This window comes from Staurois parvus, unplaced genomic scaffold, assembly GCF_062004578.1.
Source record: "Staurois parvus isolate SC_StPar_1 unplaced genomic scaffold, SC_StPar_1.0 ptg000017l, whole genome shotgun sequence".
In the NCBI taxonomy this organism is placed as follows: domain Eukaryota; kingdom Metazoa; phylum Chordata; class Amphibia; order Anura; family Ranidae; genus Staurois; species Staurois parvus.
Window position 1 is genome coordinate 16,548,712 of NW_028317813.1, and position 60,948 is coordinate 16,609,659.

The 60,948-nt window shown below is 41.9% G+C and overlaps 1 protein-coding gene across 2 annotated transcripts; it reads right to left on the minus strand.

The window, feature by feature from the left end:
• Positions 1–5,495: 5,495 nt before the first annotated feature.
• Positions 5,496–36,286, minus strand: PTGES3 (prostaglandin E synthase 3). Of its 2 annotated transcripts, none has more exons than XM_089680489.1 (8): positions 36,130–36,286; positions 19,644–19,757; positions 17,013–17,082; positions 9,376–9,474; positions 9,160–9,249; positions 8,993–9,055; positions 8,357–8,381; positions 5,496–6,692 (listed from the first exon to the last, which is right to left on the minus strand). In XM_089680489.1, coding segments are annotated over exons 1-8 (483 nt in total). In that variant the 5' UTR covers positions 36,132–36,286; the 3' UTR covers positions 5,496–6,672. The 2 variants fall into 2 exon arrangements, with proteins under 2 accessions (XP_089536615.1, XP_089536612.1); XM_089680486.1 differs by lacking the exon at positions 36,130–36,286 and adding an exon at positions 35,939–36,055.
• Between the last annotated feature and the right edge of the window lie 24,662 nt (positions 36,287–60,948).

A 60,948-nucleotide genomic window follows, 5' to 3' on the forward strand; every position in this document is an offset into this window, starting at 1 on the left:
GACATCTCTAATTAGAGAACTCCTCAGCCCCACAAGACCACCAGAAGGTGCTCCCCACCTTTTTGGTGCATTTAGCAACCAAAATGTAGGACTGGGCCCGGGAAAGGCTGAACCCAGGCAGACTCCAACTCAGGCAGCAGCTTGGGACTTATCACAACATCACGCTCTTGCAGGTGTAGATTTTGATGGCAAAAAAGGGAATGAGGGAGGTTTCTCTCAGTCAGACTTTTTTTTAGATTTAGACCGGTCCTGTGGGTGGATATAGGGGCGGAGCTACATAACAGGTATGCTGCCATGTTGGCATCAGGAAATTAAATTTTTGTTGTAAAGAATGCCGAGATCTAACCTGTACCTTAGTGCAGACTTCTGGGAAAATCAGTGAGCCAAATCACACAAACCAACTGTACTGAATGCCTCCATGCTGCCATACGGTTTTACATTTTACAGAAAATTACAGCACTGCAGCTAGGAAAGGTAATTTTTAATAATATTCACTTTAAATATGGCTTGTGACACAATTATATATGCCATTTTTTTTTAATGTGCTATATTTCCCATGAAAGTGGCGTTAACATTTAAAGCCAGCGATATCTCCATACCATACTTAAGAGCCAAAATTCACCCCATAACACTGTCAGGGATGGAACGTACACAGCCTCACAGCAGGCAAAAAAGGCCAACATCAATGCAGATATACATCATTCCAGAGCCCATCTGGTCTTGGGAGTCAGATAGATCAGCATATCCAAGGACTCTTAACATTTGCCAAATACCAACTGGATTTTGCGCAAGAGGTCTGGAATAAAACTGGGCATAGTTGAAGGCTGTTAACTTCTTCCCCAGTACCCTCAAAGGCTGAAATTGAAGGACCTTTCAAAAACCACAGGGATTCCACCTTAGATCAGAAAGGCAGACATTTCTACTGCAGAATAGTACTTATGACTCAGCAACATCAGGGGATTAAGCCTAATGTGCAAAGTCAGAACTAAGGCGACATCTAAAGGCTTGGCACCCAACAGAACTTTTCCAGGACCTGTACCATCTGAAAAGACAAGGGGAATACTGCTCAGGCAATCAGCATCAAACAAAAACAGGTGCAGACCCTGGCTCGCCCCCACGTAACATGCATCAGGAAGAAGGGTTGGCCGCACATCGGAGGGATGATAAAATATGGGCATATAGTTTATTAATCCATAGGACACCAAAAGCACCAGGACATGTACATGAATATTGACATTTCACACGATCACGTGCTTAATCATAACCAATGAGTGCTGATTAAGCATGTGATCGTGTGAAACGCATCAACATCTATGTACATGTCCTGGTGCTTTTGGTGTCCTATGGATTAATAAACCATATGCACGTATTTCATCATCCCTCCAGTGTGCGGCCAACCCTTCTTCCTGATACCTGTACCATCTGCTGGACAAGACAAGCCTTCGTCTTCAAAGGACAGCCTCTTGACCAACACTTGAGTGTCCAATTGTGAAAGCTACTGTAGGAAGCCTTACAAGGCATCCACCAAGATACTCAAGGCCCTCAGAAAATCTTCCAGGAGCTGCCAGATGACAGGATTTCCTGGGTCAATGCTTTGAAAACTGAGCATGTTTCACCCAGTTTTTAAGGGCTTGGCAAACTTCCACTGTAGCCTATAACCTCTTATCTGCATCTTTAGACTGTAACCTCATCTCCAAACAGTACACCTTGAAGAGAAATGCTACAATAAAATGTTCACCTTACTTGAAGAAAGGTGATGCACTAAATTGTTTTTGGTTTATGCATACGACTATTGTAGCATTATGTGCACACTGTTTACGAGGATGTGAAGCACTAGTAACTTTACTATTTGCTTTGTTCCATTTATTGATTAAATTGTAATTGCGAGTTCTTTTTATTACAAACGCTGCACATTTCTAGTATATTGTTTAATTGCAGTAAAAAGTTATACACAACTGGTGTTTAGCTGCTTTCTACCCTGGAGTTTTATTCACCAAGTGTGGGTTTTAAAGGCAGCATGGCAATAGTATTAGCATGTGTTGCCAAATGTAAAAAAGTTAATAAAAATTTTGCACGGTGACATGTTGCTGGACTACCCACCTTTAACATAGTTACTGTGGTGTAGTGCTCCCCTTGAGGAAACCAGAGGCTAGTCCATACAGAAAGGACACTGCAGGAGAATGCTGCCATTATGTCCATCAGTAAATAGGCATTCACATATCCAGGCTGCAGGGCCAACATCCTCAGTCTTTCCATGTAATGCATGTGCATCTATCAGACCCATTAGGGACTCGACATTCCTTGCAGGGGATCACTACCCTGGAACTGTAGAGCACACTACCAGTGTGGGAACCTGGGCCAGTGTACCCTGGTGATCACTGCCTGTGGAATACATTTGTTGTTCACAGGTGGAAGGCAAACCTGCATGTCCAGGACGGCTCGTCAGTGAACCTCGACCGTCTTTGCAAACCAGGACCTTTTTGTCTGTGTTAAAGCTGTCTTGGAGGAAGAATGGAAGGATAAAAAGGACTGGAGAAGGAATGCCTTGAAGGTAAAGGGGCTTGCTGTCCACATCATGAATGCTCACTGCTCCTGTGGTATCCTTGAGACTGCACTCAAGATGGTTAAAAAAGAGAAAAAAAAAAGCCACATTGCCTATAAAAGTGATCAGTCACAAGACTTATTGGAAAATTGGTTCAGAGTAGGACTCCTTTCAGCACCAGAGCTGCAAAATCTTCATCCAGGCAGACATCACACATGTACTTGGCTTCCTGGACCAACTAAGCCACTTCTGAAACAGATATTGGGGTGGGCCTCAATGCAGAAGGTAACCACTTTTAAAAACATAACATGCTTAGGACATTTCCTCTCTATAAAGAGGACATAACCAAACTGCTTATGATATTGCTGTTTGGATGCACCACAGCTTGAAGATGGTTTGCAGCTAATTTTGAGAATCTGTAGGTCAATTTGGATGGGTCAGTAACTGATGATAACCAAGAAACTAGCCTTTTCAGAATTCTACCATCAGCCTCTCAACACAGGTTATCTTTCAAAGTGAACCTTGTATGTTAGGTTATAATTTTGTTTTTGTCAAGATTAAGCTGCCGCCCACTCTGACCTGTCCAAGGGCACATTAGTGAATAATGTACTCTGGCAACATTAGTGAATATTGTATTCTAGCAACTAAAGAATTTATACCTGTAATTGCAGTAATCAGAATAGGAATTCCTTTTTGTTTCACCTGCCTTTATATTTATCGTTTGTATACAATTTGTTCAGAAACAGCCACTGTTAGGAGGTTGTAAAAAAACAAACAAAACAAAGCCAAGAAAAAGATGTGAACCCCTTAGAATTAACTGGTTTTCTGCAGTAATTTGCTATAAAATGTGATCTGATCCTCATCCAAGTTGCAACAATTGACAACACAATGGGGAGAAATTCAATAAAGCTGCTGCACCACTTTTCTGGTTTTAATTCCTCGTTAAATTTATTCACAAAGCTTTTGTGACACCTTTGGTTCGAACAGTGACTCTTGCACCAAATTCAGATAATTCTAAAATGTTCTACTTTTACATTGTGTTGCCTCGATTGCACCAAATATAAAAGTGGAGCTAATAAAGACCATCTCTCTTTTGGCGAGAAAAACCAGAGAGAAAAACCAGGCCAGACAGTTTTTGCAAAAGTGTGTCTTACATGCATTCTAAAATTGGCATGGCCTGAGCCAAACTTAGACAGGTACATTAATTCAAAGTATTCTTCGCTTTTAAAATGCATGAGACTCTTGCAAAATCTGTCTGCACTAGTCTTTATGAATTCCAGAGATTGTGTTTGTCCATTATTAATGCCAAGAGGTTCATATATTTTTTCTTGTCATGGTACAATACTGGGGTTTCCTAGAAAACCTCCTCTTTTACAGAGAACTATTGAGTGGAGATTAATTTCTTCACTTAAAGTCCATTTAAAAATTCCCTGTTCAGAGAGTGACAATGCCACAAATTCACTGCAGAACAGCACTGTGGCCCTGTTAAAAAAAAAAAAGAAAAAAAAAAGTCAAACCACTTGGCCTCCAGATGATTTACCCCCCCCCACCCTCCCAACTAGGCCATTTTTTGCAATACGGTGCTACATTACTTTCACTGGCAATTGCTCAGTCATGCAAATCTGTACATAAATGTCCTTTTTTTTTCCCCCCCACATATTTTTTTTTTTGGTGGTATTTGATCACCTGTGCATTTTTTGCGCTATAAACAAAAAAAAGAGTGACAATTTTTTTGGGGAAAAAAAAATTAATATATATATATAAATTTTTTTGACTTTGCTATAAAACATATCCAGTAAAAAAAACAAAAAAAAAAACACAAATTTTGTCAAATTTAGGCCAAAATGTATTCTGCTACACGTCTTATAGTTATAGCGTCTACAAATGGTGGTATAAATACTGGAATTATAATTTTTTAATACCAGTAATGGCAGCGATTTATACTGTGGGACTACGGCGGGCATTCTGACACTGGAAGAGGGAGCTGACTTACTGCCACTGACATCCCAATGACACTAATAATCAGTGCTAATAGAAAGTACCAACCATATACTAATGACACTGGGCAGGAAGGGGTTAGCATCTGGGGCGATCAAAGGGGTTAACTGTGTGCTGTTTTACTGTATGTGCTGTGTATTTAATTATTTGGTAGATCCAGCAGTTGCATTTTCTGATTTGTATTGTGTGTTTGTTGGGGTGGGGGTTTACAAATTTATTGGATTTTGTTCATATTGTGAATGATGTACGATTCCAAAGTGCCAAAAGCATGCATGCCCCTACCCGGAAATGCAAATCACGTGTATATACATGTGATTTTGCGCAGCCCTGCTGCAGTATTTCTGCTATAGATCAGCAGGGAAGCGGTTAAATTATTGGTAGGATCAACATACAGGAAAAGCTGCTGTGATTTTAGTGACATTATGCATCATGTCATGTTTAAAGTGAAGCTGTACAAAAAATAACATCAATTAAAATACCAGATCATCAGCAGGCAATAGAATTTCTAGCAGTCGCCAATGACAGGGGCAGGGTTGTGCATCAGTGAGTGGATGATGAACTTATATTTTGTAACTTGAGTCTGCTTTTGCCACTTTGGAATTGTGCGTAATTCACAATATGAACAAAATCCAAGAAATCTGTCAAAGCCCCCCCCACCACCACTTTAAAAAAACAAACAAAAGCACAATACAAATCAGAAGATGAAACTCTGCTGGATCCACCAAACATTTAAATACTGCTTACTCATTAATTCACTGCTATCCATGCGTACCCTATTCTATTAAATGGGTAACAGAGCGTAAAATGGCACCTTCATATTTTTTTTAAACATATTATTGTGAAAATTTCAAGCACTAAATCAAAGAAAAAACCTAAAATGATTTGGCAAACTTCATCCAGTTACCATATAAACCAAATACTCTTTAAAAAAAAAAAAAAAAAAAAAAAATCATAATTATGTCTATTAATAGTTTATTAGAAATAACGCAAACAATTAAAAAAAAATCCCCTTCAATACAACGTAGGCTTCTTCAGCTGATCAAAAAGAAACAAAACAGAATAGTGAATAAACATTGTTACTCTTTCCTTTTTAATATATACTGTGACAGTGCAAATACAATTTGGTCTAAATGTACAGACTGATGAGAGAAACAATGTACAGCTGTCTACACTCTTCCAATGTAGAGATGGAAAGGGTTGGTTCAATTGTACAGGACTCACAGGTTGTAAAGATGGTTGGTTTAATGATCGCTACCCTTAAGGAACATAATCCAATTAAACCATAAGACTTTCTTGTACAAATTAACATTTTTCTTGTAGGGCATCTACCAGGGCTTGCCCATTGTCAGTCAAAGCAGCATATTATGTATTCAACTTCAAATGTAGTGCAGTGTGTTACCATGCTGGATATGGAAAGCTCCCAATACTGACTAACTGGCTTTCTGAAACCATTTAAACCAAATCAAAATGAGCATTTTTTTTTTTATTAATCTGTGTTCACAAAAATTAAGTATGCTATGCCATTACTGAGCATATCAAAAAGGTAATAACCTTCAAATAGCCATTAATAGAACTCCTATATGTTCTGGCACTATGGTATTTGGATTTACTAGTTAAATTTCTACCAGTTTATCAAATCTGGTAAAGACTTCACATCTAGTCAAAAGCACAGCTTTTTGTCCACCCACAAATGACAAAATGGAAAGGGAACTTGGACTCACCATGTTCCCTAACATTACAAGCTTCGGCAGATGATTCCTTAGTACCTATAAGCATGTTGCGATTGATCTGTTTGTAATGCTATAGAATATTCAAATAGCTGTGCAAAACAATTTCCATGTTAAAAACTTATTTCAAAAAGATGTGTCAGTCCTAGAACACTTACTCCACAAACACATGCACGGTGGTTAAGATGATTTTACATAGCAGCTCTTTAGCAGGAAAAGATTGAAGGATGTCCTGTACAATCATAATCTCAAACCCTGATAAGCGCCATTCGGTGATAGACAAACAAGGCTGACTGGAAGTACTCAGTAACTGTATTTACAACTTGGGTATCGGCAACTGCAGAGTGTTTCGAAATATTCTTTCCTCCCATTCTCCCACCCCTTTCCCAAAAGCACAGGATCTCTTTATTCGAGGTCAGGCATTTCTATAAAGAAAAAAAAAATGCATTAGACAAAATTTTCCTGTAAAAATACAAGTATATAGGTTCTCTTAATCGTGAATATATATTGCAATATCATACACAAATGCAAGATAAGATAGCCACAAAGAAAAGTGGAGATTTAGAAAATGTGGTCACATTTTAGTTTAATGCGGGTAGAGTGCAAACTAAGAGAAACACATTCTACATAGAAAACATAATTTACAGTCATGGAACTTCACTCAGGGCCTACAGAAAAGGCAATACACAAAAAAATTGCCTTTTCAATCATTTACAAAATATGAATAGATTTAATAGTGTGCTGTGGAAAAAGTACAGCTTTCGCCTTTAAAAACAGTAGTGGCCCATTAAGCAGAAATTGCTTATTTATTTTGCATAACTCCCCACCAGTCCGACATCGACTGTGCAAATTACCTTCAGCTGCAGGTTGTCTGTGGGTCCCCTTGGCATGAACTGTTTCAAAGGAAACCCCCATCAAAACAGTGCTTTGACTGGGCCAGTTTCATTTCATTTCATTTTTGGAATTACTAGTGTTCATTGGATCATTGCCATATTGATACTTTTCTCTTTCAAGTACTGGACAGATGACATCTCATTATGATCAAGCACACTTGATATGACGCAGAATTCATCAGTGACTCAATGATCATATTTTGCCCAGGCTGTGAAGCAGCAAAGCAACCCTAAACCAAAACATTTTTAAACCACCATGCTTCACAGTTGGTGTAAGGTTTTTCTCATAAACGACTTAAATGCTGTCTTCGGTCTGCATCAAGCAACTATCTGAATTATCAGTCCACAGCACATTGTTCCAGAATGTCTGGTCTTTGCCTATATGTTAAATGGCAAACTATACTCTTGTTACAATCTTTTTGGACAGCAAAGGCTTTTTCCAGCACACCTACCATGCAAGTTAAATTGGCAAGTTCGCTTTCTGATTATGGATGCATACATTTTGAAACAAACTGTTGAAAAATTCCTGGAGATCCTGGCAATGAAATCTTTGAAACTGTTTTCAGCATCAGTTAGTACTTGGGGGTTGATTTTGCTTGGTTGGCTAGTCCAGGACAAAATTAGCAGTCTTGCATCCAAAGTCACTTGTAGGTTGTTTTCCTTACAGTGAAATGACAGATTTAAAATAATTTCGGAGAGCTTTAAATCCCTTGCCAACCTTGTGGGGGCCTTAGAGAGCACTTCTGATCTTGATGTGACACCATCACACGTGTCAAAAGCAAAGAGAAGAGTAGACCCTTAGATATCGGAGAATAAAATAAGACACATTCCACCTACATACTTCCTAAGGAGAACACTGGATTCAAAACTCATGGATGTACAGTGGTGTTAAATGTAGAGGTGTACATACTTTTTTTCACAAAACAAATTACATTTTTGTTTAGAGGAGATAAGTCATGTCAGTTTTGTTTGTGTCATTTGTTCAAGTATATCACTTTTCGTTACAGACACAATTTGAAAAAAAGATCTGTTTTCAAAGGGTGTACATCCTTTTTCACGACTGTATAAATTTTATAGGTAGAGTGGTTAATATAAACAAATATTTCTTCACTGGAGTATTTCTTAAAAGCCAATTACCAACAAATGTTTGTAAAGCATTCTGTTAAACACAGATACATACGCAACATACAACTTACTTTCATCATCACTGTCTGGTGAATCCTAGAGAGAAAAAACAAGAGCCTTGTTAATTTGCAAATCAAAAGCCTTATACAATGTGTTGATGATGCCCTTTAAGAGTTGTTACCGTTTGTAACAGCAATAAAGTGACCCTTATCAACACAAGGCGTAATTGCTTTGCTATGGATAGCTAGATCACATTCTGTAGCTACTAGGAAAATTATGACCAATTCAGAATATCTATTTTTTTTCACATCCAGTCTAGTAGTTTAGGGGGGACAGGATATGAATTCAAAGCTTTTGCACCATTTTTCTGGTGGTATGGGCTGTTAAAAAAAAAAAAAAAAATTCAAAAAAGCCCTGCCACCAGTTCCAGTAGTTTTACTGAAACGTGTAACAGATTCAGGTAGCTATTGATCACATCACTAACAAAATGGTGCTATGGCTACACAAAATTAAAAAAGAATTACCTCCATTTATTAGGTAATGAAAATGCAGGTAATTAGGACAACTTTAAGTTTGTGCACAGAAACTGACAGAATGCCTGTCTCTGTACACTATGTAACTGGGCGGCATGTTTGTTGCTGCTACAACCTTCACAAACGACAAACGTTTCCACAAAGAAATTTAAAAATTGTCTATTATAAACGTACATCATCTGCACCATCTACTTCTGGTAAGTCTACATCTTCATCTCCTCCCATGTTGTTCATCATCTGTTGTCCAAGAATAAAAACATTAAATCAGAATCCAAGGAACGAAGCTTACACAAATATTCAGGTTACAGGAAAATACTCTCCTGAGCAAAATTAATGTTTACCTCTGAAAAGCGGTCAAAATTTGACATATCTTCATCAGAATCATCTTCCCAATCTTTCCAGTTGTTAAAATCCACACAAAGCCAATTAAGCTGAAAGATATTAACATGCTTTCAAAATTATAAACAAGAACATTTAAACAAATCTTTAATTAAACTAATCTTTCACATGCTTAGTAGGAGGCAGCTAGCAAAATATTGAAGTTACAGATCATGTACCTTTGCTTTCTCCTTTGTCAACCTAGGCCATGACTGGCCAGATTCTCCTTTTCGTAAACAACACAGGACAGATCTGTCTGTTCTTTTATGTTTGGACTCCTATATAAAAAAAAAAAAAAAAAAAAAAAAAAAAAAAAAAAAAAAAAAAGAAGAAAAAAAATTGTAAAGAATATCTTCACAGTCAAGTTATCATATATACAGTACAGTCAAGATATGGGATCTGCAATTTCTAGCAACTTCCAAAAATGCTAGTGGTCTGCCTAGGTTGACTTTGGTCCTTGGTTATTGAACCAGCAGATCAGGCAAGTCAGAAGTTTCAGAGCAAATGACCTTAAGCATGGAAGCTAAGTGTAAGCATGACATTAAGGCATTTAGCCTTTTCAGTAGAGGTCAGCAGTGGCAGTCTCCATGCTTTATCGGGGCTGATTTTTATTTAAAACATAGTCCAATTAGAGCGGGTTCACACATATGCGAAGTAGATGCGTTTTGAACCGCATCTGAGGCACATGACATGTGAAATAACATTGGTTTCTATTGTGCTACATACAGTCAGGTCCATAAATATTGGGACATCGACGCAATTCTAACATTTTTGGCTCTATACACCACCACAATGGATTTGAAATGAAACGAACAAGATGTGCTTTAACTGCAGACTGTCAGCTTTAATTTGAGGGTATTCTTTCCCTTAAAAAACTCTTTGGTTGCTTTTGCAGTATGCTTTGGGTCATTGTATATCTGCACTGTGAAGCGTCCAATGAGTTCTGAAGCATTTGGCTGAATATGAGCAGATAATATTGCCCGAAACACTTCAGAATTCATCCTGCTGCTTTTGTCAGCAGTCACATCATCAATAAATACAAGAGAACCAGTTCCATTGGCAGCCATACATGCCCACGCCATGACACTACCACCACCATGCTTCACTGATGAGGTGGTATGCTTAGGATCATGAGCAGTTCCTTTCCTTCTCCATACTCTTCTCTTCCCATCACTCTGGTACAAGTTGATCTTGGTCTCATCTGTCCATAGGATGTTGTTCCAGAACTGTGAAGGCTTTTTTAGATGTTGTTTGGCAAACTCTAATCTGGCCTTCCTGTTTTTGAGGCTCACCAATGGTTTACATCTTGTGGTGAACCCTCTGTATTCACTCTGGGGAAGTCTTCTCTTGATTGTTGACTTTGACACACATACACCTACCTCCTGGAGAGTGTTCTTGATCTGGCCAACTGTTGTGAAGGGTGTTTTCTTCACCAGGGAAAGAATTCTTCAGTCATCCACCACAGTTGTTTTCCGTGGTCTTCAGGGTCTTTTGGTGTTGCTGAGCTCAATGGTGCGTTCCTTCTTTTTAAGAATGTTCCAAACAGTTGTTTTGGCCACGCCTAATGTTTTTGCTCTCTCTCTGATGGGTTTGTATTGTTTTTTTCAGCCTAATGATGGCTTGCTTCACTGATAGTGACAGCTCTTTGGATCTCATCTTGAGAGTTGACAGCAACAGATTCCAAATGCAAATAGCACACTTGAAATGAACTCTGGACCTTTTATCTGCTCATTGTAATTGGGATAATGAGGAAATAACACACCTGGCCATAGAACAGCTGAGAAGCCAATTGTCCCATTACTTTTGGTCCCTTAACAAGTGGGAGGCACATATGCAAACTGTTGTAATTCCTACACCGTTCACCTGATTTGGATGTAAATACCCTCAAATTAAAGCTGACAGTCTGCAGTTAAAGCACATCTTGTTCGTTTCATTTCAAATCCATTGTGGTGGTGTATAGAATCAAAAATGTTAGAATTGTGTCGATGTCCCAATATTTATGGACCTGACTGTATATGCGGTGCAACCAGAGTGCGGGTTTAGTGCGAACGGAAAAAGAGTCCTGTCAAGTTTCAGAGCAGTGCGGTCTGGCTCAGATGCAAGTTCAGGCTCACTGACTTCCATGGGAACGTTTTTGAATCGCACGTCACCAGTTGTGAACAGGATAAAATCCTGACCTGATCTAAACCTGACCTTACCAGAATAAAACTTATAGGGCAGGTGCTTGCTAGAGTAACTGGTGTTTGAGCTGCTGAACCTCGCTGAAGTAGGTTTTAACTTTAGTTACAAGCTAGAGAATTGAAATAAGTGGTTAAACAGTGTTAGGGAGGCATTGTCTGGTGCTGCAGCCCCCCTCATCTTGGTTTAGGAAGCTTCAAAATTTGACGATGGTCTCCTTCACACCTGTTTTGATTTACCTGCTTTTTCTGTCCAAATCATGTACCTTGCTAGCCTCAGTGTCCTGAGTCTTGACCTCAACAGTTGTCTCACCTATGCTGAAAAGTGGGAGGGTGTATAAGATGTTTGATCTTCCCAGTATACAGATGAGAACCACGTACAGCTTTGAATGGCAGGCCCCACATTGCTTTTCTAATCCTTTTGTATGGAGCATTTTGGTATACAAACCTCTGTGGTAAGAAGTATCAAATAGACAGGAATCTAAAATGTTAAAAATCTAAGTTTTTCCAACAAGCCAACCACACATGGGACAAAAATATTCCAGCACTCATTTTTCCCCTCTTCTCATTTGTCTGTTGTTGCTGCTGGATCTTGTAACGATTTTTAATAGAAGACAAATCTGAGGCTTCTGGCTACACAAGGTACCTCAAAAAATTGTTTTATTTACGGTTCTTTAAGACTGAAAAGCAATGTCAAACTGTCCTTTCCTTCTAGTCAGGTTTGAAGAAATGCTTTTGCAGTGGCTAAGGTTGCTGAGACTAAGGTTTGACCTCATCCTTCGGTCATTGTGATTAATGCTACCACTGGGTCAGGTTATGGTGCCATAGCAAAGTTCAATTAGTAAGAAAGGAATTCTCTCTCTCTGACTGGTTCCCCATCATGTTCTTTTACTTACTTGTCCCTGGTACTTTAAAGTGATTACTGTTATTCTGTCTCCAGGTTACATTTTTCAGCATTTTGTAGAACAGAAAAATGTTTTTATTTTGCATTTATGTGTTGGGGCTATTTTTACATCTCCTATGAATTATTCTAGTCTTCTATAGATAATCGTATTAAAGCACTTTGCAAAAAATTCTTATCTGTTTCACTGCATTAAAGTGGAAGTCCATTCAAATCTTACCTATACTTAAACCTCCTGCCACCCCTATTCTAACTACCCTGTAAAGGAAAGATGTCTATACTTGCCTATTCTGAGGACGCTTCGGTACGGCCACATGATTGTCTCCCAGCGCCGCCTTCAGTATGGAAGGACAGCCAGGGCCGTGGATAAGGGGATACCACCAGTCCTCCTGTACAGGGCCCAGGCTAGCAGGGAGGGTGATCGGCATGGTGGGGGGCAATTATTGGAACCGATCCCCTGTATGGCTCCCTCTGCAGTAGCTGAAAGCCGACTTCTCCTCTCCCTCCTGATGGCTTTCAGCTGCTGCAGAAACCCATACAGGGGGATCGGTTCCACTAACTGACCCCCCCCTTCAAATCCGTCACCCTCACTGTGCATCACACATTTCTCCCCACTACCCAGGTCCCCGTGTGCCCCCTCCCCCACAGTGCTGCCTGCATCCCTCCTCTCCTTCCCACCAGCAGCTGCAAGCACACACAATGGGATCCTTCAAGATCGAGAGTTGGGGGAAGGGTCAAGTAAATATGTCACATTTACTAGCCCCTTTCCTGAATGAACACAATGAGTGTTTGGTACTGATCGCTCACTGTGTTCATTCATAACTGAAGCATGGTGAAGTGTTTTTTTTTTTTGGGGGGGGGGGGGGCGGCGGGCCTGTTGGGTTGGCTGTATGGGGCCCCCATGATTTTTAATAGCAGCCCTGGGGACAGCTGAAAACACATGCCCCATAATAAGCCTATGGACATCATCACCCAAGCTCTGCAATCTTTGCCGGAAATCTTTTCACTGAAGCTGGCTGCTGGACAGATCATGTGACTGAACTGGAACGCCCTCAGAATAGGCAGGTATAGACATCTTTCCTTTAGCCCCTGTTCACACCGATGTGACTTTTCATGCGATTTGACAGTTCAAAATTGCATGACAAGTCGCACCCTATGATCGGCAATAAAACTGCTCTAATCGAAGTCACACCAATTTGAAAAGTAATTGCTGCATTACTTTTGCCGACTTCTGGTGCAACTTTAATTGACATCTGTGCATCAAGTCGGCTTTGAAATCGTGTCACTTCAAGTAAAGTTGCACGATTTCAAAGTTGTATTCAGTGTGAACCAGGGCTAACAGGGCCATTAGAATGACACTGATCCCTCCAGCAGCAATATTTCCACCTTCACCTGGTCTTCCTTCTGGCTGTTTGAATGGCTGAGCCATGAGGGCTTCACTCTTGTGCAACCACACAGGAGTCTCGACTGCGACATTCAATGTGCCCTCAACTCAGAGTGCAGTGTGCATGCACCAGTGAGGTCTCCAGCTGCAGAGGTTGTGAATATGTCCTAAACAGTGTAGGTTTAGGAGACATTCATTATACATTATAAGCTTACCTGTGGGTACAAGTGACCAGTTTACTATCACTTTTAAGTCCAGTTAGGATTTGACTGGGCTTCTACTTTAAAGCAGTATTAAACCCAAAAGCAAACATATTGTAGCTTGCCAATTCTTAAATGTGGTGGCTGGATTAGTTTTCTTTAAGTTATTTTCAGCTGGAAATCCTAACAGCAAGTCCTATTTTTCAACAGATCAAGCTGTCCAGTGCTTGTAGCAGTTGAGCAAACCATTTACCAATTAGAGAAATGCATACAATGGCCAACATTTTTTAATGTAAAACCTTCATCCCAAAAGAAAATTGGTTGCTGTAACTGCTTATAAAGTGTTAGCTGGAGTGTGACTTCAATTTGTTTAGTGTATCTAAATCTGCTAGTCCATCTAGTACTCCCCTACCCCCAGACTGACAATGCTTCTGTTCAAAAGGTGTCTCTCTTGCTCCTCTATCCAGGGTGAAGGAATTCTAATACAGGTAACACGTTACTGGCAGGATCACCAGGTGAAAACAGAGAAAAAAGCCTACAAAAGAAAACTAAATGTAGCAATCACATACAAGGACTGGTAAGCTGCAATATATTACATTTTTGGTTTTGGGTTTAATTCGGCTTGAAAGATGCAGTTTAGCTAAACATCTCTACAGCTTTACATTACTTGTAATGAAGTATGTCCCAGGATGTGCAGGCTCCTACACTGCAGGGTTTGCCATGTTCTTTTCCTGCTGCTGAATTTCCAGTACTGTGGGAGTTATCAGCTTTGGGTTACCAGGCACAGTGGCACTAAAAAGATTTCTCCTCTACTGAAAAAAGTAGTTTAGCTTCGTACACTGCCTGTGAAACAATCTGTTAATGGGAGAGGGAATTCTGTGACCATCATTCTCCTCATTTCGCAGATCATGTTACAGAAGAAGTTCAGCAGCAGGAAGAGGAGGGCAGCCCTTCAGAGATGTCTGCAGAATTCAGCAGGCTGCACATTGTGGGGCATACAGTGCTTCATTACAGGTAATGTAACTAAAGCTGAGGAGAAAAAAAATTAAGTAGATTTCAGCTTTAATGAACTGGGTGTATCCCAAAAGTTTATGTAGCACTTTCTGTAATATTTTACCTTACGGCTTTGTAAGATATGAGCCACTGATATTTGCATTTTCATGAACAAAACAATCTATACTATATAGTGTATATATACGTGTACTTGCCTCAATAGTGCCTATTCTGAATCCTGGCCACTCTCCTTCCTCAATCTGCATGCATCACACCTGACAGTTTTCTCAGATACCAGGCAATCCATGGTAACAACCTGCCATCCCCTCTACCACACAGGAGGTGAGACTACCGGAGATTTCCATGTTTCCCACAGAGGATGTACAGATGGGGTGTGTCCCCATCACAGTTGTTGGATTACACTGAGCTCTGCTGTGGGGTGTTTGATGTCCGATCCCCACCCCCTGCCTCCTAGAAACTGAGAACCAGGATCTGCTCTGTGTACTCTGAGGAGAGAGAGCTGCACATAGAAGGTACAGCTTATGTGGGAGGATTTGCTTCATCATTGTTTATTACCTGAGGCTTGCCATTTCAGTGGGCTTATGTGAAGGTTTATTATCACTTTAAAGTGGTTCTAAAGGCAGAGGAGTTTTTACCATAAATGCAGTCAGGTAAAAAAAAAAAAAAAAAACCCTTCTGGCTGTAGCTCCCCCTCTCAGCCCCCCTAATACTTACCCGAGCCCCATCTCACTCCAGCGATGTGCAAACCTGTATGAAGGTGTTCAATATGACAATGATGAGATACCTAGCAGTAGTTGGTATTTTCTAGTATTTATACCCCCAATGCATATTCCAAACAATAAAACCCCACAACATGATTAAGCATTTGTATATGTTATTCATCCAAGCATTAGCGAAGCGGTTATGCAAACCACATAGCTCTATCTTGGAGGGAGAAAACAAGGAAACTAATGCATGGCCCAACAAAGGAATACCAATTTTGCAGACTAATCTGAAAATACACATACAGGACAAGGCAACTTTTGAACAGAGAAATTAAGCCATGTTTCATAGAGACGTAAAAGGAAGACAAAATTGAACAGGTTAACCTAAACAGTGGTGGGGACCAGAGCTGATACCTTACAATACGGCCATATAACCTGGGTCCTGGTTTAGCCCCTAATACACAAGAGCCAACCTTTGTATATCAGGGCACCCCGTTTTATTGGTGTTGAAAGGTGTTCTGGCCACAGGTTCAGTTTAAAGAGAACATACAGCATTTTATATACATCTTATGATGCCAATAACAAAAATAAATAAAAAAATAAACACACAAAAGGCAGCAAAAATTGAATTTTTAGTCAAGTAAACATAAAAATATTGCATATTAATAAAGCAGTACACGTGACATTCACATTCACTGCAGGTGCATCTTCCTGGCCAATGTGTTTTAAATCACAGGTAAAGATTTACATGCACTGAATGTGTAGTAAATGTCATTTTTACTGCTTTAAAAACCATGCCCCAGAGTGTCAGATCTTGCCTGGTCCTTCCCACTCCCTTACATTACTATTCTCCATCCCTATGATAGGCTGCCTTAGGGGCCAAGAGGAAGATGCCGAAGGCATGAAGGTGTGGGTTGGTTGGTGGGCTGCAAGTGCTGAAGCTTTACCGGTCATCCAGGAAAAAAAGCAAAAAGTATTAACGCTGTTGCAGATATAAGCACAAGACACCTCACCATACAGATCAGCAGCATTTTGTTTGCTTAAAGGGATGGTCTCTAAGCCCTAGTTCACACCGGTGTAACTTGCCATGTGATTTCACTGTTCCAAATTGCATGACAAGTCGCGCCCTATTGCTGGGAATAGTACCGTTCAAATCAGTGCGACTCCAACTCCATCAGGGTGCACCAACTTTAAAAGTAATCCCTGCACTTTTTGACATCTGTGCATGAAGTCGCACAGATGTCAGATAAGTCACATCTGAAGTCGCATGGGTCCACGGCTTTGAAATTGGGCTACTTCAAGTGAAGTGGTATGGTTTCAAAGTTGCATTTGGTGTGAACTTAGCCTTAACATAGGCAGGTAACATTCAACACAAAATTATACCAACACCATAATATTTACTCAAGATCATCTGGAGAAGGAATTAATCTACTTACGTTTGGGTCAATAGACTGATAAAGTTCAACTTCATTTAAATGTTTACCATTATCAGCTCCACCCAGACAGCTGCAAAATACAATAAAAAAGGAAGGTTAAAACGTGATGTGTGTTGTCCATTAACACTTAATAGGAACCATATAGAAGACACTGATTAATTGCAAACATAGCCAAATAGACATGAATACCAAGCAACAAGTGTTGGTAGAATGGTTAAAGTGATTTTAAAAGGTTGGAATAAAAAAAACAAAACAAAAAACATGTTATATTTACCTGCTCTGTGCGATTGTTTTGCACACAGCAGCCCCGATCCTGTACTTTTTGGGTCCCCTGTCGGCAGTCCTGGCACCTCCCCCAGTCGAGTGCTCTGAATACCAAGCCTCCTGCTATGGGGGCACTTTAACAGGCTTGCTCCAAAGCTGCACTCCTGTGAATGGACACGGTCCATTCACACTCAGAGTGTGGCGTGGCTCGGCCCCGCCCCCCGCTCTTCCCAGTGGTACACTGGCTTTGACTGACAGCTGACACACTCATGGAAAATCTTCAGACATATCAGACACATCCATTACCTAAGGACAATAACACAACACCAAGGCTGTGCTACAAGGCAAAAGTGTCTGTCTGTGCCTGGGCAGTGTGTGTCTTTTTTGTCCACTCACCTGTTGCTGGCAGCATAACCCAAGTAGTCAAAAATAAGAAGAAACCTTGTGTTCTGGGTTGTACGATTAAAGTGGTACTAAAACGCTCAGTTTTTATTTTTCAGAATTAAAAATGTTATACTTACCTGCTCTGTGCAAAGGTTTTGCACAGAGCAGCCCTGATCCTACTCCCCCCTGCCGAGTACCCCAAAGCAAGCTGCTTGCTCTATGACACTCACGAGTGCTCGCCCCCGAGTCACCTGTGTCTACAAGGACACAGCGCAACTCAGCACTCCTCTCTGGCTGCCAATGAGAATGGTGAGACCCAGGAGAGCTGCTGCTCTCATGCACATTGCTGGATCAAGCACTGTTGGGGGGGGGGGGGTTTTCCCTTCATGCCTAGAAGGCAAAAAGCCTTTAGAACAGCAATGAGCAAACTACGGCCCGGCGGACCTTTTAATCCGGCTCGCGGAGCGTGGCAAACATCGGCTGTCAGAATGTGTGTAGGCGGGGCAGCGTGAGGAACGTGAGGGGAGCTAGGCTCCTCTCACAGTTCGCCCTGAAGACCGGAACGGCGCGGGAACACGGCAAGAGGAACGCGCGGAGCAAAGGTAAGTGAATTGACACAGGGGGGACTTAATATGGGGGATGAATTAACATGGGGGGATGAATTACACTATGGGGGGATGAATTACACTATGGGGGGATGAATTACACTATGGGGGGATGAATTACACTATGGGGGGATGAATTACACTATGGGGGGATGAATTACACTATGGGGGGATGAATTACACTATGGGGGGATGAATTACACTATGGGGGGATGAATTACACTATGGGGGGATGAATTACACTATGGGGGGATGAATTACACTATGGGGGGATGAATTACACTATGGGGGGATGAATTACACTATGGGGGGATGAATTACACTATGGGGGGATGAATTACACTATGGGGGGATGAATTACACTATGGGGGGATGAATTACACTATGGGGGGATGAATTACACTATGGGGGGATGAATTACACTATGGGGGGATGAATTACACTATGGGGGGATGAATTACACTATGGGGGGATGAATTACACTATGGGGGGATGAATTACTATGCTTACTATGGGGGAATATTACTATACTTACTATGGATGACACATACATATCATTCATCTACTCTTGGTCCGGCCCCCGGGTCCAATATATGAACCCATTGCGGCCCTCAAGTCAAAAAGTTTTCCCACCCCTGCTTTAGAACTTCTAAGAAACTGCAATGTCCTGTTGTTTTTTCCAACACGTTTGCATTATCTGTGCACCCCATATACTTACTGCAAAATATAAATATTTACACTGTATATTTTTCTAAAAATACATTAACAGACTGCAGATTTAATTGGTATACGAATGTGACATTTATAAAAGAACAACGTTTAAAGCAAACATATACATTTAACTTTATGAGAGCTTCTCTGTCCCCCCCGCCCCCTTTTTTGATGCTTCCAAAAACAATAAGCCGATTTGGAAAAGGCACTATTAGCATGAAAACAGCTTTTGCACAGATCTGTGATTGGAAAAAATGATCATAACCCTGTGTCTGTTGCTTTTGCAGTAAACACAGAATATAATCCAGATCATTAAACATCATTATTACCTGGGGATTCATTTTTATATGCACTTTTTTCCTTCATGGGAGATCTGGATCGGATCAGTAGAGGCAAGATTTAGACCCCTTAAGCAGCAGACCACTAACAATACTGATCTACTGGAGGCTGCAAGAAGCATCAGAAGTCCAGAAGCTGATCATTTCTGCTCCTGGGCTTACAGCTGAACCCTCGTTGTCACTAAGAACCGAAAGCTTTAGCACTAGTGTGGGAGTGCAGGAGCAAGAGTCTGAAGTTTTAAAACTCTGCTGGGACAAATACCAGCAGTCTTGCACCATTTAAAAACAGTGACCAGGACACAAATACGACTATTTTGAGGAACATTTACCTGAAAGTTATTTTATTCTTCCCAAAGACTACTTTTACTTCTTTGCTGTCCTCAACACAGAACTCCATAAAAACATAATCCCTCCTATCGTACCACTTTGTGGATGCTGGTTGCCTGTGGAGATGAAAAATACAAATAAAAATTCACACAAAACTTTGACAATACAGCTACGTTTCATATTATGAATACAAGCACTGTTCATTCACATTTTTTCAAAAACAGAATGCAGGGAAGTTCCAATTTATATCGCCGGAGCCATGCAGTTCCAGGTGTTGGGCAGGTTGTTTTTTTTTTTTTGCATTTCACACCTTTAGCCCTTCTAGCCGCTTACACTTAAACAAATGTTTAAAAGTTTTCAGTGCGGTTAGTAAAAGCAGAAATTGCAACTCCAAGGTCCCAAAAAAACCCAGCTGCCTAAATCAGTGTATATATATATATTAAAAAAAAAAAAAAAACCACAGTAGCGATCCACTTTTTTTCCCAAATTGCGTTAGAGTATACGGTTCAGTATTGACTGAAGGACCTCCGTTTTAAAGGAAGTTACTAAATCCCCTCTTAAGTGCTTGTCCTTGTAGAATAAAGTGATTGCAGTTGCATTTTTTTTTTTAAATATCATACGCTACTTACTCAACTGCTTATCAAGCGCATGTTTTCAGGAAAAAAATACACTAAAATGAATATCCGTGCAAACACATTCAATGTAAATGTTTTGGTAAGGTATTAAAGATGAAGTTGTGTTGAATAAATAGATGGCAAGCCCTGAAACTGTGTAAACAGCCTCAATTTATAGTACCCAAAATTGTCCATAGCAGACATTTTATAAAGGCTAAACTTTAAATCCTGGCCCTAGAATTATTGCTCCGAGTGTGTTGCTATTTATACATAATGTGCGCATGTGTTCATTCAGGTACAGGGGTGACAATTACTTTCAACTTTATTGCTTTAACCACCTCCCATCCAGCCGTTGTATATAAACGGTCAGACTGTGGCAATGCAGGGTCGAGGGGCTGTTTATAAATGGCCTCCGCGCACCCTGCTTGTGCACGCTCCCTGGGAGCGCGCAGCACCGTGATCTGGTGCCCGCTGTGTCCTCCGGACACAGTGGAACACCGATTGTCGGACAGGACCTCTGTACGAGGTCCCGATCATGTGATCACTGACTGGCCAATCAGTGATCACATGCAAAGTAGTAAGCAAGATGTCACTTGTGACATTGCTTACTACCTGTGAAATCTGTGAATGATCACAGAGGTCACATGGTACAAGGCTATTCACAACAGCCTTGTACCATGTGACAAGCTGTGACCAATCACAGCTCACTCAGTAGTTCTCAATGGCTGCAAGAATGAAGACAGAGAGAAAAAAATGATTGCTTTTACATCCTATATGGGTGTAAAAGCAATCAGTGTAAAAAAAAAAAAAAATCTTCATCACACCCCACAAGTAGTACAGTGTCACCATGGTGACACTGTACTGCTAGGGTGACAGTATGTAAAAAAAATAAATAAATAAATAAATATAAAAAAACATAAATAAAAATGTAAAAAAAATGTTTAAAAAATATAATTTTTGGTTATACACTAATTTGGCTTTTTTTTTTTACACTAAAGATAACGGAATAATTTTTGCTAAGATTTATGATGAAATAATATTTATTTGCAAAATTTTATAAGAAAAACACTTTTCAAAAATTTTGGACTTTTTCATTTACATAGCAAAAAAAGAAAATCCCAGCAGTGAATAAATACCACCAAAATAAAGCTTTATCTGTCTCAAAAAATGGTACAAAATTCATATGGGTATAGTGTTGCATGATCGCGTAATTGTCAAAGTGTGATAACACTGAAAGCTGAAAATTGGCCTGGACAGGAAGGGGGTAAAAGTGTCCGGACAGGTAGAGGTTAACAAGAGGGCCAACAGGCCCCCATGTGATAGAATGGGCAGGTGACGGGTGCTTTTTGTGGAGCCAATAGGGGTCCACTAGACCCCAATGTTTCCCTGTCAACTTCGTTAGCTGCTTACCCAGCTATAATAGCCAGGGAACAACAGCTCTTAATCCGAACAGACTAAATCCTCAACCACTTCTAGGTTTATTCTTTGCAGATATCAAGGAAAGGATATTCCCCGAGTTTGCCCAGCTCCCAATACTGAGGCATTTTACTGCAGTCCTTGACTGCCGAGTAACAGGAGAGCCCAGAAATGGATGGCAGCTTTAGAGTCCTATAAAAATGATAGGGAGGGTGCAGAGCCTCCCAGGTCACCTTTACATAAAACCTTGTCACAGGCTGGAAACAAATACCAGGCTTGTTAACTCCTTGAATACCAGGACATAAAAGTGCTATGGCAGACAAAGGGTTAACGACTAAAAATTGTGTGTTCCGTATTGTATCACTAAAAGCATTTGAGGTTTATTTATTTCAGGTACTTCTATAGCGCCGTCAATTTACACAGCGCTTTTACGTATATTGTACATTCACATCAGTCCCTAACCCTCAAGGGGTGTACAATCTAAGGTCCCTAACTCACATTCATACATACACATACTAGGGCCAATTTAGGCAGGAGTCAATTAACTTACCAGCATGTCTTTGGAATGTGGGAGGAAACCGGAGTACCCAGAGGAAACCCACGCAGGCACAGGGAGAACATGCAAACTCCAGGCAGGTGGTGCTGTGGTTGGGATTCGAACTGGCAACCCTGGTGCTGTCAGACGGAAGTGCTAACCACTTAGCCACTGTGCTGCCCCATGATGTAATAACCTTCAATCAGTACTTTTACACCACAAGATATTGTTTGTCTTCCAGGCTAAATTTGACATTTACTTCCTCTGGGCCTGGAATTCAAGGCCCTGCCCCCAGCCTGTGACTAGGTATGAGCTCAGGTATATCCAGAAACTAACCCGAACCCGCATGAGCCATCCTGCTAGGAGCTGTGGACAGGCAATCGTAAGTGGCTTTGGAGTGTTGGAGGAAACCGGAGAACCCGGAGGAAACCCACGCAAGCAGAGGGAGAACATACAAACTCCATGCAGGAGGTGCCATGGTCGGGAATCGAACCCATGAACCATTTACTGCAAGGCCGACGTGCTAACCATTAAGCCACTGTGCCGCCCTAATATGTGCTCCTATTCTCTCTCATTCTTATACCTAAAAAATGTTTTTAAAACATTTTACCTTCCAGATGTGTTTCAGGTGAAGGCCTTATGGATAGCTGCAAGCATTTTTTAAAAGGACAAGTTCATCTTTGAGTAAAAAATAATAAAAGCACTTTTTTGCAGATAATAAAATAAAATGAGCATTTACTATTTTTTGTTTTAGGAGCCTGGAAAGCATTGCACCAGCAACTAGCTGATCGCTGGTGCCACGCAGGTCTCCTGCAGACTGTCAGTGTAATCAGCTAACTCGCACCTCATACTGACAGGGAGAATCAATCATTTACCACAACTCTGAAGAGTGTTCTGGTAGTTCATTGAGAACTACAAGCCGACTGCTGCAAAGGCTGCCAGGACTTGTCTTCCCATTCCCAGAACATTACTGCCCCACGTTCTCTTTTCTTTTTAGATTGTGACAGCTAGCAGGGGTGAAGATCCCCGGCTAGCGGTCACACTGGGGGATCAGGGGGGCAGTAGAGTTGTAACGTTACATCCTTAATATGGGTGTAACATGTTACAAAAGAGGAACTTATCCTTTAACAATCTCAGTGTTTCTCCACACAGGATTGAAGACACAAAGCTAATCCCTCAATAACACAAAATGGTGAAGCCTAGCATCTAAAAATACCAGAACTGGTATACATAAAAGGGGAATTTATCAAAACTAGAGCAGCTAATCATGGCAAGCAACAAGCTTCTTTCATTTTCAACTGAACAAGCTGAAGTTAGAGTAGGTAAACGACGTCTTAAAAGTCTCACATCACAGCAAAACCCCGTGAGGGGCTGTATGACAGCCTCAGCCTGGGCACCAAGTTGGCCACAACTGGGAGGGCATGGCCTGGTTGGAGCCTGGGCTGAGGCTGTCACACACCTCCTCACAGGGTTTTGCTGTGATGTGCAACTTTTAGGATGTAGTTTCTTTACTGGATGTTTTGAGCTGGGATGAGCTCTGTCCTTGTCAGCACTCTTAGTGGTCTGACATGCAAGGGGACCTGATGAAGCCTTGAGCGGCAATTGTAATTTTTGTTGTAGGTCAAGCTGAAGTTAGAAACTGGTTGCCAAGTACAGTTGATCCAGATACTGGCTGCTCTAGTTTTGATAAAGAAATTAATTTGTGTTCACATCTAATTTACAACTGATAATGGAGATAAGCCAGCACAGTACAGACAGGGTTAATTATGGTACACTAATTCCCCAACCCCCTTGTATCTCACAGGAAAATTCAGTTTAGGAGTAAAATGGAAGAGCAAATAAAAACCTATAGTAAAAGGTCATGCTGTGTGAATGGTTACAAATATAAAGTGTCCCAATTTGGCTGCAACAATGGAAATACAATTTAGGCCTCATTCTCTAAGTGCTGAGTCACATGCAGGGTTTTATTTGCTAAAGCTGGAAAGTGCAAAAACAGGCTCACTTCTGCAGAGAAACCAATCAGCTTCCAGGTTTTATTGCCATGGCCCCAAATGCACACTGAAGATCAGATGTGCACAGTTGTTTCCTACAAAACATTCTCCATATAATGCTGAAGACTACCCTTTGAGACAGGGGAAGTTGGCCACACATCTGAAAGGTCACGAGATGGGGTTCTACTACTTCTGGCATTATTCCTCTATTAAAATTAATAGGACTGTGCAGTATCAAATCAAGAGCAGCAATAGCATATTTTTAAATATGCGTTATACTTGTGCCTGTTATTTAAATGTCAAGTACACCTTTACAACCATATTTCATGTTATATCAGTATTTAACCACTTGCCCTCCAGAGGATTTACCCCCCTTCCTGACCAGGCCATTTTTTGCTGTTTGGCACTGCGCTATTTCAACTAGTAACTGCTCGGTCATGCAATGCTGTACCCAAATGAAATGTATGCCCTTTTTTCACACAAATAGAGCTTTCGTTTGGTGGTATTTGATCACCTCTGCGGGCTTTAACTTTTGCACTATAAACAAAAAAAGATCGCAAATTTAAAAAAAAGGACATTTTTCACTTTTGGTAATAAAAAATATCCAACAAACTCAAAGTTAGTCATAAATTTAGGCTAAAATGTATTCTGCTACATGTCTTTGGTAAAAAAAAATCTCAATACATGTATATTAATTGGTTTGTGTGAAAGTTATAGCGTCTACAAACTCTGGTGCATATATATTGGAACTTACACATTTCTTGAGGTGCTAAAATGTCAGGGCAGTACAACCCCCCACCCCCCCTCCAAATGACCCCTTTTTGGAAAGTAGACACCCCAAGGATTTTGCAGAGACCCATGTTGAGTGCATGGAATATAATTTTTTGCCACAAATTTTTGTCATATTACTTTTTTTTTTTTTTTTAACACATGGTTGTCACTTTAATGATATATTGCTTATGCATTCCATGGGTATATGTGGAATAACATCCCAAAACACATTCTTCTACTTCTTCAGAGTATGGGGATACCACATGAGAGACTTTTTGGCAGCTTAGCTACATACAAGCCCCCAAAATCCAATGACCACCTCCTCCACTTTTTGGAAAGTAGACACCCCAAGGAATTTGATAAGAGGCATGGTGAGTATTTTAGTTATTTTTGTCAGAGGGTTTTGAAAAAGAAAAAATATTTTTTTTTGTCTTCATTTTCCAAAAACGTGGCAACAAATGAGATCTGCAAAACACTCACCATGCCTCTTAGCAAATACCTTGCTTGGAGTGTATTTTCCAAAAAGGGGCCATTTGGAGGTGTTGCTTCAACTATCCTGGCATTTCAAAACCAACATTAGAAGCTTATGCCACACATCGCACACTCTTGAAGACCAAGCCTTTTCTGACACTTTTTGTTCACATGAAAAAACTTTCTTGCTAGAAAATTACTTTGAACCCCCAAACATTATATATATTTTTTAAAGCAGAGGCCCTAGAGAAAAAACGGTGGGCGTTGAAACTTTACGTCACACAGTATTTGCGTAGTAATTTTTCAAACGCAAATCTTTTGGGAAAAATACACTTTTTAGAATTTTAATGCACAAAAACACAATATATTGCCTAACTGTTTGGTATCTATTTGCGCAGCGTAACAATCTTATATTTTTTCAAACATGACATGCTTTAAAACTGCACATGCCCGTGCAATGGCCACAAAGTACATACATTTTTATTATCAATAGGCGATGCTTTAAAAGCCTTTACAGGTCACCAATTTATATTTACACAGGAGGTCTTGTGCTAGAATTACTGTCCTCGATCTGACGTTCGCGACGATACGTCACATGCATGATGCAACAGCTGTTTACATACTGACACAGGGTCAACGTTTAAGCACACTGTCCCTTTCATTTTTTTAATCACTTTTAATGCTATCACAGGGAATGCAAATATCCCCTATAACTTCAATGGGCATGGTCATTCTTTTTTGAGAAAACTGGGGTCTATCAGACTCTAGATATCTCCTTTGTGCTTACATTATTTAATCTCACTAAGATCGTGTGATCAGACGCTTTCGTAATTTACAAATGGCACGGTTTATACCCTGCGATACTGAAGTGATGAAATGCTCGTAACTTCCGGTCTTTTAGACTATAGAGATGATTGGAGCCATTCTGGTCTCTGATCAGCTCTATGATCAGCCAGCAGAACTGCCAACTGCATTCTCAGATTTCCCTGTAGGACAGGAGAGCGGATGCTCCTTTCTGCTGCTCGTAAAAACAATTCAGCAGCTAATTGGCCACTAGGATTGCTTTAACATTAAATCTGACCGCCAACAGAATAAAAAAAAAAAAAAAAACGGTATCGGAATGATGCCTGTAGCTGCAGGCATCATCTCGGTATAAGTCCAGCGATGTACCAGTACATTGCTGGTCCATGTTGGGCATATATCTAACAGCAGAAAACAAGGGCATACAATGAATTGGGTCTGTGGATCAACATGACCACAATTCATTCTTTTCCATAATGCCCATGTTGAGGGTTGGGCTCAAAAAGCGTTATAAATTCAGAAACCATGATAGGTTTCCATGCGCATTGTCTGGCAAGAGCTGAATTTGGGTGGGCAGCCATGTATTGTTGTGCATATAAAATTGCCTTGGCCCACAATCAACTGATACAAATGTTCCGTGAAAAACAGCGGAGGGGCTAAATGCTAGTTCTGGCCACGAACATGGTCGATCCTTGTAACTCTGCGTTTTTGGGGACAAAGGAGTCACTAGTATAGTTCTGTTCATGATCAATATATTGATTCGTACAAACACTATACTAGTAATGAGGGTGATCAGCGACTTATAGCGTGAGTGCGATAGTGTGCGGACAATCTAACGCTGGCTGACCCCAGCTGGGTGGGGCGCTAACTAACCCTGACGTTATCGGATGTCGCTAGTGGCAGGAATGCAGCGATCACTGAAAACTTCTATACACACGGACACTGTACTAATGGCACTGGGTGGGTGACGGGGTGATCAAAGGGATAAATGTGCTAATCTAACGTGTGTAAAATGTAGTGGTGCTTTTACTACCTGCCGTGTTTGCTCTTCTCTCCCTGGACTGATAGGTTGGGGGGCACGCAGGTGCGTTCACACCTCAAAATAGGAAGCGACACAAGATTGCGCTGCTTTGCCAAGAGCTGCTGCTCGCCCGCAAAATGCGGGTAAGCGGTTGGCAAGTCAGTAAAAAAAAAAAAAAAAATCTAAAAAAAAAAGGCTTAATATGGTTTTATGGGGTTTTTTTAAAGCATATTTATCAGAATAGTACAATGTTACCACAGTAATATTGTACTACTGTGGAGGGGGGGGGGGGGCGATCAGGGATTTTTTTTTTTTTTACACTTTGCTTTTCAGGAGAAATAAAGATTTGTCCTGCAATGCAAAGCTCACTGTAAGACCCAAAGTCATTCATGAACTGTCATGAATGAGTTAAGTTTTGACAGCTCAGGATAGTGATCTGTGATTGGCTGGTCACATGGTACAGGGTGCTGTGACTGGCCCCATGTGACAGCTGAGGGCCACATGATACATGGGATTCATAACAGTTTTGCTTACATAGTGATCATGTGATCACAGTCACCGAGTCCCGCTCACCGGGATCTTGATTCCACTGTGTCTGCAGGAAACAGGAATCACGAGGGGGGAGCGTTGCGCACCCTCCTGTGTTAGTACAGCCAGAGTGACGTACGGTTACGTCGCTTTGCCTGTAGCTGCCGCTCTTCTGCAGTACACTGCAGGCAGTCGGGAAGTGGTTAAGGTATAATGTTTGTGCAAGCGGGGACTCAATTTATGTATTTATATGTGCTTCGATGTACCTTTAATCTCTTTACACTTTTTTTCCCCCCTACTTAACTTTATTAACATTACATAGAGGACAGATAGACATGTAAGCAATAGCAAATGCATAGAGATGGGAAGGCCTGGCTTTTTTCCAAAGCGTTTTTTTTTTCCCCCTGAAGGGTAGAATATGTTCTTTTACAATGATACATTTATCTAAGACATGATATTCAAACTATATAACATGAAGACCTATCAAAAAAGTTCCACTCGACCTATCAAAATATAAAAGTCAGCAGTTACAAAAACTGTAGCTGCTGACTTTTAAAAAACAGACACTTACCTGTCCCTCGGTCCCGTGGTGTGTCCCCCGCAGCTCATTTCACCAGCCGTCCTGTATTCCAGGAGGCCGGCATTTTCAGTGTGGGCCACCCGGCTGTGATAGCTTGCGGCTTCACAGCCGGGTACCCACTGCGCATACGCGAGTTGCGCTGCACTTCGTGAATGGTCATGTAGTCTTCTGGGACCTGTCATGTGTCCCAAAAGACTACAGGGAGGGAGGACACCCTCCAATCGCCTAGGCGATCGGACCTGAAGTGGGAGCGGGTACCTGTCACATTCGGGTACCTGCTCCCCAAAAGGTGCCAATCCATAATGGGGAAGCAGTCCTTAAAGTGGAGCTTCCCCTTCTGGGTGGAGCTCCGCTTTAATGATTTGAGACTTTATGTAAAGTCTTAAATTATTGCAAGTTCTCTGCTGAATACAAGCAAATACTGGAATACAATTCATGTAACACTGTACAGTACTTAATGGAGTTCTCAAACAAGTGATGTGCATTCCTGCCACTAGGGGCATTGCAGGGGAAATGCTCCAGTGCAGTTTGCTTATGGGCTCCATCTTATACCTCCTACAGTTGGGCGATTATTGGGATACAATAGATGACTGTTCTCTCAGGCCTTAATTGACAGGTAAATTTGACAAATTAGTTTAGCTTTATAACCTTTAAATGATTCATATTAATGTTCTCCACTATTACAGCATAATATTTCTACATAATGTTCACCTATAGACTGGTCAGTCATTTTTTTTTTCCTCTTCTCAGTAAATTGGTGAGACCAATATCTAGAGTTTGGAAAGATTTCCTCAGCGCAATTTCTGCTGAGAGTAAAGCTGCAATTTGCAAACATTGCGAGAAGAAATTCTTTTCCAAATACTACAAGGATGACAGAACACATCCTTGCATGCCAGAGGAGCCCTAAAGACATTCAAAAATACTTTATGGTATTAAATGATGAGGACCGTAATGAAAGTGCAAGTAGCTTTTCACTCTAGAGTTCTCATGCCAGAAACATGTTCTGCCGCTTTGGGATCATCACAAATTTTAAAAAGCAAGTTTATTTTATTTACTGAACTTTTATTTCAACCAATATACTTTATATACACTGCATTTCATGTTCCCAATGTAACAAAATGACTTTCAATTTGCAAATCTACCACACAGAGTGGTTTATTTATATTTTGCAAAATTTTCTATTTTTTCCCCAAGAAAAAGCTTTTTTTTTCCCCTCACAGCTTCAAAGTTTCTGGAAATTTTACATCTGTAATGGAGCATAGCCATAACTGAAAATGACGCAATACTTGTTGCTTTCAGGTTCTTACTAGCTAGAAGACATCAGCTGACATTCACTTCCATTATCTGCAACACATGTTCATTTCCTTAGAGTTTTGGGGTGTCATTAAAAATGAACTCCACTGCAACACGCCAACAAGCATTACTGTGCACATCGTCTGTCGGCACCTTCCCACCAGACATCTTTTGATTAGAAATCTAAAGAGAAGGGCAGAAAATTGACTTGACAGCAGCAGGCCCTGGTGGTAGCATGCACTACCCACAGCAGGAGTTCCTCTATCAGTGTTTCGTAGCAAAAAGGGAATAATCTGTTTTGTTCAGTTGAATGAGGAAAAAAAAAAAACCAAAATCAGTGTGTATACCAACCGTAAGACCTGGTGGGCAGCACTGAGGCAATAGACACAATTTATTAAAGCAAGGCCAAGGGTGCATTTCTCTAGACAGCATAAAAAAACAACAAAAAAAACGTGTATTTCAGTACCTAAGAGGCACAGGTGTTTCGTACAAACCACTGTCTATCAAAACCATTAATAGGCTAAAATACGTTTGGTTGCAGGGGCATCTGAGCAGTACTCATGTACAGGGATATATGTCCAAGATACAAAATATTTATTTGGGGAACGTGTACGCAGGTAATTGCTCAATTATTTATATATTTCAGTCTATCAGTACTTTTGCCATACTGCAGGCACCACACTTGCAGGGTCCACAATAAGGTTTCATTCACAACTGAGCAGAGTACTTTCCAGGCATTTCTTTTTAGCTTTTTTCATACACAAGATTTCTAGAAGAATATATCAAGCTTTACACAAGTATTCAAAGTGTTACTAAACCCACAACAGTAAAATCAGTCTGTATATGCAGTAAAGCATGCTTGTTATACTCACTGTGGAACCTAAGGGGTTAATCCTCTGCATTGTGTAAAAAGGATGTTTAATCCTGTTTTCTCTCCCCCTCCTTGTTCAGATGTCCACTTGATAAGATGGACTGAATCTGTAGCCACATGCACATGCTCAGTTTAGTGTGTATTGCTAAAGGCTTTTTTTTTCCTTGGGAAAGTGCATGTGATCAGTACAGGGTCAATCAGCACTGTCCAAACAGAGGGTCAGGGATTTTGCATCCTCCTAGAGCAGAAAGATGACGCCTACAAGCTTTAACTAGTGCTCTGCTGAAGTCACAAGACTGCTCTAACTACTGAGAAAATGTATTTACCCGTTTACATTTACTAAAATAATTGCATTTCCATGTCCTGTGGGAGACCAGATATAGTGAATGCAGGGTCTGGGGTTTAGTAACACTTTAGCTTTAAATGTTTAGTTTAGCCAATTGAAAACACTAGGGAGAAGAGATCTGTTCTTACAAGCTAAAATAAATTCCTGAAAAAGCACAAGAAAATGAACAATTTGCACACTTTCAGGCATTCACACTAATATGTGGGGCCAAAAATAACCAATTCTGTCTCAAGGGTAGCTCATGTAGCGTAACAGCCATCATGTGAACAGCCACTATTGGAAAGACAGATTTTGGGTGTTGAGCATTTTGGAGCTTCAAGCTACAAAACGCTCAGGTGTGAAGGTGAGCCTAGGTATATTCTTGATGTGCTGCTGGTTCTGGCACAGTGCAGGTGTGGAAGTGACATCATCCCACACAGGCTGATCAAGATGGACAGGCTGGCACCCAGAAGAAGCTACTAGAGTAGGACCTCACAGGCGTCAGAACATTGAAGTAGAATAAATATTTTGGAGTGTAATTCTGCTTTAAATCAGGGTGGATTTGATTTAAATCAAACTGATTTAAATCACTAGTCAGTAAGGCTTGATTTAAATCATAGATTTCTACATAAAGACTAATTCTTGCTGGTATAACTTTAATATGCAAGTAGATGAAGATTTTTAGAATAACTTTTCATATTAGTTTTTTTTATCCCCAGTTTAATAGGTTAATCATTCATATTTGGACAACTTTTCTGTTGTACTTAGGAAGGAGAAAAATAATCATTACCTTAATAACAATTTAAATAGATTTATTCAACTGAAACAATAACATTCCAGCATATGTTATTTCCTTAAACATCCATGTTTGTTAACTAATTTGGCTAAACAAAATATATATATTTTAAGAAACTTAAGACTGTCAGCCCCTTCCTCCTCACACTTAGTTTCACTTTCTTCTTGTGCAGATCTATTCCACTCCAAACAATCAGAAAAATATTGTTTCTATTCTATTCACTGAACTTCTTGAAACTTAGCACTGAAGGGGTTGATTCTGTATTCATAGGTTTGTAGAAGTTAGGATTAAGGTCTTTTTCTTAACTCTGTTCATGTTATAACATTTTTGCTGTGAAGAAGAGGCATGTGATCTCCGCTGAGTCAAATTCAGTTTTGAGAACTGCAAAAGTAAACCAAGCATCTGTGATAATATCTTGTAGGCAGAGAAACTGCCCAATAATCTTACAAAAACCTCTGGAAGAGCATGACATTGTGAATGGATTAATGGAATTTATTTACCAAAAAAATTAAACATATACAGCCTTATTCTACATAATTAAAAAACTAATCTTTATTTCATAATGGAATAACCTTTGGATGGTAATATATTTTCCTCAAAAAGCATTTTATTTAAAAAAAATCCGATTTAAATAAAAAACAATCCGATTTAATTTTAAAAAAAAATAATTGATTTTTATCCACCCTGCTTTAAATACAGCTAAGAGATCCAATGCGCTCAACCCATTCTCCAATACAGTCAAAGAGATGTACTGGTGCTAAGACAACCGCCCGTCGGCAAGATTCAAATAATTAAGCCCCATCCATGGCTTCATGGTGTGCCAACATGTTTTTTTTTAGAATGTCTTTCCAAACAGCATAGGGCAGAGCCCATTCACTAGGATGGGTTGCTCATGAAGCATTTTGTCACTATTAGTGCATTTACTCAGTCGGTAAGGTAAGACACCAGTCCAATCTGTGTGTGTTTGTCACTACCCTTTCCTATATCCCTATATATTGTGATCGCTAAGATGTCATTTAATTTTTTTTCTGAAGTTGATCAACATTTCCCACCACCACCTGTGGAAGAGGTTCTACACCCTTACCGCTAACTATAAAGAACCCCTTATGCCAATGGCGGTCCACTGGAAAATTATTCAGGGTTTCAATTGTGTAAACTGACACCTCAAGAGGGCCACAAAGTAGCAGCACATTTTCACACCTCAATGTCCCAAAAAGTTGACCTTGCTGCATTTTTCACAGTATATCACAATGCACACCAAAGAGATTGGAGTACAATTATCCCAAACACTAGTATCAGTAGACATAATAAACCCCAATATTCGTATCAATGGAAGCAATAACCATCCCCCAACATTGGTGTCAGTGGATGCAGTAATAACTCCCTCGCATTATATCAGCAGACATGGTAGTAATAACCCAACACTGTTATCAGTGGGCACAGTAATAACATCCAACACTGGTGTCATTGAACGCAATAACAGCCCCCAAGCACTGTGCCAGTGGAAGCATTAATAGCTCCCAACACTGTTAAAGTTGACTGAGGCAATAACAGCCACCAGTACTGGTGTCACTGGACACACCAATGCCAACGGATGCAATAATAGCTGCCAGCACGAGTATCAGTACTATTAACTTTGGTGGTCTCTGGCAGTGAAAGTTAACCCTCCCCTTGGTCATTGGTGGGCATGGCAATGAAAGCTAACCCACCATATCCCCTCCCATTGTTGATCACTTACCCATTCCACACTTCAGTGGCTCTCACTCCCCATGTACTTTACTTGTACGTGTAGGTGGAGATAACGCCACCATCAGTATTCTTTCAGTGTTGGTCCTGAAAAACAGTTCTGGCGCTCAATACCCCACTCTACTTTGTAGAGAGTGCCCAGCAGCCCATGAATTGGGCATCAGGATCTTATGCGGCTTAAGGTTAAACGGATTATCACCCAACTTCACTGACTGACTGCGCATCTAAGCAACCTCAGACTGAAGATTTTTCTTCCCATGCTAAATCACTATGTAGATATTTGTATATTGCGATCATATCTCCTATTAACCACTTGACTTCTGCAGCACTCCACTTTGTCCACCACGGGAGCAACGCACCCCTAACACAGACCAGGCTATTTCAAGCTATTGGCAACTATGCTTAACCTCTTCCCCGCCACCCCTATAGCGGATGTACTGCTACAGGGTGGCACAGTTGCGCAAAATCACACACACACATATATACACACACGTGACTTGCATTTCCGAGCAAGGGGCACATGCGCCGCCCTAGGTGGCTACAGATGTCAATCACCGGGTCCCAGCCGGAGATTCCCCGCCGGCACCTGGCGATCGCTGAGTAACACCGACAGGGGAGAGGCCTGTGTGTAATCAACACAGGTCTCTCTCCTGCAAGCAATAACATGCTGCTCTGCATTTCTCTTAACCATTTGATCACCCCAGTACAGTGTGAGTGCTTTTTTATTAGCATTGATCACTGCATTAGTGTCATTGGGAAGTCAGTCCCCCCCCGCCCATGCAGAATGCCCGCCGCAGTCCCGCTATAAGTCGCTGATTGCCGCCATTACTAGTATTAAAAAAATTAAAATTCCAGTATATATACTGCCATTTGTAGACGCTAGAACTTTCACGTAAACCAATTTACATGTATTGGCATTTTTTTTTTTTTTAGCAAAGACATACATTTAAAAAACTTAATTTAAATTTTTTTTTTTACTGGATATGTTTTATTGCAAAAAAAAAAAAAAAAAAAAAAAAACAACCTCAATTTTTTTTTTGTTTATAGTGCAGAAAAAAAAAAACAAAAAACCACAGGTGATCAAATATCACCAAAAGAAAGCTATTTTGGGATAAAAAGGACATAAATTTAATATATTTACAGCATTGCATGAACGTGCAATTGTCAAAGTAACAGAGTATCGCAAAAAATGGCCTGGTCAGGAAGGGGGAGTAAATCAAGTGGAGGACAAATGGTTAAACTTGGCCCTCCCCTTTCCAAATCTGATTCTAACTACCCTGTAAAAGAAAGCTGATTATACTTACCTATAGTCAGGGTGCTCCAGAGTGGTCACATGATCAGCTCTCAGCAGCAGCTTCAGGGGAGAAGACGACAGCCGACAATGGATTTCCCATTGTAAGCCTATGGGTGACATCACCGCCTAGACATTTCAGTAATTCAGAGTGCTCTCTCCTCTCCCCTGAAGTCACCGGTAGGAGCCGATCATGTGATCGGAGCACCCTCAAAAAGGTAAGCAGCTACGTTTCACAAACTAGTTAGAAAAGGAGCTAGAAAGGGGGTGAGAACAGGTTTAAGCATACTTCTTAGGAAAAGGTTGGAATTCCACTTTAACCGCTTCCCAACCGCCCTATAGCAGAAATACTGCTGCAGAGGGGCACGGCTGTGCAAAATCATGTATATATACCGCCGAAAGAAAGCTTAATTTGTGGGGAAATTAATGCAGTGTTGCATTACCGCGCGTTAAAGTAACACAAAAAGTTGCCTGATCAGGAAGGGGGGTAAATCCTCAGGAGGGCAAGTAATTAAGCTTCTCTTCTCCAGAGAAAGCAATGTAGTCGATTTCCATAACCAAGGTCCTCCAGCCCCCTTATTAGCTGTGCTGCCCTTCTCTGGCCTCTCTCCCGTCCCAGCACATCCTTCCTTTGGGCCAGTGCCTAGAAATGGACGGCTTACTCGAGATGTGGTTTGGGGGCACGACAAGTGCAGTTGCTTTTTTTTTTTTTTTTTTTTTGCAGACTCCGGAACGGGCAGCTGTGAACGGACCCTGAAATTTTGGCATCAGAATTGATTAGAATTCAACCGTACATGGAGAATTCATATATCCATTAGCTCCTTGCCATGTGCAGACTTTTAATACCGACAAAACAGGTGAGTAGAACATTTAGCAGAAAGACGGAAACGATCGAGCAGCAGATTTGGATAAATACAGGACCTCAGGCACAGCAGCCAGTATGAGGACTAGCACCGATACCCCGAGCTCCAGGCGGATGGTGGTCACTCCAGCAGCACACCGTACCGGCGTCACCTGGCACTCGCCGGGCCGGCAGCAGCGCTCTCTGGGGGAAGGAACAGGTGCCACCATCAGCGCGGCCTACTCCGCCATGAACACGGCCAGCAGGCGAGAATGCTGGCTGTAATGAATGGCCGTGTAAGCGGATTAGCCGCTCCGGGCTGGCAGAAGCTTCTGGAGACAAAGATGGTCTGGGGAGAGGGAGCGGCTTTCCCCCTCAGCCGTTAGACTCCTCTCCAACCGCTTACCGGACACAGCCGCGCGTGTCCAGAGACGGAAAGTCCGCCAGGTCCGTGTAGAGCGGCTCACACAGCGGGCCCCGGGTCATCCTCAGTGCTGTGCCCCCGCCCCTTCTCCACCCGGCATGGCGCAGGCCTCACATCCAACCCTTCGAGGCCACCTACGTGTAACGGGAAGCCCGGCGGTGCCGCTTACTCACATGTTGGTACAGTTCCCCCGGCTTTCCGTGCACGCTCCACGCTGCTCTTCTCGTCGTGTCCGCCGCACGTTTCTCTACTCCTCCCCGTGCTCTCCCGGGCCCGAGTGACGTCACCGAAGGAAGGGTGGAGACTGGCCTCCGGCTCATTCTGAGGTGGGAGAGCGCGCAGAGTCTCGCGGCATCATAAAAGAAAAGTGAGAGGTAGTGAGACGAGGCCCCGCCCTATCTCTTCAACCGCCGCTGTGGAAGCTGAGCGCGCCGTACAGAGTTGTGGGGGGAAGGGCGTGCCTCAGTAACGTTCCAGCACTTTTTGGTTGCTACTAGGGTGGATGTGTTCGGGAAATGGCCGCTGACTTGTTTACTGGCGATAGTGCTTTTATAATTCTCCCTCCTTTATTTTTTTTTAATTTGTGGGTTTCCTGAACGTAAGGCGAATCAAAAGACTTTAAGCGAAGACTCGTGTGTGTTGTAGGGCCTGCTCAGTTCTTCGTCAGCTCTCTGTGAAAGGGCTGGTAATGGAGGAGTATGGGGCTGGTAATGGAGGAGTATTGGGCTCCATGCACACTAGCAGTTTTTTAAGTTCAAAGAATACTGATAATGGCCTTTTTTCTAGCATTTTACTAGTGCCAGTTCACGTATGTGCAGGTTAGGTGTGGCTTTTATCTCATTCAGTCAGCATGACGTGAAATAGCATTGTTTGGTGCCTGTTGCCAAAAGTATTAGGACACCCCTCATTGGTTTCAGGTGTTCCAATCACCTCCATGGTCACAGGTGTATAAAATCAAGCACCTAGGCATACAGACGACTTCTACAAACATTTGTGAAAGAATGGGTCGCTCTCAGGATCTCAGTGAATTCAAGCATGGTACTGTGATAGGTTACCATCTGTGCAATAAGTCCATCCGTGAAATTTCCTTGCTACAAAATATTCCACAGTCAACTGTTAGTGGGATTATAACAAAGTGGAAGCAACTGGGAACAACAGCTCAGACACGAAAAATGATAGAGCAGAGTCAGCACTCTGCACAGTCAATAGATGTAGACCTCCAAACTTTGTGTGGCCTTCAGATTAGCACAACAACAGTCCATGAGAGCTTCATGGGATGGGTTTCCATGGTCACTGGACCCTCGAACAATGGAGACGTGTTCTCTGGAGTGACAAATCTTGCTTCTCTGGTAATCCGATGGACATGTCTGGATTTGGTGGTTGCCAAGAGAACAGTACTTGCCTGATTGCATTGTGCCAGGTGCAAACTTTGGTGGAGAAGGGGTTATGGTGTGGGGTACATTTTCAGGGGTTGGGTTTGGCCCCCTAGGACCAGGGAAGGGAACTCTTAAGGCCTAAGCATACCAAGATATTTTGGACAATTTCATACTCCCAACTTTGTGGGAACAGTTTGGGGGTGGTCCCTTCCTGTTCCAACATGACTGCGCACAAGTGCACAAAGCAAGGTCCATAAAGATATGGATGAGCAAGTTTGGGGTGGAGGAACTTGACTGGCCTGCAGAGAGTCCTGACCTCAACCCGATAGAACACCTTTAGAATGAATTAGAGTGGAGACTGCAAGCCAGGCCTTCTTGTCTGACATCAGTGCCTGACCTCACAAATGCGTTTCTGGAAGAATTGCTAAACATTCCCATATACACACCTAAACCTTGTGGACAGCCCTATTATACAGGATTTATATAGCGCCAACAGTTTGTGCAGCGCTTTACATCATGAAGGTAGACATTACAGTTACTATACAATTTGGTACAAGAAGAAACAGAGGGCCCTGCTTGTTAGAGCTAATGTGTGCAAAAGATAAAATCCTGAGCTAATCCTGTCCTGAACCTGCTAAACAAATACTATATCAATTAGCTGTGAAACCTGAGCTTCAATCCGCACCACACATGTGAATCAGCTCTTAGTGTTTTTTACAGTACATGTAGGGGGGGGAAAACTAGAAAGTTTTTAGGAGCATTCAGCTTTTTTTCTTTCTCCTGGAAAAATGCTCCCAAAAACTCTACAAAAACAATTTTTTTTCTGCTCATAAATGCTGAGTCTTGGAAAATGCTACTAGCCTAAACTAGTGTGCATGGACACAAAGGATAACACTTCGCTCATAGGAGCAGAAAAATCTTGTTAGCCTTTAGGAGCTTAAAAAAAATGAAAATTGACAGATACCATAATTTTCCTTTCCTGATGAGCTCCATGTCAGCACAGCTTGGTAAGGGCCCCACCACGGAAAAATGCTAGTTTGTATGGAGCCTAAAGCTGGCCATACATGTGTCGAATTTCCAAAGATTTTTCTTTCAAAAATCTTTTCTAAGAATTTTTGTTTGAATTTCACAGCAACGGATGATTTTTAAGCGACCATCGAATTTGAGTGATCAGGCATGTTGGAAATTTTTTGATAATTTAACTAATTTCTAATTGATGGTAGAATCGTGCGAGAAATGTAATTGAAAAAAATGAGCGTGACCTGGAAAGAAATGAAAATTATTGTCCATGAAAATTCTTTCTCAAAAATGTCTTCCAAGACAGCCCCTTGAAACATAGAGTTCGTCCCTCTGGGACAGGAAGCGCATAAGCCTAGAACCTTAAAAGGTGGACCTCCAGGCCTCCCTCTTCAGTATTGGTGTTTCCTCCGGAAGGATAGGTTACACATTCTAGGAGCCCTAGACTCAAGGGTGGTGGTGGCTTCTGTTTAGGTAAGTACCTCTTCATTGCCCGGCGCAATCCCTCCATTTCAGTAGAGGAGTGGGACTGCAGTGGCCGAGTCAGCATACTGACCACTAGGTGGGTGGCCGTGACTTCTGGGATGCAGAGCGGCTGCACTCCAAGCAGGTTAAACCGGAAGTTCCAGTCGCGTTGATGTCATTGGTGGGCACTGGGAGACTCGTGGTTCCGGTCTCCACGGCGGCGTAGGCAACAGTGCTCCAGCAGCTGGTGCAGTGTGAAGAGACCCAGCAGAAGCTGTGGCTACCACACCAAAAGAAACATAATGGAGTCGCAGGGCCCACCAGCAGGCGGACCCTGGTTCCTCAGGCATCGGTTCCACTCAGGTAGGCTTGGAGACTTGTGGCTCCCTCTTGATGATTCCTGGGGGGTGATCTTTTCTCTTGAGTCTCAGGTGACGGTGGGGCACACTTCCGTTTTCTTCCCCAGCACAGTGGTGTTTGGAATGAGGAGCACAGGCTGATTATCTTCTGTGGTTTTTCTGCTTATTGTAGGTTAAAACCCAGGACAAGACACAGAATCGGGCCCCCAAAAGGAAGTGTGCAGCAAAATTGGGTTCAGCTTGGGAAAAGCCCTTATGCAGCAATTGTGTGGATAGTCTAAGGATGAGTCATATACAGCTTGCCATAAGGTTCTCATCTCCATTAAGGATCACGTCTACTACATTTCAATAATTTAGATCCCTGCTGGATAGAATGCAGATGCTGCTGAGGTCCTGGACCCAGTCTGCGGGTACTGTGGTATCTGAGGCATTGAGAAGGGAGGAGGACCCGGAAGAGGATCTTGGGTCTCTTGCTTCCTCACAGTCAGGGTCCGGCTCAGAGGAGGACGATGAAGAAGGTTGCTCCTCCAGGGGTTCCAGGTATAAATTGGCCCTTGATGTAGATGACCTACTTAAGGCTATCTATGAAACCTTAGAGATTGAGGAGGATGTATGTCTGTCTAAGCATGACATCATGTATCAGGGTCTACATGCTAAAAGACTAGGGTCTTTCCAGTCCTTAGTACCCTGGTTGATACCAGCTGGAGTGGGAAAACCCTGAAAGGAGGCCCTTTTTCTGGTAATCTTAAAAGGAGATTTTCTTTTGAGGAAGATGGATCCCAGACATGAAACAAAGTTCCAAACTTGGATGCCCCTTATCTAAAGTCTCTAAAAATTTGGACCTAGCATTTGTAGATATGGGGTCTCTAAAGGATCCTATGGATAAGAGAGAAGAAATCTTTCTCTGGAGGGCCTGGGATTCTACCTCTATCAGCTTTAAGCCGGCTTTATCAGCCACCTGTGTCGCCAGGAATCTGGGATGCTGGCTTACCAAGTTACAGACACATCTCAGCAGGGACTTCCAGGCAGCAAATACTAAAGTCCTTTCCTTTGCTGTTTAGAGCAGTAGGTTTCCTCGCAGATGCCTCGGCCGAATCAATTAGGCTAGCTGCGAGAACATCTGCCCTGGTGAATCCAGCTAGAAGGGCATTATGGTTAAAGACCTTGGCAGGGGACTCCGTGTCCAAGCTATGCATTTGTGCCTTACCTTTTACAGGCAACCTTTTCGTTCCAGGAGGCCTTGGAGCGTACAGCCAATAAGAGGGCGTTTCCAGAAAGTAAAAAGAGATCTTACTCCAGTAGAGTTTTTCGTCAGAAAACGCAGGTCCAGCAAAGTAAGGATGTTCAGCCCAAGAAACATTGGACAGGACATAAGAACAAGGGTAAGGGGTGTATCTTATTCAATCCTCCTCAGGGCCCCGCCAAGTCTCAATGACTCGAGCGTCCCAGTGGGAGGAAGACTGGGGACCTTTCTCCCTCAGTGGGCTTCAATCTCGTTGAACCCGTATATTCGTGACTTGATAGAAAAAGGGTACAGGTTGGAGTTCGACTCCAGTTCCCCTGCCAGGCATCTGGTAACCAACCTTCCCAGGAAACAGGAGAAGACACAGGCTCTGTGTGGTCTACTTGGAGACCTGGTGGATCAATGGGTCTTTACTCGGGTTCCCCGGAATGAGCAGGGGATGGGATTTTATTCCCATGTTTTCGTAGTGAAAAAGACCTGAGGCAAATTCCGCCTTATCTTAAACCTGCTTCTTCTCACTCGGTCTTTAAGATGCAAACACTTCAGGATGGAATCGATCTCTGCAAAAAAATCCTTTACCCAGATTATTTCATGGCTACGCTGGATCTGAGGGGTGTGTATCTTCACATCCCCATTCAACGTGCATGTCAGAAATACCTAAGACTAGCGGTAAGCATTGGTACAGAGATCCACCACTGGCAGTGTTGGGCTCTACCTTTTTGGTCTGGCCTCAGCACCAATAATTTTTATGAAAGTGCTTGCGGAGGCCTTGGCTCCCCTAATGAGGTCTATTACGATCATTCCCTATCTGGACAATCTCCTCTTCGTGGCCAGATCTCACCAACAGTTGACAGGATCTGTGGATTGCACAGGACTTCCTTCAGAGTCGGGTGGCTCGTAAACGGAGACAAGTCATGTTGGCTCCCTCCCAGAGAGTTACCTATCTGGGGTACAAGATTTGCTCGGTAGAAAGAAAGATCTCTCTTCCACGGGAAAAAATTCTCAGGATAGATCAGGTGCTGGCAGAGCTGCAGAACAATTTGTCCATTACAATAAGGGATATCATGAGGCAGTAGGTCTCATGACATCATGCTTCCCAGCTGTCCCCTGGTTGAGATTCCACCAGCGTCCACTGCAGTCTTTTCTTCTGAGGGTTTGGAACTGGGACAGGTCTGCTCTAGATCTTGCAGTCCGGCTCCCATCCAAGATCAAGAGATCTCTTTGGTGGTAGCGAACGCAGTACAATCTAACCAAGGGTCTTGAATGGACTACACCTTACCTGGTTATCATTACTACCTATGCCAGCAGTTTTGGATGGGGAGCCCATCTAGGTGACGGAGTGGCCCAGGGGTCCTTGGGGGAAGCTCTGAGATTCTCGAATCGGAGAGATTCTAGCAGTCCAGCAAGCTCTGGATGCCTTTCAAGCGGATCTAATAAACCATCACCTGCAGATCCGTTCAGACAATATGGCTACAGTGGCATACATCAACAAACAGGGGTACAAGAAGCCCTCCTCTCCAAGCAATTGCAAACAGCATACTGTCTTGGGCCGAACAAAACTTGTGTTCGCTATCTGCCATCCATCCGAAAGGAGCGCAGAATTCCCTAGCAGACTTCCTAAGTCTACATCCAGTCAAGCATGACGAATGGTCTCTCAACCAGGAAGTGTTTGCGACCATCACTTTGAGATGGGGCATGCTGAAGGCCGATCTCTTTGCTTCCCAGGAAAACAGGAATATCAGCCAGTTCTCCCTAAATCTGTGGGATTAGGCCTTGGGTGTAGATGCCTTCGCAGACGTGTGGGAATTCAATCTCTGTTATGCGTTTTCTCCAGTGAGGCTGATCCCAGCAGTCCTGTAGAAATTTTTGTTGGAAAGGACAAACCTCATTCTGGTGGCCCAGTTTTTGCTGAGGAGACCATGGTTCTCTCTGCTGTGGAACCTGGCCTCTGTTCCCCTGTTCCCTCTTCCAGAGAGGGAGGATCTAGTCTCTCAGGGTCCGGTGCTGCACCCTCAGGTGAAGACTTTGAGGTTGGCAGCATGGCTACTGAAGAACAACTCCTGAGTATTAAGGGCTTTGGTGAACTACTGCAAACCAATAACCAGAGCTATTTATACTAAGGCCTGGAAAAGATTCATCTCCTGCTTGTTTGATAAGGGACAGAGCCCTCCAGATATCCCGACGGTGTTAGATTTATTCCAGGATGAGGCAGGAAGGGCCTTTTGGTTAGCACTTTAAAAGTGCAGGCCTCTGCCCTTAGTGTTTAACTTCAGGTCCCCTCCAGCAGGATCCCTTTTATAGCAGATTTTTTCAGGGCCCTTTCCAAGTCCAGGCCGGCGGTGGTTAGGACCTGTTCAGTTTGGGATCTGTCTTTGGTGCTAAAAGCTTTGGTCCTTTGTCCCTTTTGAACCTCTGGAACAGTCTTCAATAACGTTTTTAACTCTAAAAACTGTATTTTTGGTAACAATCACATTGGCCCGTAGGGTGAGTGAATTGCAAGCGCTTTCAATTAGGGAACCCTTTTTGTCAGTTTTCGATGATAGAATTGTGCTCAAAACGGATCCTGGGTTTCTTCCCAAAGTTTCCTCCTCCTTTTCATAGGTTTCAAGATATAATTTTGCTGAACTTCTGCTCCTGCAAGCAAGGAGGAGGAAAGATTTAAGTTTGTTAGGTCAAAAGGCTCCTTCTAAGATCTATCTTAGTAGATCCAGTGAGTTCATAAATTTCTCTTTTTGCAGGAGCGCGGAAGGGTTCCAGTGCTTCCAAGTTCACCATTGCTAGATGGATTAGGATGGCTATCGCAGAATCGTATAATGTATTAGAAATCCCGCCCCCGTTTGTTATAGCACACTCAACCAGATCCTTGTCAGCATCCTGGGCAGAGAGAGCTGATGCCTCACCAGAACAAATCTGTAAGGCGGCCACTTGGTCCAGCTTTTCTACCTTCATGAGGCACTATCACCTGGATCTGCTTTCTAGTGAGGATCAGGAGTTTGGGTGCAAAGTCCTCCAGGCAGTAGCCCCACCCTAGTGGGTAGGTTCTTGAATATCGTCTCAAGGGGCTGTCCTGGAAGACGTTTTTGAGAAAACCAGAGTTAGACCTACCGGTAACTCCTTTTCTGTAAGTCTTCCAGGACAGCCAGGATTTCCCACCCTGAGTATTATACGGTAATGTATGTTTATGCATAAATGGTTATGTCTTTTAGTGCCTTCCTGTGGTTCTTGGGTAAAACTGAAAAGAAAGTCCTGGAGGTCCGCCTTTTAAAGTTTTGGGCTTACGTGTTTCCTGTCCCAGAGGGAGGAGCTCTACATCTCAAGGGGCTGTCCTAGAAGACTTATAGAAAAGGAGTTACCAGTAAGTCTAACTCTGGTTTTTCTGTAGCAACATGAGGTTTAATTAAAGGCTTGGTTGGTCGAATTTTGAAATCAATGGTGGCACCATTGGATTACAAAATGTACAAAATTTACAATTTTCTAAAGAAAATTAGTTCAGAATTCGACCCATGTATGGCCTGCATAAGGCTTGATGAGACATCTGCAAGGCCTCATAAAAATGCGTCTGTTTAGGCCCTGAGAATGCTTGGCAGGAGGAAAACCAGTTTAGGTGTGTTGAATGTTGATGGATTCCATTGGCCAGATATTCTGGCTGTTGGAACGCATTAATGCTGAAAAGGCTAGATGTGTTTAGGTGCTTTCAGTGTTTTTTTCTGCTCTTTATCTCTTCCGAATGCTCCTTTTGGTGTTTTTCTTCTTTCCTTTTCAGCCTGTAAATGCCTGTGTGCATGGACACATAGGCCCTGATTTACTAAAGTGCATAAATGGTGTCTAGGCACATTTCTGTAGGCGAAAGTCTACTTTTCATTGGAGGCCGTCTACCTTTAGACGGCAAAGACATTTACTAAAGAAAGCATCTAACAAATAGACATGAAAGCGAATTTACTACCAGACACAATAAAGGAATTCATCTAAAAAGGCAGACATCCTAGAAAGCACGTCTAAAGGAACGAAAAATCACTAGAAATATGTTCATATTGAAGTTTGCTTTCCCAGATAGCTGGACTTCACTTTAAAGAATATATTCATTTTCAAAAAAATGTTTTTCAGTAGGTAAAGAATAGTTTTTTTTTAGGAAATTCATGACAGTCAAGAACTAGATGCCTTTCCAACGTCTATGCATGGATAGAAATGCGCATGCACAGAACACAATTTAGCTGTCCACCGCAGGCGCTTTTTTTTTTTTTTTTGACGCTGTTTAATAGTAAATCTCTGTGTGGAGTCCTCTGGAAGAAGAATCGTGCCTGTCAACTGTGTTTGACAAACAGCACTATTTTTAACTAGGCATATCTCTATGTATTCTAATTTGATTTCCTTAGTTCTATTGATTCTATTTTTGTTTCTTATCCTTTATAATGATTTTCTGTAATGGTCTTACATATTTTGAAGATCTAGATAATGTATATTATTGACAGCTGGATCTAAAAATAAAGGTCCGCAATTAAGAAATGGAAAAAAAAAACGGTGTGGGGACTCCCATTTATACCAAGCCCTTCGGGTCTGGTATGGATTTAGAGGGGAAGCCCCATGCCAATTTTAAAAAGAAAAAAATAAATGGCATTGGGTCCCCCCCAAAATCCATACCAGACCCTTAAATGAGCATGCAGCCCAGCAGGTCAGGGGAGGGGACGAGCAAGCGCCCCCCCCCCCCCCCCGAACCATACCAGGCCACATGCCCTCAACATGGGGCAGTTCCCCTCCCCAAAGCACCTTTTCCCCATGTTGATGGGGACAAGGGCCTCTTCCCCACAACCACAGTCCAGGGTTGTGGGGAAGGGTTATTTGAATCTATAAGCCCCCTTTAGCAAGGGGGCCCCCAGATCCTGGCCCCACCCCCTAGTTGGATGAGTATGGAGTACATGGTACCCCTACACATTCACAAAAAGTGTGTGAAAAAAGACAGGTGTCAGTCTTTGACAAGTCCTTTTTTAAAAGAAGAAAACTAAAAATGTTCCCTGAAGTAGATCCAACATCAATCATGATGCCTGCTGTCACCACCGCTGCTGCCCTGAAAAAAAGAATAAAAAAAAAAGGCTCTGCTCCCGACGATGGCTCCCGGCCGTCTGCCTGCTCTGGTGGTTAGACCGTTCTTAGATATGTAAGGGGCGGGGCCACCGGGGGACATCATGCATGTGACCCCACCCCATGGGACATCAATGGTGTCACATGGGGCGGGGTCACTCAGGTGGTGGCCCCGCCCCTTACATATTTAGGAACTGTCAAAGCACCGGAGCAGACGGTCGGGAGCGGAGCCTTTTTTCAGTGCGGAAGTGGCGATGAGGGCGGGCATCGTGATTGACGTTGGATCTACTTCGGGGGATATTCTTTTAGCTTTTTCTTTTAATAGAGGACTTGTCAAAGACTGACTCCTGTCTTTTTTCACACTACACTTTTATTTTTTGTGAATGTGTAGCGTTACCATGTACCCCATACTCATTCACATGGGGGAAGGGGTGGGATCTGGGGACATGCTAAAGGGGGCTTCCAGATTCCGATCACACCCCCACAGTCCAGGGTTGTGGGGAAGAGGCCCTTGTCCCCATCAACATGGGGACAAAGGGCTTTGGGGAGTGGAGCCCCTCCTGCCATCAGCACCCCGCCCATGTTGAGGGCATGTGGCCTGGTATGGTTCAGGAGGGGGGCACTCGCTCGTTCCTCTCCCCCCTTCCTGACCTGCCAGGCTGCATGCTCGGATAAGGGTCTGGTATGGATTTTGGGGGGGACCCCATGCCATTTTTTAAAAATAATTTTGGCATGGGGGATCCCCTCAAAATTTGAACCAGACCCTTTTTTTTTTTTATTTAAATGGCCGGCAATTCTTTCCTTTACATTCAGCTGTCAGTGGGGAACTCCACTAAATTGGCCTTAATATGTGTATGTATGAATGTGAGTTAGGGACCTTAGATTGTATGCCCCTTGAGGGTTAGGGACTGATGTGAATGTACAATATATATGTGTAAAGCACTGCGTAAATTGACAGCACTATATAAGTACCTGAAATAAACAGCTGAAACATGAACGAAGCATTGGTTTTCACTATTAAAACTCCACATGACTTGATAAAATAACTAAATCGGTATTTTAGTAGCACTTTTTAGGGAATGCAAACTTTCTTTTAACCACTTGCCGCCCTGCCACTGTAGAAATACGGCGCCACGGGCAGGCAAAACCACGTTTTAAAATGTGTGTTTTGTAAACAGATAGGGGGTGCACGCGAGGCGCGCCGCCGCCCTATCTGTCCCTCCGATCACCGTCGCGGATGTCAGTCGCCGGGTTACAGCCGGTCCTTACCGGCTGTTTCCCGGCGATCGGCGGCAAACAGTGACAGACAGCACAGCGGCAGTAGCTGTGCTGTCTGTCACTTCCCTGACAGCTCGAGGACGAGCTGATCGAGAAAGAAGAGTTTCTCTCTCTCGATCAGCGGTGTCCCGTGCAGCACACACCCCCGCCCCTAGTAAAACACTCCCCTCACACAGATAACCCTTCCCTGCAAAATAAAGTTAACCCCTTCCTCCCCAGTGCCATTAGTACAGTGTCAGTGTTTTTTTTTTTTTGCACTGATCACTGTATTAGTGTTTTTGGGGATGTCAGTGACCCCAAGTCAGTACCCCCCAATGTCAGAATGTCCGCCGCAGTCCCGCCATAAGTCGCTGGTCGCTGCCATAAGTCACTGATCGCCGCCATAATTTGCTGATCGCCGCCATTATTAGTATAAAAAAAAACCTAAAAATCCCAGTATCTTTCCCGCCATTTGTAAACGCTATAACTTTCACGTAAACCAATTAATTTACACGTATTGTTTTTTTTTTTAGCAAAGACATGTCACAGAATGCATTTTGGCAGAAATTTATGACTAAATTTGATTTTTGCATTTTTTTTTTACTGAACATGTTTTATAGCAAAAAGTCCAAAATATTGTTTTTTTTCCCTCAAAATTGTCAGCCTTTTTTTTTATAGCGCAAAAAATAAAAACCGCACAGCCAATCAAATACTACCAAAAGAAAGTTCAATTTGTGGGGAAAAAAAGGATGTAAATTTTATTTATGTACCGTATTGCATGACCGCGCAATTGTCCGTTAAACTAGCGCAGCGCTGTATAGCAGACAAATGGCATAAATTGCAGTATTTATACCATAGTTTGTAGACGCTATAACTTCCACACAAAGCAATCAATATACACTCATTGGGATTTTTTTTACCAAAAACATGTAGCAGAATACATTTTGACCTAAATTTATAACCAACTTTGAGTTTACTATATATTTTTTATAGCTGAAAGTAAAAAATATTGTTTTTCTTCAAAATTGTTGGTCTTTTTTTTGTTTATAGCATGAAAAATAAGCGCACAGATGAACAAATACCACCGAAAGAAAGTTCTATTTGTGTGAAAAAAAGGACGTAAATTTCGTTTGGGTGCAGCATTGCATGACCGCGCAATTATCAGTTGAATTAGTGCAGCGCCGAGTAGCAAAAAGAGGCCTGGTCATTAAGGGGGGTAAATCCTCAGGAGCTCAAGTGGTTAAAAAAATGCTGTGCGGGATCCTACCGCATATTTGGATGTGGTAAGATAGCACGTAGTGAATTGTGACCATTGTGTGATTTAGCCCAAAGGGCACCCCCCCCCCCCTCCTCACTCACACACTCTCTTACTCTCTCTTTTTCTTTGGAATCTCAGCTCTTGGCTTGATAAACCCTTCCCAAAAGGGGCAGAGTGCAAACCAGCAATATCAGATAAATCATTAATTCAGGCCCTTATCTTTTTATCCTTTATAACGATTTTCTGTGACTGTTTTACATGACATTTATTCATATTTCTGTATATTTCGCTCTAAATGTTGTGAATTTGATATATCATATTTCGAAGATCTAGATAATATAGATTATTGTGCCTTTTAAATATATGTCCTCGTATACCTCCCTGATTGGAACTGTTGAAATTTGGGGACAAAGCTAAACGTTCACAACGATAATGTCATAACTTGTAATTCCCATTATTAATCATTTTGTAAGCAGCATTTCGGGGTTTCTAATACATTAATTTTCTTTGCAACACATTTAATGAATGCTAGTACATTTTTAGAAACATATATTCTCGCCAGTATATATACTTCTGTTTGTACGGTCCTTTTACATTAATCATGCACAGGGACTTATGTCTAGCATGTGTATCTTTTTACAATGAGCATGCTCAGCGACTTAGCCATTTGAGACATGCTTCTTGTTACACTGAGCATGCTCAGGGACTTTGCCATTTCTGAGTTTGTGCCTTGTATAACTTAGTATGCTCATGGACTTTGAATTTTGAGAGATATTACTAAAATTGTGGTCCAACAGCACTTTGTAAGCAACATCTAAAAATAATCTTCAGCCAACCTCCACACGCAGCACACACCAAACCAGCGCTCCTGGAAAACTAAAACTTAAAATGAAAAGGAATACAAATGTTATGCTGTGTTACTAAATGAGATGTATTGGGTATACAGTGGGGATCGAAAGTTTGGGCACCCCAGCTAAAAATTTGTATTAATGTGCATAAAGAAACCAGGGAAAGATGGAAAAATCTCCAAAAGGCATCAAATTACAGATTAGACATTCTTATAATATGTCAACAAAAGTTAGATTTTATTTCCATCATTTACACTTTCAAAATAATAGAAAACAAAAAAATGGCGTCTGCAAAAGTTTGGGCACCCTGCAGAGTTAATATCTTGTACTGCCCCCTTTGGCAAGTATCACAGCTTGTAAATGCTTTTTGTAGTCAGCCAAGAGTCTTTCAATTCTTGTTTGAAGTATCTTTGCCCATTCTTCCTTACAAAAGTCTTCCAGTTCTTTGAGATTTCTGGGCTGTCTGTCACGCACTGCTCTTTTAAGGTCTATCCATAGATTTTCAATTATGTTGAGGTCAGGAGATTGTGAAGGCCATGGCAAAACCTTCAGTTTACGCCTCTTAATGTAATCCCCCGTGGATTTTGAGGTGTGTTTAGGATCATTATCCATTTGTAGAAGCCAGCCTCTCTTTAACTTCAGCTTTTTCACAGATGGCATCAAGTTACCATCCAAAATTTGCTAAAATTTTATTGAATCCATTTTTCCTTCTACTTGTGAGATGTTCCCTGTGCCACTGGCTGCAACACAACCCCAAAGCATGATTGATCTAACCCCATGCTTAACAGTTGGACAGAGGTTCTTTTCATTAAATTCTGTGCCCCTTCTTCTCCAAACGTACCTTTGCTCATTCCGGCCAAAAAGTTCAATTTTAACCTCATCGGTCCACAGAACTTGTTTCCAAAATGCATCAGGCTTGTCTATATGTTAATTTGCAAAGTTCAAACGATGATTTTTGTGGTGAGGACGTAGAAGAGGTTTTCTTCTGATGACTCTTCCATGAAGACCATATTTGTACAAGTATCTCTTTATAGTGGAATAGTGTACCACAACTCCAGTGTCTGCCAGATCTTTCTGGAGGGATCGTGCAGTCAAACGTGGGTTTTGAATTGTTTTTCTCACAATCCTGCGAGCTGTTCTGTCTGATATTTTTCTTGGTCTTCCAGATCTTGCTTTAACTTCCACTGTTCCTGATGACTGCCATTTCTTAATTATATTCCGAACAGAGGATATTGACATCTGAAAATGCTTTGCTATCTTCTTATAGCCTTCTCCAGCTTTGTGAGCATCAACTATTTTCAGTTTCAGTTTTCTAGACAACTGCTTAGAAGAACCCATGGTGCTGATTGTTGGGGCAAGGTCAGATGAGCCTGGGCATTTAAAACCTTTGAGATTGACATCATCTGGTCTTCCCAGACGATGATTGAGAACAATCCATGACACTGGCAGGTCTCAGCTTGGCAAAGGGGGCAGTGCATGCTATAAATTCTGCAGGGTGCCCAAACTTTTGCAGATGCCATTTTTTTGTTTTCTGTTATTTTGAAAGTGTAAATGATGGAAATAAAATCTAACTTTTGTTGACATATTATAAGAATGTCTAATCTGTAATTTGATGCCTTTTGGAGATTTTTCCATATTTCCTTGGCTTCTTTATGCACATTAATACAAATTTTTAGCTGGGGTGCCCAAACTTTCGATCCCCACTGTATGTATCGCAATCCCAAATGTTCACAATATTATCCCCCAAAATGTGTTCACCCCTGTCAATGTTTGTGTCACTCTCTATTTTTTATTTACAGATTTTTTCACTCTGATTTTGGTACACATAGTACATTTTAGAGGATAATAGGACAATATTAGTATTGCAATCCTTTCTATTGGGATACATAGAACCAACATACATCTAAATTGGCAACATAGCACAACATTTGTGTCACATTTGAGATATCTGTCTTGTTACACTGACCTTGCCCAGGGACTTAGGGTTGATTCACACCACAGAAATGCAGTCTGGATGTGTGTGACAGCACAGTGGTTAAGTGGTTAGCACTGCTGTCTCAGAGCGCTAGGGTCATCGGTTTGAATCACAACCACGGCAATGAAGTTGCATGTTCTCCCTGGGTGGCTGCCCTCACAGAAACATGTTGGCAGCATTTTTGGCTTCTGTCTAAATCAGCGGTTCTCAACCTGTGGGTCGCGACCCCATTGGGGGTCGAACGACCCTTTCACAGGGGTCGCCTAAGACCATCGGAAAACACATATTTCCGATGAATGAAAAGACCCCTGCGCTTAGATGGCCCTAACAGTAATAAAGCTGCTAACACCTACTATGTACCAATATACCATATACTAAAAAATATAATAAATGGTGCTGCACTACTAATAATGAACCAGCATTAAAGCAACTCAGACAAATGCATGCAAAGGATTAAATAATCAAAACAGCATGGGTGAATCAAACCCCTTTGGTGACAGCATAGAATGACATAATATCTATCACTGGTGTCAAGGTGCAATAATGACACACACTTATTATGTGACTAAGGGGTGATATAACAGTCCAATTTGAGCACACAGGTGAGGAACTCTTCATACACGTGGATGTGTCATACGTGCCACAGAAATCCCAAACCAGTCTGAGTGCCCCCTCACCTCCTTGCAATGACCTCAAGGGCCAACCAGCGTTCCACAAGTAATCAGGCAATCTCCTGCTGATCCCTTCAATGTGACCGGAATGATGGTAGCTTTAGCCAGACCTCTTCCTGCACTCCACCGCTCTGGCAACACCTCTATCAGCCACTCAGAGACATAAACCAAACAGGCTCCATAGTGCAATATGTCAAATTTATTGAATAAAAACAAAAATACCCACTCACATGTAGGCAGACGACCGCAGACAACTTTCAGCTATCCTCCTGACATGCGGCTTCATGGAGTCCCAATATGGCGCAGACGCCGGAAGTGACGTCACCGCGTTCCGGAATTGACAATGGACGTACCAACGCATTGCGTCACGAATATCACGTGACTTCATCAGGGTGAACGCCCATAGTCTCACTCCCCATTTATATTGGCTGCCTGGGTGTCAATCAACTTAAAAGACAACCCACGGCGGCCATGTTCTTGAAGTCCTGACCCATGCAGACACTACTACTCAGTCTCAATGGGACTGAATGTAACTACTAGTATATAACAAAAAAGACATATACTGGTGGTTTTACTTATAATTGAAAACCCACCAATCATCCCCACACACTAAATGGAATCAAATACTGGGGCATAAAAGAACCAATAAGTATATAATTAAAAAATACATATATCTATATATAGATAAAGATGTACACAAAATATATATAGAATATATGTATAAACCTAAAATTTGACTCCATGTAAACACTCCATGTCATAAGTTTACACTTATATAAAAACATATCAAAAAATATATCAAAAAATATCACCAATGAAATTCTATATATCTTAATAGCCAGATAGATCAATTACAATAAAATATAAAATATTTTAAAATATTTTAAAAATCACTTATAAAACAATTCAGGTCGAATTCAATATTCAGACCTTTAGGAGCTTGTGTATGCATTGTGTATATCCACCGCGACTCGGCCTTACTAAGAGACCGCACTTTGTGACTCCCCCTCCAATGGCTCTTGTATTTTTCAATACCCCAAAAAATTAAGGACGAGGGGTCTTTATTATGACACAAAGAAAAATGTTTTGAAACGCTGTGTTTTGGATAGCCCTTTTTTATATTCTGAATATGTTCTCCAATTCTTTTCCACATGGGTCTTTTAGTTCTGCCTATGTATTGCAACCCACATTGGCATTGCAACCCATAGACCACCCCTTCTGTCCTACATGATATAAAATCACGAATCTCATATCTTGTTCCATCGACCTTGGACTCAAAAAATTTTCTTTTTTTGTTGTGCCCTTTAGTTTCCTTACATGCACGACACGATCTGCAGGGAAAAAACCCTTTTTGGTCCAGAAAGGTGACCCGTTTGTTTTTTATTGGAGGATCTACAACGTTTTTTACCAATCTGGTCCTTAAGGCCGGTGCCTTTCTATAAATAAAACGCGGTTTCTCAAAAATTATATTACTAAGACCAGGGTCTACTCTTAAAATAGGCCAATGTTTTCTAAAAAAATTTTCAATCATTTTATAGTGTATATTAAAATCCATAATAATTGGGACCTGATCCACATTGTCCCTACTATTAACCACTTCAGTTTTCTTCCCCTTATCCTTTAATAACATTTCTCTTTCCATATTTTCAACTACATTCATTTTATTAGCAATAAGCTCTCTTGTATAACCTTTTGAGATAAATCTTTCCCCTATCATCCCTACTTGTTCCTTATAATCCTCTATTTTGGTACAGTTTCTCCTGAGTCGTATAAACTGACCCTTCGGAATATTAAATAGCCAGGAAGGGTAATGACAGCTGTCACTCGGAATATATCCATTCCTATCTACATTTTTAAAAAAAGTTTTAGTGACCAAAGCACCTTGTTGTATACCTATATTCAGATCCAAAAAATTAATATTGGAATTACTATATTCCCATGTCAACTTGATATTTTTGTCATTATTATTAAGTTTATTACAAAAAGCCAGTAAGGAGTTGACATCCCCCTTCCATATTATGAACACATCATCAATATATCGTTTAAAAACCAGGAGCTCTTTGGGGGGTTGTTGGTAAATGGCCTCTTCCTCCCAGAGGGCCATAAACAAATTGGCCACACTGGGGGCAAACCTCGCCCCCATAGCAACCCCTTTCACTTGTTTATAAAACCTATGATAGATATTATGTCATTCTATGCTGTCACCAAAGGGGTTTGATTCACCCATGCTGTTTTGATTATTTAATCCTTTGCATGCATTTGTCTGAGTTGATTTAATGCTGGTTCATTATTAGTAGCGCAGCACCATTTATTATATTTTTTAGTATATGGTATATTGGTACATAGTAGGTGTTAGCAGCTTTATTACTGTTAGGGCCATCTAAGTGCAGGGGTCTTTTCATTCGTTTTTTGCATATACAGTTGGTACCTGGTATTCCCCAGCAGCTAAGATGGAAGTTTTCCAATTTATTGAAAATAGATCTCTAGATTTGGAGGATATTTTCAAACATACAGCCACTGGAAAAAATAGTGATCTAGATTCCCATTATAGGAAATTGGGCCATCTCATGGAAAAGAAAGTGGCTATATGGTGGGATATGGTCACATATGAAAGATATCTAAAAGAAAAATTGATCCCGAGGAGACTTAGATGGGATATACCCATTGCAGATGGTCTTGTAGATGAGGATTCTGTTAGTGAGTGGTTTGAATTTTTCCATGAGAAAGGGCTGGAGTTGGTACAATTCCTATTAAAAAGAAAACAAAAGAAAATGAGGAATCTGGAATCACAAATTAAAGAAATAAGAGATGCTATCAAGCCATTTAAAGATTCGTCTGAAATGGCAGAACTTACAAAAAGATTAAATAAAGATCTTGAGAAGTTGGATCAAGAAATAAAATATAGAAAAGGCAAGAAATATCAGCGTGATTATCATGATTTTAAAAAAGATCAAGTGTTCAAATGGCAATCTTTGGTTAATGACATTGTAAAAAAATCAAGGTCGTATTTACGAGACACAAAGCACCTTATTCAGGTCCTTCATGAAATTAAGGATAAGGATCATGGTGATATATATCTTGCTAGTGCAGATGTCGCTTCTTTGTACATTGGACATGAAGAGGCTATTAAGTCAGTAGAATGGGCACTACGAGAATTTAGTGACATCAAGTGGAAGCAAAGAAAATATTTAGTAGAATGTTTAGATTTTTGCCTATCGCACAATTACTTTTGGTATGAACATAGGTTTTATAAACAAGTGAAAGGGGTTGCTATGGGGGCGAGGTTTGCCCCCAGTGTGGCCAATTTGTTTATGGCCCTCTGGGAGGAAGAGGTCATTTACCAACAACCCCCCAAAGAGCTCCTGGTATTTAAACGATATATTGATGATGTGTTCATAATATGGAAGGGGGATGCCAACTCCTTACTGGCTTTTTGTAATAAACTTAATAATAATGACAAAAATATCAAGTTGACATGGGAATATAGTAATTCCAATATTAATTTTTTGGATCTGAATATAGGTATATAACAAGGTGCTTTGGTCACTAAAACTTTTTTTAAAAATGTAGATAAGAATGGATATATTCCGAGTGACAGCTGTCATTACCCTTCCTGGCTATTTAATATTCCGAAGGGTCAGTTTATACGACTCAGGAGAAACTGTACCAAAATAGAGGATTATAAGGAACAAGTAGGGATGATAGGGGAAAGATTTATCTCAAAAGGTTATACAAGAGAGCTTATTGCTAATAAAATGAATGTAGTTGAAAATATGGAAAGAGAAATGTTATTAAAGGTTAAGGGGAAGAAAACTGAAGTGGTTAATAGTAGGGACAATGTGGATCAGGTCCCAATTATTATGGATTTTAATATACACTATAAAATGATTGAAAAATTTTTTAGAAAACATTGGCCTATTTTAAGAGTAGACCCTGGTCTTAGTAATATAATTTTTGAGAAACCGCGTTTTATTTATAGAAAGGCACCGGCCTTAAGGACCAGATTGGTAAAAAACGTTGTAGATCCTCCAATAAAAAACAAACGGGTCACCTTTCTGGACCAAAAAGGGTTTTTTCCCTGCAGATCGTGTCGTGCATGTAAGGAAACTAAAGGGCACAACAAAAAAAGAAAATTTTTTGAGTCCAAGGTCGATGGAACAAGATATGAGATTCGTGATTTTATATCATGTAGGACAGAAGGGGTGGTCTATGGGTTGCAATGCCAATGTGGGTTGCAATACATAGGCAGAACTAAAAGACCCATGTGGAAAAGAATTGGAGAACATATTCAGAATATAAAAAAGGGCTATCCAAAACACAGCGTTTTAAAACATTTTTCTTTGTGTCATAATAAAGACCCCTCGTCCTTAATTTTTTGGGGTATTGAAAAATACAAGAGCCATTGGAGGGGGAGTCACAAAGTGCGGTCTCTTAGTGAGGCCGAGTCGCGGTGGATATACACAATGCATACACAAGCTCCTAAAGGTCTGAATATTGAATTCGACCTGAATTGTTTTATAAGTGATTTTTAAAATATTTTAAAATATTTTATATCTTTTATTATTTTATTGTAATTGATCTATCTGGCTATTAAGATATATAGAATTTCATTGGTGATATTTTTTGATATATTTTTTGATATGTTTTTATATAAGTGTAAACTTATGACATGGAGTGTTTACATGGAGTCGAATTTTAGGTTTATACATATATTCTATATATATTTTGTGTACATCTTTATCTATATATAGATATATGTATTTTTTAATTATATACTTATTGGTTCTTTTATGCCCCAGTATTTGATTCCATTTAGTGTGTGGGGATGATTGGTGGGTTTTCAATTATAAGTAAAACCACCAGTATATGTCTTTTTTGTTATATACTAGTAGTTACATTCAATCCCATTAAGACTGAGTAGTAGTGTCTGCATGGGTCGGGACTTCAAGAACATGGCCGCCGTGGGTTGTCTTTTAAGTTGATTGACACCCAGGCAGCCAATATAAATGGGGAGTGAGACTATGGGCGTTCACCCTGATGAAGTCACGTGATATTCGTGACGCAATGCGTTGGTACGTCCATTGTCAATTCTGGAACGCGGTGACGTCACTTCCGGCATCTGCGCCATATTGGGACTCCATGAAGCCGCATGTCAGGAGGATAGCTGAAAGTTGTCTGCGGTCGTCTGCCTACATGTGAGTGGGTATTTTTGTTTTTATTCAATAAATTTGACATATTGCACTATGGAGCCTGTTTGGTTTATGTCTCTGAGTGGCTGATAGAGGTGTTGCAAGAGCGGTGGAGTGCAGGAAGAGGTCTGGCTAAAGCTACCATCATTCCGGTCACATTGAAGGGATCAGCAGGAGATTGCCTGATTACTTGTGGAACGCTGGTTGGCCCTTGAGGTCATTGCAAGGAGGTGAGGGGGCACTCAGACTGGTTTGGGATTTCTGTGGCACGTATGACACATCCACGTGTATGAAGAGTTCCTCACCTGTGTGCTCAAATTGGACTGTTATATCACCCCTTAGTCACATAATAAGTGTGTGTCATTATTGCACCTTGACACCAGTGATAGATATTATGTCATTCTATGCTGTCACCAAAGGGGTTTGATTCACCCATGCTGTTTTGATTATTTAATCCTTTGCATGCATTTGTCTGAGTTGATTTAATGCTGGTTCATTATTAGTAGCACAGCACCATTTATTACATATTTCCAATGGTCTTAGGAACCGAGACACCGCTCCTCTATCCGTCTCCAGGTGTGGGCGGGATGACATACCGCCCCTGTCATCTGGACACACCCCCGGGATCAATCCTCGCCGGTGATTGGCCGCCGGAACTGTAGCTCAGGAGAGGCACACAGGCGGCCAATCACCGGCGAGGAGGTGGAGCTTGGAGAGGAGGAGCCAAGCGGCACCGCGAAGATCGAGTGAGTGAAGAGGAGGAGAGCGGCCGGAGAAGGAAGACAGTTGACCGGTAAGTGTCTGTACCATGGGAGAGGGAGGGAGCGAGCGAGCCCAGGCTGGAGCAGGGGTCAGCAAGGTAAGTATCATTGGTGTTAGTGGGAGGAATAGTGCCCAATCATTGGTGTCACTAATACCAATTATGGGGCACTATTCCTCCCACTGACACCAACGATGGGGCACTATTCCTCCCCCCACTGACACCAACGATGGGGCACTATTCCTCCCCCCACTGACACCAACGATGGGGCACTATTCCTCCCCCCACTGACACCAACGATGGGGCACTATTCCTCCCCCCACTGACACCAACGATGGGGCACTATTCCTCCCCCCACTGACACCAACGATGGGGCACTATTCCTCCCCCCAGTGACACCAACGATGGGGCACTATTCCTCCCCCCAGTGACACCAACGATGGGGCACTATTCCTCCCACTGACACCAATGTTGGGGCACTATTCCTCCCACTGATACCAGTGATGGGACACTTTTCCTCCCACTGACATCAGTGATGGGACACTATTCCTCCCACTGACATCAGTGATGGGACACTATTCCTCCCACTGACACCAGTGATGGGACACTATTCCTCCCACTGACACCACTGATGGGGCACTATTCCTCCCACTGAACCACTGGTCTAAATGATCCCTAGTATGTGAATTAGAATGAGGCCTTGTCCATGTTCCCCCCACTGACACCAGAACCACTGGTCTAAATGATCCCTAGTATGTGAATTAGAATGAGGCCTTGTCCATATTCCCCCCACTGACACCAATGATGGGGCACTTTTACTCCCACTGACACTAATGATGGGGCACTATTCCCCCCACTGACACTAATGATTGGGCACTATTCCCCCCACTGACACCTATGATGGGGCACTATTCCCCCCACTGACACCTATGATGGGGCACTATTCCCCCCACTGACACATGATGGGGCACTATTCCTCCCACTGACACCAATGATGGGGCACTTTTCCTCCCACTGACACCAATGATGGGGCACTTTTCCTCTCACTGACACCAATGATGGGGCACTATTCCCCCCACTGACACCTATGATGGGGCACTATTCCCCCCACTGACACCAATGATGGGGCACTATTCCCCCCACTGACACCAATGATGGGGCACTATTCCCCCCACTGACACAAATGATGGGGCACTATTCCTACCACTGACACCAATGATGGGGCACTATTCCTACCACTGACACCAATGATGGGGCACTATTCCTCCCATTGACATCAGTGATGGGACACTATTCCTCCCACTGACACCAATGACGTGGCACTACTCCTCCCACTGCAAAATTACATTTATGAAGTAGCAACGAAAATAATTTTATGGTTGGGGGTCACCACAACATGAGGAACTGTATTAAAGGGTCGCGGCATTAGGAAGGTTGAGAACCACTGGTCTATCTGATCCCTAGTATGTGAATTAGAATGAGGCCTTGTCCATGTTCCAGCTGCTTCAAGGCAGGACCTTATGTGAATGTCAAACGATGGTGTGAGATAAGGGCCTGGACTAATGATTGATTTGATATTGCACTCCACCCCTTTTGGGTTTGTCAAGCCAAGAGCTGAGATTCCAAAGAAAAAGAAAGCGTGAGGGAGAGGGGGAGTGCCCTTTGGGCTAAATCACACAATGGGCACAATTCACTACACACTATCTTACCACATCCAAATATGCGGTAGGATTGCGCACAGCATTTTTTATAAAAAACATTTGCATTCCCTAAAAAACGCTGCTAAAATACTGCATGAGTTATTTTATCAAGTCATGCAGCCTTTTAGTAGTGAAAACCATGCAGCGTTCATGTTGCAGCTGTCAGTGGAGGTCCCCACTGACAGCTGAATATAAAAGAAAGAATTGGCGGCAATTAAAAAGGAAAAAAATGGCCAAAATGTAAAAAAAAAAATGGCATGGGGTCCCCCCCAAAATCCATACCATACCCTTATCCAAGCATGCAGGTCAGGAAAATGGGGGGATGAGAGAGCACCCCCCTTCCTGAACCATACCAGACCAAATGCCCTCAACATGGGGGGGTGCTTTGGGGCAAGGGGGTTCCCCTCCCCAAAGCACCTTGTCCCCATGTTGATGGGGACAAGGGCCTCTTCCCCACAACCCTGAGCTGTGGTTGTGGGGGTCTGCAGGTGGGAAGCTTATCGAAATATGTAAGCCCCTTTTAGCAAGGGATCCCCCAGATCCTGCCCCCCAAGTTGAATGAGTATGGGGTACATGGTACCCCTACACATTCACAAAAAACAAAAAGTGTAGTGTGAAAAAAGACAGGCGTCAGTCTTTGACAAGTCCTTTTATTAAAGGAAGAAAACTAAAAGAATGTCCGCCGAAGTAGATCCAACGTCAATCACGATGCCCGCCGCTGCCGACTGGAAAAAGACTTTAAAAAAAAGTCTCCGCTCCCGGCCATGTGTCTGCTCTGTTGGCTTGACAGTTCTTAAATATGTAAGGGGCGGGGCCACCCGGGGACCTCATGCATATGACCCCACCCCATGTGACATCAATGGCCCAGCATTTCCCGGTTGATGATGTCACATGGAGCGGGGTCATACGAGTGATGTCTCCGGGTGGCCCTGCCCCTTACATAATTAAGAACTGTCAAGACAGCGGGGCAGACAGACGGCCGGTAGCCAGCATCGGGAGTGGAGACTTTTTGAGTGGCAGCAGCAACAGCAGTGACGGCAGACATCGTGATTGACATTGTATCTACTTTGGGGGACATTCTTTTAGTTTTCTTCTTTTAATAAAGGACTTGTCAAAGACTGACTGTAGCAATCATGCACACTGAGATGGGCGCGGTCCTCCATTTTGCGCCAAACGTCTGCATTTTGGTATTTCTCTCCAAAACAAATCAGTCTCCCTCCTCCGATTTCCCCCCTCCCTCAGGAATGTGATCGGTGTATGTGTGCTGAGTTCAAAAAACCTGAGCTCCCTGCCTTTACACAACCCTCTGTCCAAATAAGGCAATTGGGTTCTGTTGTAAGGAGACACCAGCTGATTTTGGTAGAAAAAAGGCTGTTATGCTTTGTGTGTGAGAGAAGAAAAGATCTCCCTGCCTTAACATCGAACTAGCAGAGGGAGATCAAAATCATCCTGGAGCTCATAAGATTTGAAACTGCTTAACCCAAGGCTGATTGGCAAGTACTTTAACCCTTTAAACTTCTTTCTGTTATCCTTTTTGCTGTGCTATTGTTCTCTCTGTGTGTGTGTATGTATATATATATATATATATATATATATATATATATTTATATTTACATTGGTTACATCTTTTTTCTGTAAATATTTTTATTCCACCCTTTTGACCTTTTAGTAATAAATCAATCTTTCTGAAAGTGTTGAACTGATTCTATAGCTCGTTAATGCAACTTACGAATTCCTGCCGCTGAAGAGCGTTACTATAAGTGTTTAACCCTCTGTATAACCTGTCTGCGGTGATAGT

Coding starts and splice junctions, on each gene's coding strand:
- PTGES3 (XM_089680486.1), bottom strand. CDS start 36,018: ATGACCCGGGGCCCGCTGTGTGAGCCGCTCTACACGGACCTGGCGGAC. Junction 17,083..19,643: donor AAGAATAAAATAACTTTCAG/GTAAATGTTCCT, acceptor TGTATTTTGCAG/CTGTCTGGGTGGAGCTGATA. Junction 9,056..9,159: donor ATTTTGACCGCTTTTCAGAG/GTAAACATTAAT, acceptor CTTGGACAACAG/ATGATGAACAACATGGGAGG.